The sequence below is a fragment of the Alligator mississippiensis genome, chromosome 14 (genome assembly GCF_030867095.1).
Source record: "Alligator mississippiensis isolate rAllMis1 chromosome 14, rAllMis1, whole genome shotgun sequence".
NCBI lineage: Eukaryota > Metazoa > Chordata > Crocodylia > Alligatoridae > Alligator > Alligator mississippiensis.
In genome coordinates this window covers 23,285,802-23,357,890 of record NC_081837.1, presented here as the reverse complement: position 1 = coordinate 23,357,890, position 72,089 = coordinate 23,285,802, and positions in this window count along the sequence as shown.

The following is a 72,089-nucleotide window of genomic DNA, read 5'->3' as shown; positions in this document are numbered from 1 at the left end:
GGGGTGGGGTGGGAGACCTGTCTATGGCTCCTGTGTGGAGATCAGGATCTCAGTCTAGCTCAGTGGTGCTGGCTTGCGGTGATGCCTTGTTCCTGGGTGTGTGTGGAGTGAGGGAGGGGACAGTAAGCACTGCCAGGACTGGGAGAGGGGAGACACGAGGGGGAAGCAGGAACAGGACTTTCTTGTAGGGTTTGTTAAAGTCGCCATCAGCATGCCAATGTGGGAAACAAGGATCACATGTAACAAAGAGATCAAAGGCCAGACCCATGGAGGGTAGGTGGGTGGCAGAGCGGTCATGGCTGGTCCTACTGAATGAGGTCCCCTAACTGGCTGGTGGGTCTGATCCTGGTTCCTCCTCTCCCCACTGCAGCACTGGTCAATTTAAAGGACTATAAGTACAGCGTGTGCAGCCCCCAGCCATTCCCAGTCCAATTCAAGGGAAGGCTGATTTTGGTATTTCCCTGCAGCAGGGATGTGTGAGCTTCTGCTGCTTTCAATTCTGCTCAGAAGACAAGGGCTTCACAGGGCCTAGGATCCCAAGATCTATGCAGCTGGGAGGTGTCCCTCACTTCAGGACAGTTCCCGCCTCTCTCAAAACTCAGGTCTGACCCCTGTGCCCCCTGCCAGCCCAGGTCTGGCAACAGAGAAGCCTGGAGCTCACCCTGGCTGCTTCAGGGTGGCAAAACAGGGCAGATGGGCAGGAACAGCCCTGCACTCAACTGCTCCCACTGGGAGCAGATTTGTTCCTGACGCAGGTGCAAGTGTATACATGTGGCCAGGTGCAGTTTAGCAGACTGATACTTTTTACCATGCAACAATATTTTGCCATATTGTGCTGAGATGCTATTGCAAAGTAGTGTAACAGCTGCACAGGAGAGTCCTAGGACTGGAGAGGAGGATCCAAATCCAGCTTTGAGAGAGATGGGGGCAGAGGTACAGCCCTCCTACCCCCGCACTGGAATGGGAAGTGAGACTTGCTTTGGCAGCCAACACAAGGGAGAAGAGATTGATGTCATATATCTTGACTTCAAAAAAGCCTTCGATTTGGTATCCCATGATCACCTCTTGGTGAAACTGGCTAATTGTTGCCTTGGGTCCTCCACGATCCGCTGGCTGGAAAATTTGCTCCGTGGTCGGACCCAGAGGGTAGTAATTGATGGAAGTCACTCATCATGGTGTCCGGTGACCACTGTGGTCCCCCAAGGCTCTGTCCTTGGACCCATACTGTTCAACATCTTCATTAATTATGTGGACACTGGAGTCAGAAGCAGACTGACCAAGTTCGCCGATGACACCAAACTTTGGGGCAAAGCATCCACACCAGAAGACAGGTGGATGATCCAGGCTGACCTGGACAGGCTCAGCAAGTGGGAGGATGAGAATATGATGGTGTTCAACGCCGGTAAATGCAAGGTTCTCCATTCAGAAGACAGAAAAACCCGCAGCTTCCTTATAGGCTCGGCAGTGCTATGTTGGCTAGCCCTATGGAAGAAAGAGACTTGGGGGTCATCATTGACCACAAGATGAACATGAGCCTGCAATGCGATGCTGTGGCTAGTAAAACAACCAAAACACTGGCTTGCATCCATAGATGCTTCTCAAGCAAATCCCAGGACGTCATTCTCCCCTTGTACTCGGCCTTGGTGAGGCCGCAGCTGGAGTACTGCATCCAGTTTTGGGCTCCACAATTCAAAAAGGATGTGGAGAAGCTTGAGAGAGTCCAGAGAAGAGCCACGCACATGATCAGAGGTCAGGGAATTAGACCCTATGATGACAGGCTGAGAGCCCTGGGGCTCTTTAGCCTGGAAAAGCGCAGGTTCAGGGGTGATCTGATGGCCACCTATAAGTTTATCAGGGGTGACCACCAGTATCTGGGGGAATGTTTGTTCACCACAGCGCCCCTAGGGATGATGACTAGGTCGAACGGTCATAAACTACTACAAGACCATTTCAGGCTGGACATAAGGAAGAATTTCTTTACTGTCCGAGCCCCCAAGGTCTGGAACAGCCTGCCACCAGAGGTGGTTTAAGCTCCTACATTGAACACCTTCAAGAGCAAACTGGATGCTTATCTTGCTGGGATCCTATAACCCCAGCTGACTTCCTGCCCTATGGGCAGGGGGCTGGACTAAATGATCTTCCAAGGTCCCTTCCAGCCCTAATGTCTATGAAATCTATGAAATCTATGAAATCAGGACAAGGAAGAGTGTAGCACCATCAGGAGCTAATCTCTTCACAAGGCATGGACCTGTGCAGCTTCTGGACACAAGTGTCCCCAGGAGAAGAGGGAAAGGGAATGGCCAGCCTCAGCTGGTAGGCTGTCTGTGAGCTGCCAGGTCAGAACCCTGCAGGCATGGGTGACTGGTGCCACCTTAGTGGGGGGCACATGCCCCCGCCCTCCCCCCCCCAGTAACCAGTCAGTGACTGGGAGGGTAGAGGTCCCCTTATGGCCAAATTTGCCAACTGGTGGGGGGGGGGTCCCCCATGGCTGATGGTGTTGACCGGGAAGCAGCCATGGTGGTCCTGGAAGTGGCCGTGGTGCTGATGAAGGGGACTCAAAATCTCAAAAAATGACAGGAGCCATCCTCTCACCATCTAGTGGCAGATCCAAGTAATAAATGTGTTGCTATTTATTACAATAAGAGGGGAGGTTTAATTCTAAAAGGAAAGGTTTTTTTTTTTTTTTTTTTTTAAATCAAAAGGCCATGCGAGTGTAATCATTGCAGGAGTCTGGTGTAAGGAAACAACCCCCTGTATTAGAATTATTCACTTATGGTTACATTGCTAGATTGTTTTCAAATGATTGGTTTCATTAGTCTCTATTGATAACATATATATGTATATATGCCTTCTTTTTTATTAATCTCTCTCTTTTCCTGTATATAGTTATATATATAATAAAGAAACCCATCTGTTCATTGGGCTTGGAGTAAATGCTTGGGCGGTGAGGGTGAGGGCCACACCCCTACCTAGGGACACTCCAGTCAGCAAATCTGCCTAAGGGAGATCCCAGGGCTATTGGCACCTTGAGGATCTGAAATCTGGCATATTGCCTGGCCTAGTACGCCAAAAAAAGTTAATAGTAATATTAGGCTACTGCACAGTAGCGTCACATAAAAGGTGTTCACTGCTGCTACTGTGTAGTTACTCTGGTTACTGTGCATTTATTTAATACCTAACTTATAAAAGTACGAAATACATATGCAGTAACCACTGTGCAGTAGTGTCTTGTGTAGACGCACCCACTGGGCCTTTTTTTAATGCACAGTAACCTTGAGGTTAACCTACACTTAAAAAAAGAAAAAAATCTCTGCACCCACCAGCTACTGCAGCAGCTGTCGCAGCCTCTGGGAGCTCATGGAAGAGCCCCAACACAGTGCGAGGTAGTGGGGGGCTGTGAGGATCACACCGCTGCCTGGCAGGAGACAGTGAGTGGAGGTCTTTTTTTTTTTTTTCTTGTTTTTTCTGGTTTGTTTTTTTTAAGGTCCTGGGATGCTGGGACTGGGTGTGGCAGCCATTTATGGGGCTGGGAGAGCGGGTTGGGGATTGAACCTGTTCAATTCGGAGATTTGGCAAATTTGGCAGTGGACGAATGTCTGAATCAGATTTGGCTGAATCGATTCGGGAAAGTGATATCAGTCACTGAATCAAATCACTGTCCCCAAAATGGCCAAATTTAAATCCAAAGTGAATACTAGCTTTTTTGCACAGGCCTACCGCAGCTGATTCATATCCTGGCCCAGAAATAGGAAACAATAGATAAAAGATGATCAAAGTAAAAAAAAAAAAAAAACAAACACAAACTTTTTTTTTTTTTCTTGAAAAGACATGAATCCAGGAAGGCTTGTTTCTTGTTCTGTGCTTCAGATGTAAGCTGGGCTCTAGCGAAGTCTTAAGAAGTCCTAAGAAGAGAAATGTGGGTAAATCACTTTCCTGCAGCATTAGTCCTTCCAAACTAGGGAAGTTCACTGTCTTCTGCAGAGAGAAACTGGTTTGGATCTATTTCTGTCAGGTCAGTCCTGAAGTGGAGAGAAAGCTCCTACTAAGATATTTTGACTTTTGAAGATTTGATAGTGGCAGGGAAAAGGGAAATTAGATTAGTAGAGGGAAAATAAGTAAAGACTCCCGACACTGGAGGATCAGATCACAAGCTGAGAAAAACTTCCCATTGCTGTTGTAAGTTTATTAGTCAAATTAACTGTGGGTGGTTGGTAAGAAGACGGATGTGTATAGAAATTAGATAGGCCAGTAGAGGGAAAATAAGCAAATATTATTTGCTTATTAGGAGGATCTATCATAAGCTGAGAAAAACTTCACAAAGACTGTTGCAGTAAGTTTTTAATAGTAATTAAATATGGTTGTTTGGCAAGAAGGGCGGAGTGCGGGGTATTTAAGAACTTGAAAATGACATTCAACTGGAAAGCTCTCAGCATTTTAATAGCAAAATGTTCAAAATTCTTCAGCTGGTCAAAGGAAAAAAGAAAAGAAACAAAAAAAAGAAAACAGCTCCCTTAAAAAATCTGAACTTGCTACCAAGAACCCACACATTTCAGTGCTTTGCCAACTTGAGACTTTTTAATCAAAAGCTCCTGGAGGCTGCACATCTTAAACCAAATTATTCTTCTACCCCCATATTGATAGTTCTTCCTTATAATTTGATGGTTTTGAAGCAAATACATGTATTGTGAAAAAGTATGTTTAGCAAAAGACATTTTTATAAGAAACATCATTCTAGGCTTAGATTCTAAGCCCCACGGCAGATATTCAGTATTGTCCAGCAACACCGGGATTACAATCCCACGTCAGTCATTGCATCTGGATTTTCTTGTTTTCCAGAAAAATGCCTGAAGGAGGGAGAAGACAGTAAACCCTGCAGTTGATCCCCCGGAAAATGTCTTTTACATATCCGAGTGCCTCTCAAATTAGGGTTGGGGGACCCAAGAAAGTGAGATGAGGAAATGCATAATGAGAAGCATCTTTTGCCCAAAATAGTTTCAGGTTCTTGTACCCAAATGATAAAGATCCATGACACAACGTGGATTTAACAGGAGGATGGTACTGGCTTATCATGGCATACAGATGACCGTCCGGATGGGGATGGGGACTATGTAAATCAGCTAATAACCATGTGGCAGGGAGAACTCGGTATAGATTCCTTTCAGACAAGGTGACACTTAGGATGCTGTCTATGTTTATGCTGTATATAGCAGGGAAGAGGGAAGTGGGATGGGCTAACATTTTATTTACCAGCATCTTATTGTAGTCACAACTGCTGTGTTCAGCGTGCCTGATCTTGCTGCAGCCTTGAAGTTTGCTGAGCTTCTTGCTTTCCCTGCTGTTGCTCTTAAAAAATTGATACAAAATCTGGTCTGCCAACTTGATGAAGGGAGATAGTTTCATAGTGAAAACTGAAATGAGGCGAATGAGAGCATGAAGCAATTAAAAGGCAAACCCTCTGAGATATTGCATACTCAATATTCATAATTATAAACATGGTTCTGTTCTGAAATATTCTCTCTTTGGTGGTTTGATGACACACACACACACACACACATCTCTGGAATTTTATATATGTGGAATTTCTTTATACTCAAAAAACCATATTCCCAGCAATAATACTTTCCACTGACAATTTTACAGGACTTAAATATAGAAAGTACTGACAGTTAGTTCATGAGCTGTTTCTGACATGAGATTCCCTCCTGTTACATTTGTAACTCTGATCCTGACCACTGTCTTTGTCCTTCCTACATGGGCCTTGCACAATGCACTGGAAATGTCCAACTGAATGTCTGTTACTGAGTTCCTCCTCCTGGGCTTTTCTGATACTCAGGAGCTCCAGATCTTACACTTTGTTATCTTTCTCACAGCATACTTGACAGCCCTCATGGGGAATCTCCTCATCATCACAATTGTAATTCTAAATTATGAACTTCATTCTCCCATGTTCTTTTTCTTGATTAATTTGTCTCTCCTGGACCTTAGTGCCATCGTAGTGACCATGCCCAAATCCATGTCTAATTCCCTATTGAACACCAGGTCTATCTCCTATTCTGGATGTGTTGCCCAAGTGTTTTGTCTCACTGCCTTCATGGGAACAAATTTATCCCTTCTCACATTTATGGCATATGACAGGTACATTGCCATCTGCTAGCCACTGCATTATGAGATAATAATGAACAGGAGAGCTTGCAGCCAGATGGCTGCCTGTGCTTGGGCTGTTGGTGTCATCAACTCTGCACTTCACACTAGGAACACTTTTACCATACCCTTCTGCCACTCAAATACCATCAACAAGTTCTTCTGTGAAATACCCCAGCTGCTCAAACTCTCCTGCTCTGACACACACCACACAGAGCTGGCCGCTCTTGTCTTCAGTTTGTGTTTAGGTTTAGGCTGTTTTGTTTTCATTGTTATGTTGTATGTTCAGATCTTCACTGCAGTCTTGAGAATCCCGTCTCAGCGGGGCCATCAGAAAGCCATCTCTACCTGCGTTCCTCACCTTATTGTGGTCTCCCTGTTTCTTTTCACTGCTGTCATTGCCTACTTGAAGCCCATCTCTGACTCTCCGTCCCCTCTGGACCTCCTGGCAGCTGTTCTGTATTGTGTGGTGCCTCCATTGATGAATTCGGTCATCTACAGCATGAGGAACAAGAAGATCTAAGCTGCCCTGAGGACATTGCTCCAAAGGTTTTGAGGAATCTACTCCAGAAAATTTAGGTTCATCATTGTTTCACGACTTCACTTTAGATAGATAGAGAGATAGATAGATAGAGAGATAGATAGATAGATAGATAGATAGATAGATAGATAGATAGTGACAAATTGCTTTCATTCAATCATGTAAAACATTCTTATAAAAATGAAGGTGGTTGGCTAAATTTTGTAGCATGGTAAGGACAATGATTCATAGATTCATAGATGTTAAGGTCGGAAGGGACCTCAATAGATCATCGAGTCTGACCCCCTGCATAGGCAGGAAAGAGTGCTGGGTTTAGATGACCCCAGCTAGATGCCTATCTAACCTCCTCTTGAAGACCCTTGAAGGAATCCTAACAATTCACATTTTTGGGCCGAATTATCATCTGGGACGGCTTGAAATATTTCCCTATCGTTACAAGCCTTGCAATAGTACCCATAGCCTCCGCCATGTTGGGAGGTTCCATCTGAGGCCATCCACGCTGGGGCTTAAGTTCCATACAGTGTAGGGACCTTCTCCTCATCTTCTGGGCTTGGATCAGGTGCCGTGTCTTCCAACCTCCAGCAATGCCAGTTGTAATGGTGGGTAAGCACTAGTGTATTCCGTGTCTTAGACTCCCCCTGAAAATGCGGGTCAACTTTTTCCACATCCAGCAAGGGTAAAAACGTGGCACCAGGAGCACGTAACGTCCCATGTCCCCTTGCTAATGGCTCCACCAGTTGTTCGGCTAGGAGGATTTTTCCTACAGCTTCATATCGATGTTGTGCTGCTTGAAGCATCTTATGGGCCGTGTATACTAGCTCATCGCGAGGGTTATGCATGACAGCCACCATGTGGTTTGTGGTGAACCCAAGGGTTACGGTTAGTGAATCACCTAGATGGATGGCATGGAGCTGTGTGTCTTTAACCGTGGCTAGCAGGTGAAGCAGGTTCTGCTGGTCTCCTTTTGTCCAGGGCGTGGACTTTCGGGATTTCTTACGGATCTGTCGCTGCAATTTGGTGAGGAGTGCCAAATCACTGGGTCCAACATAATGCTGGTACCAATTCAAATGACCCAAAAGCTGTTGGAAGTGCCTCTTAGTGACAGGGAGGAATGTTTTTAATGGATCGATGTTAGGACCATCATGCAAGATTCCGTGGCGGATGGAACCAATGTATCGAGTGCCAAGGAACATGATGTCATCTACAGGATGTAGGCATGACTTTTCCTCGTTGATCGTCCATCCTTCACTTTGAAGGTGAGCGACTATTTGGTTGACTATACTAGCAACTACGGACCATACTTGCAACTATCACAACCCATGATGGCAATATCATTGACATAACTCCAGATTCTCAATTCCTCCTCTGGGGGAAGAGAGTGTGAGGCTTGACAATTCTTTAGGGTATTATTCATGGCACCAGTGGCTAGTGATGGGGTGTTGCAATATCCTTGTGGACAAACCGTCCACCTGTACATAATGCCATCAATACACATATTTAATATTCCTTCTGGGTCAGTTATCGGGATGGAAAAAAACATGTTTTTTAGATCCAATGTGACTCCGACCCACTTACTTTGTTGGAACTGTGCCATCTCAAACATACATTGTGGCAGAGTAGAAGGATTAGGTTGTTGAAATACGTGACATCTTTTATTAACCTCTCTATAGTCTACGACTAGCCGGGCTTCGTTAGGCTTTCCATGTTTCGCAACTCCCCATCCTGATGACAGGTAGGTGCTGGCAGTTACAGTCTTAATACAGCCGTGTCGCTCGACTCACCACAGGAGGTCAGTAAGGGACTTTTTTAGAGAACCCTTGGTTGGGATTGGTCAATATCACCAGGTGGAGATGTTACAAAGTGTTGGTCGATGCCAATCCTGTTCTGGGATAATAATGGGTAATGCCTGTAGCACTTGTTCTTTAAGGTCAAGCGCTTTTATCCCCGGGATTCCTAAAATGTTGATGCTCCCTGAGACAGCCTCTAGGAGGTATTGGTGGCCTTGGACCCAAAATTTGACCTTCGTTGTGACGGCGATAGCATTAAGCCCTGGTACCTTGATTGTTTTGTGGTCTTTTGGCGAGGTATCGTTGAGGTAATCACATTGGTTTGAGCTCCAATATCGAGAAGGAAGAATACTTGTTGTTGGTCATCCGGATCGGTAGAGTTGTAAACAGTGAGTTCGGCGTATGGACGAGGATCAGTGGGGTCAGGTTTGAATTGGGGAAGGCCGCCAGTGGAGCTGATGGCCATTATTCGTTTTTTGGTGGGTCTTCAAATTTAAATCCTAATGTTTCTGCCAGACGACACTGGGCCCTTTCTCCCAAACTCGCAGCTGAGTCTTTGTAAGTCTGGAGCGGGCGAGAAGAAAACCAAACATATTCCTTTCCTTTGTAGTTCTTTCCTTCACAGTTCTTGGAGGTGACCTCCATGGCTCTCGCCCGGGGTTAAACTCTTGACGTCTGGGTCTCAGTGTTTCGGCTGGGTATGCTGAAGGTCGGTCCCTTATATCATCAGAAGTTTCTTCACTCTGTTTCATGAGTGCCTGCAGTCGTGGGAGATGGCCTAAGAGATTTCCCACTGGTTGACCCGCCATTGGGTTCAAAAAGAGTTGGAGTGTAATGGCATTTGCTCCTTCGTATACCTCCACGCAGGCATCTATAGCTTCCAGGGGCATTGGAATTGTCCCGGGGTTCGATAGGTGGCGATGAGCCCATCTCTCTTTGCGTTGGACTGCTTTTAGTCCCATTGGATTTGTTCTCGGGCTCCATGAAAGATATGACACTCTGACTATGGCCAGGAGGAGTTGCTCTGCAGTAGCCTTCTGCAGGCGACCCTCATGCCAGGTGTGAAATTTGTGGGTTGCCTGTCCCACTATGAGCACTAGGAGCGGGATGGGCCAGTGGGCACTGTCCATGACTACATTCAAGTCAGTAGCACGCCCTCCACTCCATGCCGCTTGTCGGGTCAGGGCACTCGCTTCTTCCTTGTCTAAAGTGTCAGATCCAAATTCCACTATTAATCATCCTAACCACATGGCCAAGGTTTCTTCTGGTTTTATTTTAGATTCTTTACAAAGTTCCTGAATTTCTGGTTGGGTGCGTGTGCGAGAGATAACAGTGGTACACTTAGTACCTTCTTCATCCGCAATATGCTTCATTACAGCTATCGGGGGAGCTGCGGCAGAGAATAGAGTTAAATTCTTCACCTGGGAGCGTTGGGTACATCCCTCCTCCCATTGCCCCCTCCCCGTGGCAAGAAGGCGGGGCCATTGGGAACGACGTCACCTCAGGGGGCAGAGTCACTAGGCGGATCCCCGCCGGGTCTTCTGAAACTCCGCCCCTCTTTTCCGGGTTCCCCAGATGGCTCGAGCTTCTTTCGGCGCCATTTTCTGCTAGCGGCATCATATGGCCAGCGCTATTGATAAGCGTTGCTCCGGAGCTTTTTGCTGTCCGCTCCAGTGACTCCTTACCTGCAGTATGCATTTGTGCCTCTAAATTTGCGAATTCCCTTAGTAGACCCGCAACTGTACGGAACAACACATTCATCATCTTTCCCTTCTTCCATTTAGTTAGACCCCATTTCGGCACGTGACAGCCCTTAGTTTCCAGATCCTCCCGGAGCTGAATGAGGAGCTCATGGCCCCGTGACCCAGGCACCAAATCTGGACAATTGAACCAGTCCGTGGGGGTGGGTTCCCCTCCTTCCCTTAAGTATCAGGTGTAATGAGCGAACTCCTGAGCGGGGGTCAGTTTTTCTGCCTTCCACGCCTTCACCCCAGCTAGGGATATGGTTGATGTTTCCTTCGGGGGTCGATAATAGACCCGGTCGCTCCCCATTATGCATCTGAACTCCCCAAGGGATAGTTTAGTTCTCCATTCTTTCACGACTACTTCTTCTCTCTTTACAGAGAAGTAGCCATCAATATTTCTTTCATCCCCTTCTACCGCCTGGTGGTAAGTGATATGCGCCCATAGATCATTTGCATTCTCTACGCAGTGGGTCCCGGTGCGCCGGGGCAGCATCCGATTAGGTTCATCTCCATCACTGTGCCCTTAGATCCCATCCTCGTCGCCATGTCTCGGACGGCCAGAGCCGACTCGAGGTGATTTAGTAATTACTCGTTCATTGGGCGGGCTGGTGAACAGAGAGGCAGACAAAGCTTAATGGTTGCAAAACTTTACTTACGCCGCTTGTAGCTGCGAAGCAGATGGTCTGGTCATTTGAACAACTATATGAGTTGCTCCAGCTGGCAGGGCTCAGGCCAGCTCATCCGTCCACAAATCAAGCCAGCGGGGAAAGGGTATGTCGAGGATTGTGCTCGGTGACAGGGAGAAGAATCGATAGGTGATCAGTCTATCGATCAGCTCAGCCGCAAGTCAAATCTCTTTTTGAAGCACTCTGCAGCGTGCTCAAAGTTCTCCGACTTAGGCGGAAGTCGCACGAAATTTTAAATGGCTAGCAAGCCAATTACTAGCTGCCACGTAGGAATAATTTAGAACTGGCCAATAGCGGGACACAAATTTGCATTCGAATGGCGGGAACTCTCTTGCACCGGGTTTTTTCTGTTGCAACAGAAAAACTTTGCTGTGCCAGAGGCTCTCATGTGGCGGGAAAATTCCATCGTGCCGAGGCACCAAAATCACTTGGTTGTGACACTCTGGACCCTCTCCAGGTTATCCACATCCCTCTTGAAGTGTGGCGCCCAAAATTGAACTCAGTATTCCAACTGTAGTCTGAACAGCACCCGATAGAGGGGAAGTATCACCTCCTTGGTTCTGTTCATCATGCATCTGCTGATGCACGATAAAGTGCCATTAGCTTTTCTGATGACTTTGTCACACTGACGACTCATGTTCATCTTGGAGTCCTTTAGGGCTCAAAGATCCCTTCCCGCTTCCGTGCCTCCAGCCAGGTCATTTCCTAGCCAGTAGGCATGCTGGAAATTTTTCCTCCCTAGGTACAGCACTTTGCATTTCTCCTTGTTGAATTGCATTCTGTTGTTTTCTGCACACTTGTCCAACCTGTCCAGGTCTGCTTGTAGCTGTTCCCTGCCCTCCGACGTGTCCACTTCTCCCCACAGTTTTGTGTCATCTGCAAACTTGGACAGAGTACACTTCACTCCCTTGTCTAAGTCACTGATAAAGACATTGAAGAGTATCAGTCCAAGGACCGAACCCTGCGGGACCCCACTGCCCACACCCTTCCAGGTTGATACCGACCCATCCTCTGCGACTCTCTGGGTATGACCCTCTAGCCAATTCACCACCCACCGGACTGTGTAGTCATCCAAGTCACAGCCTCTTAACTTGTTCACCAGTATGGTGTGGGATACTGTATCGAAGGCCTTCCTGAAGTCGAGGAAAATGATGTCAATCCCTACTCCTGAGTCCAGGTGTTTTGTAACCTGATCATAAAAAGAGACTAGATTAGTCAGGCATGATCTACCTGCTACGAAACCGTGCTGGTTTCCCTTCAGCATAATTTTTCTTGCTGGGCTCTCACCAATAATAATTTTTTCAAAGACTTTTCCTAGGATGGAGGACTGGCCTATAGTTGCCTGGGTCCTCCTTCCTCCCCTTTTTGAAAATGGGGACCACATTGGCCCTTTTTCAGTCGTCTGGGACCTGGGCCGTGCGCCATGAGTGTTCAAATATTCCCGCCAATGGCTGCACAATGACGTCAGCCAGTGCCTTCAGTACCCTCAGATGGAGCTCATCTGGGCCTGCTGACTTAAAGGCATCCAGTTCCTCCAAGTGCCTCTGCACCATCTCAGGGTCTACACCTGGTAGTCTGGCATCCTGCTGCTGCCTCTACAATCCCAGTGAGAGTCTTGTCTTGCCCCTCACTTAGGTACACTGAGGTAAAGAACTCATTGAGGAGTTCAGCCTTGTCCCCCCTGTCCGTCACCAATTGCTTATTCCCATTTAGTAGAGGTCCTATTCCACCTTGGGCCTTCCTTTTACTCCCTATATATCTAAAGAACATTTTTTTTTGGTATTATCCTTAACTTGGGATGCCATCCTTAGCTTCATGGTAGCTTTAGCCCGTCTAACCGCCTCCCTACAAGCACGAGCAGAGGAGGTATAATCCTCTTTAGTGATCTCTCCCTGTTTCCACTTTTTATATGCCACCCTTTAGCCCGTAGACTGCTCTGGATTTCTCTGGTCAGCCAAGGAAACCTCCTGGCCACTTTCCCACTTTTTCCTTGCATGGGGATCATCTTCCTCTGTGCCCGAAGGATCATTTCCTTAAGGCACAGCCACCCTTCCTGGGCTCCCAACTCTTTAAAACTCTTACTCTGCAGTGTGTCCTTGACTAAACACCTGAGTTCATTGAAATCAGCTTTCCAAAAGTCTAACACTTTCACCCTACTAGTGACCTTACGCAGATTCTTTTCGCAGATCATTTCGCATTAACACTATTGAAGTGGCAAAGTAGTATTTCATGCATCCGTGTTTGTTTGTCCCACCTAAAATAAATCCCACCGATTGAAGGTCATAAAATGAAAAAAAAAAAAAAATCATAGGAATTAGCTTTGGAAGGGACCGGGGGGGAGGGGGGGGGGCATGGCTTGCCTGTCTGCGGCTAATTCCAGTCTGGCAGCCAACCATGCTGCAGACTGGCAACCGCAGCCCACGGATTGAAAACCCCTGATCTAGGCGAAGTCCCAGAATTAGGCATACTTAGCTTGCAGAAAAGGCAATTAAGGGGTTGATCATAACAGTCTTCAAGTATCTGAAAACCTGCCATGAAGAAGAGGGTGAACAACTATTCTCCCTTGCTGCATAGGGAAGGATATTAGCTTCACATTCTAGCAAAGTAGATGTAGATTAGACTTTGGGGAAAAAAAGCACCCTTGTTTTTAGAGTAGTGAGGAAGTGGAATAGACTTCCTGGGGAAGTTTTGGAGTCTCTGACATTGGAGGGTTTCAAAAAGAGGCTGGATAGGCACCCATCAGGGATGGTTTAGGAGTGATGTTCCTGCATTTGTCCAGGGGGTTAGACCACATGACCCTTGAGCCCCTGCTAAACCTTTGATTTTATTATTTTAATATAATAAAAGGCTTTGTTTGTCTGTCTGTCTATCCGTAAAGCTTTTGTTCTACTGCACATATGCCAATAGGCTGGGCGGACAGGGCAGCCAGGGGCAGGGCCAGCTGAGTTCAAAAGGGAGCCCCTTAGCTGTGTCACCTTCTCCTGCAGCCTCTGGTGTGGTGGCTACCCCCACCCCACCTCCACAGAGGGAAAAAAAAATAACATGAGCACTTTAGAAATGGTGGGGCCAGCTGAGGAAAATTGGAAGCACCTCTGTCATAGTGGGGGGGTAGGGTCAGATCCAAAGCGGGTGGGAGGGGATGGGTGGGGTCAGACTTGTACAGGGGGAGCAGGGAGTGGGGCTGGACCTGAAGTGGTGAGGGGCAAACCGTGTGGGACTTGAATGGTTGGGGCAGTGGAGTGGGGTTGGACATAAATGGGTGGAGGGAGGCGAGGCTGCTGTGGACCCAAACTGGGGGTGCATGGGGGCAGGGCCTGGCCTCATTCAGGGAGGACAAGGTTGGACCCAAACCAGCATGAGGGGGTGGAGAAGAGTCAGACCAGAAGGGGTGGGAGGGGGAAGAGGGAGAATGAGGTTGGGGTGGACCCAAATGGGGTGAGGCAGGGATGGGGGGAAGGGTTGGAACTGAATGAGGGGGTGGGACAGAGTCGGACCCAAAGTGGGGGAGCAGGGTCAGACCCAAAGGGGGGAGTGGGTTCAGACCTGAAGCAGGGAGAGTGAGGCTGGGGTGGGGTGCGGGGCCAGACAGTTGAATGAATTTCATGTCATTCCTGATGGGCAATTTGCTAGTTTTTATTTGAAATGAATCACTAAGATGTAGGGGATCAAAACAGTGCACTGCAAGTGAATAGCCAGATAGACAGATAGGATTATTGCACATCTTATCTCACAACCTCTTTTTTTTTTTTTTTTTCTTTTGGAACATGGACAGACAGATGGGTGCTACTCTTCACAACAGCTAATGCAGGTCTTAAATGTGGGAATTTGAGTTGTCAGAAAATTATGCAAAATTGTCTAGTTTCATTAAAACAGCCCCTTTGAATGAAAAAGCGTTCTGTGGACAATTTGCTGAACAACTTTCAACCTGGTCATGTTAAACTTAGCAGAATTAGCCCATATCTTTACTACTGTAAATAAGTCTTGAGTATAATATATCCTATTGAATCCTCGATATGGCAAAGTGCTTCCTCATCCTATCTTAGAACATGCTTCTTTGCCTATATTTGTCCAAGTGGTCCTTCATCTTTTCTTCCTTTCTGCGCTAAATGGAAGGAAAATATACCTGAAATTTTCCCTTATACCTTGTTGTCCTGGAGTATTTGTACATGTTACTTTTTGCCATTCCTTGCGCTGCAATGGCATGACTGTTTGCACAAGGGAGTTTTCTGGGTGCTTGAAAAAATCTTTCTGGTGCATTAAACTAAAAATCCTTCAGTGTGGTTCAGTTTGGTTTGCTACAAATAAAAGCATTGTGTCCATGAATACATTGTGTGCAAACACACTGGGGTTGTAGAGAGGCAGCAGCAAGGCGCCAGACTTCCATACGTAGATCCTGAGGTGGTGCAGAGTCACTTGGAAGAACTGGATGCCTTTAAGTTGGCAGGCCCGGATGAGCTCCATCTGAGGGTGCTGAAGGCACTGGCCGACATCATTGCAGAGCCACTGGCGGGAATATTCGTACGCTCGTGGTGCACGGGCCAAGTCCCAGAGGACTGGAAAAGGGCTAACATGGTCCCCATTTTCAAGAAGGGGAGGAAGGAGGACCCGGGCAACTATAGGCCAGTCATCCTTGGTAAAGTCTTTGAAAAAAATTATCAAGGCTCACATTTGTGAGAGCCCAGCAGGGCAAATTATGCTGAGGGGAAACCAGCACGGGTTTGTGGCGGGCAGATCGTGCCTGACCAATCTAGTCTCTTTCTATGACCAGGTTACGAAACGCCTGGACACAGGAGGAGGGGTGGATGTTGTATACTTAGACTTCAGGAAGGCCTTCGATACGGTATCCCACCCCATACTGGTGAACAAGTTAAGAGGCTGTGATGTGGATGACTACACAGTCCGGTGGGTGGCGAATTGGCTAGAGGGTCGCACCCAAAGAGTCATGGTGGATGGGTCGGTCTCGACCTGGAAGGGTGTGGGCAGTGGGGTCCCGCAGGGCTCGGTCCTTGGACCGATACTTTTTAATGTCTTCATCAGTGACTTGGATGAGGGAGTCAAATGTACTCTGTCCAAGTTTGCAGATGACACAAAGCTATGGGGAGAAGTGGACACGCCGGAAGGCAGGGAACAGCTGCAGGCAGACCTGGATAGGTTGGACAAGTGGGCAGAAAACAACAGGATGCAGTTCAACAAGGAGAAATGCAAAGTCCTGCACCTAGGGAGGAAAAATGTCCAGCACACCTACAGCCTAGGGAATGACCTGCTGGGTGGCACAGAGGTGGAAAGGGATCTTGGAGTCCTAGTGGACTCCAAGATGAACATGAGCCGGCAGTGTGACGAAGCCATCAGAAAAGCCAATGGCACTTTATCGTGCATCAGCAGATGCATGACGAATAGGTCCAGGGAGGTGATACTTCCCCTCTATAGGGCGCTGGTCAGACCGCAGTTGGAGTACTGCGTGCAATTCTGGGCGCCACACTTCAAGAAGGATGAGGATAACCTGGAGAGGGTCCAGAGAAGGGCAACTCGTATGGTCAAGGGCCTGCAGACCAAGCCCTATGAGGAGAGACTAGAGAAACTGGACCTTTTCAGCCTCCGCAAGAGAAGGTTGAGAGGCGACCTTGTGGCTACCTTTAAGTTCATCACGGGGGCACAGAAGGGAATTGGTGAGTATTTATTCACCAAGGCGCCCCCAGGGGTTACAAGAAAGAATGGCCACAAGCTAGCAGAGAGCAGATTTAATTGGACATTAGGAAGAACTTCTTCACAGTTCGAGTGGCCAAGGTCTGGAACGGGCTCCCAAGGGAGGTGGTGCTCTCCCCTACCCTGGGGGGTCTTCAAGAGGAAGCTAGATGAGTATCTAGCTGGGGTCATCTAGACCCAGCACTCTTTCCTGCTTATGCAGGGGGTCGGACACAATGATCTATTGAGGTCCCTTCTGACCCTAACATCTATGAATCTATGAACACGAAGGCCCTCAAAGACATATAATGAGCATCTTTGTCCACCAGATGGTGCTGTGACTTCTTTGTAGTTCATCCCTTTGATTTGCTACTGCTATCAAATTATTTCTGGTTTTTGTTGTTGTTGTTGTTCCATATGCCAGACCCGTGCTCCAACAGCTGCATGGTAGGGCATGGGTTAGGGGACCCAGGCTAGGGTGGGGGCAATGCAGGACCCTTTCACTTTTCTATGGTGTCGGGCGGGGACCAGGTTTAATTTTTGCAAAAACTCAGTGCATGCAAACACTGATGTGATGCTCCAAAATGAACCAATTTAAATTTTATAAACCTATTTAATTCATTGAGGTTTAAACCCCGTGAATGATTTGGGATTCAGCCATTTATTTCAAAGGATTCAAAGTTTGTATCCTGTATTCTGTAGTGCCTCCAATGACTAATGCAGTCATCTAAAGCATGAGGAACCAGGAGATTAAAGTTCAGTTCATAGTCTCTCCTGAGGCTGCTTCATGTGTGTGCGTGTGTGCGTGCGTGTGTTTTTATGCATGCATGTGTACCTGATCAGCTAAGAACAGTTCAGATGAATGGGATGTTTAGATGAATGGGATGGAATGTCATCGCATTGCTTGTTTAGGGACTTGTCTTAAGAGAATAGCTATCAGTGGTTCTTTGCACAGATGTGAGGAAGGGACACATCTTTTCATACCCAGCCCATGTGAACAGTGGCAAAGCAAAGTCAGGTGTGAAAGGAGTTGTATCAGGCTTCAACTGTGAGTCCATAAGCTCCCTGACTATTTTTGTTACCCTCCAATGGACTGTCTCCTATTTGTGCACACCATTTGTGTAGTGGGAGGCCCAAAACTGAGATTCTACTTTCCATGTCCCAAGATCCATTTCCTCCGTATAGGATTCCAGCTTCAGATACCACAAAGATTCCTGGCTAATTCTCTCTGCCCCCAATTTCTCTCTTTTTTTAAACTCCCACTCCCATTGCATAGCCCCTACCCACAAGTCTCTTTCCCATCCCTTAGTTCCTTGCATCTTTCTACCAAACATCAGCCCCTTCCCTTCTCCACCACAAATTTGACCATGGACACTGCTCCATTACTTTCTAATTCTTCTCCATCTTCCTTCCTGTGTCTCCATGGTTTCAATATTACTTTGAGAGCTGCCTCTGCAAAGGGTCACTAAACACACAATTAACCTGGGGATTTGCTGCACAAAGTCAGCATGACATGAGTTCACAATATTTGGTTGTGAGTAAAATTCCAAGGGTGTGAATTTTTTCATCCTTTCAGGAAAATGCTGGAAACTGAGAATTTCCTGTGTGATGACAATTCCAGTTCATGCTCTTGTGTCCTCTCCAGATACATCATAGCGACACAACTCTGAAAGACACAAAACCTCTGACGACAGGTCTCCAATCAGACACTGCCTCAAAGGGGTACACTTCTTGACCTGGAAGCTAAGGCAGAACTGGCCATTATGAACATCCCTGCTCATTCCTGAAGAGCAGCATCTGTGGCTGCTCTCAGGAGTCCTTGCCCTCAGCACTGTAGCTCCCATGGTGATTTTGGAAAACAGGCCCATTGTCTTTCATTGAACTACAGCATGGACAAGTCCAAGACATGCACAGGGCTTTCCCACTTGCCTTTGAAATGGCCATGGCGGGCCTTGACAGGGATACATTACCCCTTTGTCCTCTGAAGGACAGGCAGTAACAACCCCCTCGAGATCAGGGTGCCCCCAACACACATGATGTAGTTCAGTCTCCTCGTCCTTATCCATCAAGCCATGCCAGGTCTAGTTTGGGAAGGAAGGCCGACTACTGCTTTCCCCTCCCAACCTCCTCAAGTTGTTGGCAGCTGGAAGGGTACCAGTGATCAGTGGGGCTGAAAATTAAACCCCATGGAGATACTAGGGACACTTTCTCTGTCCCAGGGCAATTGTCTCAGGCTCTCTGTAGACTCAGGTAGGCATCACTGTAGCAATTGTATTGAAGGCATATCTACAGGAGCTGGTCCACTTCATAGGCAGCAGAATGGGGTAGGTCACCTGGGCTTTGACCTGACCAACTTTTAGTACATTAATTTATAGAACCCGCAAATGCACAATTGTCATTCTGGTTAAAAATGTATAGCTATTTTTAACTGCATAGCTAGCTAAATTAACATGCTAAAAGCTGGTCAAGCCATGACCCTGGTGGCCCACCCGCTTCTGCAGCCTATGGTCTACTTTGTAAGAGGTCCATTTTCTGATTCTGGCTTCTATCAGAGACACAGGGCATTGAATTAAAGGTGACAGCAATGTTAACATACAGGTAAAATATTCCCAAATAAAGTTATCAAAGTTAAGGGGAATTTTGAGAAGTCCCAGCCATCTTAATCTGTCCCCACTATTTCCTAGTGCCTTTGTCTGCTTGTTGCCATTTTTGGATAGGATATTTATGGAGTCCAAAGGAACAGAGCACTAATGATTTGCATTTCTCAGCCCCACCTATCCTTTGCTAATCCCACAGTTCTTTCATCTGAAAGTCAAGAAGACCACAGAGTTTGAGACAGAACAAGGTGGACACGGTGATATGTTTATTAAAACACCAAGAAGTATATAGCATAAAAGGCAAGAGGGAAGATGCCAGGCCACGTATGCCAGAGGTGATGATGGGCCTAAAATACACATTTCATAAAAGTGTCTGAGTGCCTCTGAATTGTCAGGTGCCTAAATATCTTTGATAGCCTAGCCTCCCTATGATACAGATCTTGGCCCCAAAAGAGGACTGTGGCAGCGAGGTGCCCCCACAGGCTCTCAAGGGGAAAGAAGAGAGCCCGCGGAACCCAGACCCCAGGAGCAAGCCCCCAGAGGGGCGTACATACCTCCTAGAGAGCAGCAGGAGCAGGAGCCATGTTTGCAGCTGCAGCTGCATGAACCGGCATTATGTAGGCTGTGGCATCAGCTGTTCCCGGTGAGGGGAACAGCTGAGCCAATCCCAGTGGCCGTAGCGGCCTCTACGGAAAGATTTAAAAACCCGGTCAGAGCGGGGATGGCAGGAGAGTCAGAGAGAATGGCCATGCACTGGCAGCTCGTGGGGCGAGCTCCGACTTGGGGAAGAAACAACCTAGCCTGCGAGGCTCCAGCAGGCAGCCCAGGGAAGGGCTTTAAGTCTCCTGCAGAAGGCAGAGCAGGAGGTAGACAAGGAGGGCAAGCTCCCTGCTTGTGGTAAGGGAAAGGAAACAGCTGAGAATCTGGGAGGGAGCTGGAATAGGGGACCCTGCAGCTCCTCCTGACCCAGAGGCATATCTTCTATAAAAAAAAAAATAAAAAAAAAAGAGAAAACACCCTCCAGAAGGGAGGGAGAGTGACCGGAACCTTGGAACTGGTCTGAGGCTGTCATACAAGACCAGGAAACATCTGCAATGCATCATCCAAAGACTGGCATGTGGACGGGGTGTAGGGGAGGTGGAGCCCCATGGAACACCACATCAAATGACTGTGAGTACCACCGTCTATTGGGAGGCCCCCATCCATGCTAAGATCTGCACTGTAGACCCCTCCTAAAGTGTGTTTAACATCCAAGTCATGGCAGGCGAGTTGAGGGGAGGGGCAAACCCCGATAGACTGGGTGGCGAGAGGGGCGCAAGCTCCACAAGGACAAACAATTTTATAATAGTCTAACCAAAAGATTAAAATTAAAACTTTTAAATATATCAATCCAGGAATGTTTCCCTCTGGTTCTCTGCTGGATACCTGGGAACTGGTCCCACATGGTCTAAGAGACAGGTGGTTAAATCCCCTTCCTGTAGCTTCTAGTCTTCAGTTCTTTCTAGTGGCAAACTGGTTCGGGTCTCGTTCTATCAGTCATGGAGTGAAGGTAAGAGATCTGAGCGTTTAGCACCAAGATAAGACTGTGTTAGGAAAAAGGGAAATTATATACATTAATAGAAGGAAAGTAAATAAAGACTCCTGTGACTAAAGGATCACATCACAAGCCTGTGAAAACCTGAGTAAGTAAACTGCAGCCAGTTTGTCATTGCAATTAAATGTATTTGGCTGGTAAAAAAATATGAGTGTATGTGTGTGTGTGTGTGTCCGTGTCATTTAAGAACTTGAAAATGAGATAAACCTGGAAATGTAGAAGACAATGTTTTAAATGTATTAAAGGTGCTCAAGCTGGGCAGGGGAAAAACAAAACAAAACAAAACAACAACAAATCAAAATGAAACAAAACAACCAGAAAAAACCTCCCCCCAGGAAAATTTCAATTTCTCACCCAGAACCTATCTATTATTTCAATTTTTAACAACCAGATATTTTCAAGCCAAACTGAGAGAAACAAAATCAAACTTTCTTCTTTCCCTCTTTGAACCTTTTTATGTTTTAATTTTAGTGTTCACAGTCTACATAAGTTGACAGTTTTGAAGAAATAGAAATACTGTGACAAAGGCTAAGTTTAGAAAAAAAAACAAACACCTTTTTATAAGGAAACTTTAATGGAAACAGACCTCCAGCTCTAAATTCAAAGCCCAATTCGAGAGCCTCAGTAATGCTCAGAAATAGCCCAGTTCCAACCCCCTCAATATAGTGGAGCTCAATATAAAATGATTGTGGACAAGGTCAGACAGGGTTCTTTGGGTAAATGTGATATCTTTTATTAGACCAACTAAATAGTTGGAACAATTTCTTTTTTTTTTTTTTTTTTTTTTGCAAACTGTTGGGCACAAACACCCTTCTTCAGGTGTAGGGAGAGTGTGATGGTGTTTTCTGTTCTCCTGGATGGAAAAGAAACCAGTATGTAAAATGCAGGTCTGTGAAAATGCAAATGCTTGACAGTGAGGATCAGAGACGAGGGGAGACAATGGGTGGCAAGGACAAGGTGACATTTAGATGCTGCTCGTAGCTTGGCTGTATGCACCTGGGAAGGGGAAAGGAGGCTGAGTTAGCATTTTGTTGAGCACAGTACTACCAGCTAAACACAAATGCTTTAAAATACTGTGTTGAGAAAACACATATAAAGCAGCAGCTACTCCGGCCCAAGAAAGGTTTGAGTAGGGCTGTGGCCCAAGGAGGAAAACAGGAAAGCATGCAAATTCTAGCAGGTCAATTGTAAAGCATAGTAAGGCTGGCCAAAAGGGAATTTGAAAAGTGTTTTGTGAAAGAATGAAGAAGAATTTTTTAAAAGTATATCAGAAGCTGGGTAGTAAACTGCACAGTAGAAAATACTGGGGTGATGCCCATGCTAGATCCACACTAAATAAATGCAGAGAGATCAAAATGAAGTGACAAGGGAGGAGATTTAAAAGCAAATCCATAAATTAAAACAGTAAGCAAGTGACTGGGACCAGATCATATTCCCTTAGAGAGTTGTGTAGGAATTGCAATGTGAAACTGCAGGGCTCCTGTTCATAGCATGTCATCTAGCAAGGGCCTTCATACCAGAAGATTTTCAGTTTGACAATAAAACATCCAAATTCAAAAAAGGACTCCAGAAGTTATCTTGGGAACTACAGGTCAAGGTTTTTCACTTCTATCCCTGGAATTTAATAGAAGATATAGTAAGAATAAAATTAGCAGTCACATGGATATAGTAGCTGTTTAGGGGAAGTGTTAGCATCATTTTTGTAAAGGGAAATTCTATCCCAACCATCTGCTGGAGATCTCTGGCAACATCAGTTAGCATGTGGGCAAACGGGCTGCAGTTTATTGAATCCAGTCCAGTGCAGTCCCACCCAACCCAATATCAGGAGCTTTTGAAAAGGTCCCTCACTGAAAGTTCTTAAAATTGACCTTTTGGTGAGGGACTATGGGAGTGAAAAGAAGGTCTTTTAACGGATAAAGACATGGTTAAAAGACTCGAAACAAAGGGTCAGGGTAAATGGACATTTTTCAGGTTGGAGGAAGGACAAGAGTGGAGTGCCCTGGGGCTCTGTGCTCAGGACAGTTTTGTCCAACATGTTCACCAATGATCTGAGCGAGGGGGTGCACAGTGACTTCTCAGTGTTCCCACAAGATACTAGCTATCCCAGGTGGTGAAATCCAAAGCTGAGGGTGAAGAGCAGTGGAGAGATCTCACAAAATTAACCCCCTAGTCAGTGTAATGAGAGACTGCTGTTCCTGGGCCACTGATGGTTGCAGTAGTTCTTGCTTTTGCTTCTGCTAGGGACATATCAAATGCAGAATTACTTCCTGCTAAAAAGAGCATATGGATGATTGTTTTGGAAATGCTGTTTCTGACGGTTCATAGGTGACTGTGTCAACCCCTCAGGCCACTGTTCTTCTTCCCCAGCTGTTCCTGGGCCTGGATATATCCTGTCAGTGTGCCAGTTTGCTGAGGGGAGATGGGTTTATACATGGTGAGGCCTTAGAGGAGAAGGTGAAAGAAGGCAATGAAAGAAAACGCTCAATGAGACATTACAGGATCAATTAAAATAATTATGAAATATTTTCTTTTTCCCTATAATATTCTTTTTAGATGCCTTTGTGTTTATAGAGGTATGGCGACAAGCAAAGACTTTTACAGAAAACATAGTATGTGTAACAAGAAAAAAAAAACAAAAAACAAAACAGAAAACCTGCTTTCCACTTAACTGTTCCCAGCAGCCCCACACGGGCACCTTTGGTTGAGATGTTACTGCTGGTGTGAGCTTCCCTTGTACATTTGTTGCTCTGACCCTGATTGCTGCCTTTGTTCTCCCTTCACCAGCCTTGCACAAGGCACCGAGGAGAAAAATGTCCAACAGAACCACAGGGACAGGATTCCTCCTCCTGGGGTTTTTTGACACTCGGGAGCTGCAGATCTTATACTTCCTCCTCTTCCTAGGTGCATACCTGGCAGCCCTGATGGCAAATCTCCTAATAATCACTATGGTAGCCCTCAGCCACCGCATGCATTCCCCAATGCACTTCTTTTTGATAAATTTATTCTTCCTAGACCTTGACTCCATCTTAGTGACCATGCCCAAATCCATGTCTAACTCTTTATTGAACTCCTGGAGGATTTCCTATGCTGGATGTGTTGCCCAAGTGTTTTGTCCCTTCTGCTTCCTGGAGGCAAATATGTGTCTTGTCACAGTTATGGCATACGACCGGTACATTGTCCTCTGCAAACCACTGCATTATGAGATAATAATGAACAGGAGAGCTTGTGTCCAGATGGCTGCCTGTGTTTGGGCTCCTGGTGTCATCTACTCTACACTGCACACTGGGAACACCTTTAGTCTACCCTTCTGCCACTCAAATATCATCAATCAGTTCTTCTGTGAAATACCCCAGCTGCTCGAGCTCTCCTGCTCTGACACATACCGCAGAGAGCTGGCAGCTCTTGCCTTCAGTGTGTGTTTAGCTCTAGGCGGTTTTGTTTTCATCGTTGTGTTGTATGTGCAGATCTTCACCGCAGTGTGGAGAATCCCTTCTCATCGGGGCCATCAGAAAGACTTCTCCACCTGCATTCACCACCTTATTGTGTTCTCCCTGTTTTTTTCCACTGCTGGCATTGCCTACTTGAAGCCCGTCTCTAACTCCCCGTCCCTCTGGATCTCCTGGAAGCTGTTCTGTATTGTGTGGTGCCTCCATTGATGAATCCAGTCATCTACAGCATGAGGAACAAGGAGATCCAAGCTGCCTTGAAGAAACTGATCTGCTCCAAGAACAATATGCCCATCTTTCTTTCATGATTTTGCTTTACTTATGTTTCTTTTATTATTAACTCATGACATTGTTGTTTTCAGAGCATAGTGGGCAGCCTATTTACAAATGAAGGTGGTAGGTTAATTCTGTAGCTTTGTATGTACAATGACACTTGACTTGGGTCATTTTGCGTTTACACGATTGAAGCAGGAAAGTAATGTTTCATGCATCAATTTTACTGTTGGTGCCACCTAAAATAAATCACATTAATTGCAAGATAATGAATGGAAGACTTTTGTTTACCGGTTGGTGTAATCAATTATTTGGATACAGGCAAATATCCAGATTCTGTGAAGATGGGATAAACTGCAGTCACTTTAGAGGACAGGCACAGAATTCAGATGGACCCAGATAGACTGGGAAGCTGGGCTAGAAACAACAGGATGAAGTCCAAGAAAAGAAATGCAAGTTGCTGCATGTAGGGAAGAAAAATTAAAAGCACAAATGTAAGCTGGGTTAAAATGGCTGTGTGGCAGCAATGTTGAAAAGGATACTTCATGGTAAGGGTAGCCAAAATCTGGAATGGGCTTCCAAGGGAGATGATGCTCTCCCATACCGGGGGATCTTTAAGACAAGTTTTGATAGGCATCTGGCTGGGGTCATCTGACACTCTTTCTTGCCTAGGCTGGGGGTGGGACTCAATGAGCTGTTGAGCTCCCTTCTGACCTTAGCATCTATGAACAGATGGATACTGGGGATCTGGTGGATCACAGACCCAACATGAATCATGAATGTGATGTAGCTACAAACATTTGAGGAGGTGATAGGGATCAGTGCTTGGACCCGTGCTATTCAATATATTCATTAATAATGTGGATGAGGGAGTGGAAAGCTCAGTGCTTAAGTCAGCAGACAATACCAAGCTGTACAGATACACGGGCACACCAGAAGATAGGGCAAAGATCAGGATGAGCTTGACAGACCAGATTTATGGGTGGAACAAAATCAAATGAGGTTTAACAGGGAGGGAGAAGTGCAAGGTCCTCCAAGTGGGTAGGGAGAACCCTCACTGCAACTATACAGTGGGTGGTGGTCCTCTGGCTGGTACAGCATCTGAATGAGACTTGGGGGTCACTATCAAGTGGAACATGAGTATGAGCCAACCATGTGTTGAGGCTGCCAGAAGGGAAACCAAAACTCTGGCGTGCATCAGCTGATGTGTGGCCAATAGATCCAGGAAGGTGCTCCTCCCTTTCTATTCAATATTGGTGAGGCCTCAGTTGGAATACTACTATGCCCAGTTCTCAGCAGCACACTTCAAGAAGACTGTGGAAAGGCTCGGGAGGGTACAAAGAAGGGCCACCAGTATGGTTAAGGGCATGGAGGGTAGGCCCTATGAGGACAGACTCCAAGAACTTGGACTGTTCAGGCTGAGTAGAAGAGGCTGTGAGGTGACTTGATAGCTGCCTAGAAGCATATCAGGCGGGGGCACCAAGAACTAGGAGAGCTACTATTTAGGAGGGCACCTCAAGGGAGGATGAGGACCCATGGGCATAAACTAATAGAGGGTAATTTTAGGACATAAGGAAAAACTTCTTCCATGTAAGGGTCACCAGAATCTGGAACACATTCACAGAAGAGGTGATTCAGTCAACCTCCTTGGAGGTGTTCAAGATGAGGCTGGACAGGTGCACATCTGAGCACAAAAACTTCCAGCCCATGGCAGGGGAATGAACTTGATGATCTTACAGGTCCCTTTCAGTTCTATGTTTCTATGCTTCTATAGTGCCAATTGATGTGCTGCTGGTTAGGCTTCATCTAGACTATTATGTGAAGTTCTGGTCTGCCTGCGCATGGGCTGCTGGTGTCATCTACTCTGCACTGCACACGGGGAACAGCTTTAGTCTACCCTTCTGCCACTCAAATTCCATCAACCAGTTCTTCTCTGAAGTGCCCCAGCTACTCAAGCTCTCCACTTCTGACACATACCACAGAGAGCTGGCAGTTGTTGCCTTGAGTATAATTTTAGCTTTAGGGTGTTTTGTTTTCATCATTGTGTCATATGTTCACATCTTCACCGCAGTGTGGAGAATCCCTTCTGAGCAGGGCTGGCAGAAAGCCTTCTCCACCTGCATTCCTCACCTCACTGTGGTCTCCCTGTTTATCTCCACTGGCACCTTCGCCTACGTGAAACCCACCTCCAACTTCCCATCATCTCTAGATCTTCTGACATCTGTTCTGTATTCTGTGGTTCCTCCAATGGTAAATCCATTCATCTATAGCATGAAGAACGGGAGATCAAATGTGCTCTGAGAAAACTGCTCCAAAGGCGGATACTCTCCAAGAACAGGATGTCCCTTTTCACTTCATGTGTTTGGTTTACTCATTTGTTTCTTTAAATCTATAATTAAATAATGTAATTAACTTATATAATAAGATAATGTCATTTGCATTCTGCTTATGAAACATGACAGTTGTCAGCCAACCTTAGCAGTGCTATACAGACTGTGCTACTCAACTGGAGTCATTTTGTGTTAACATTGTTGAAGTGCAAGTGAAAAAGTCTGGTGTTCCTTGTGCGACCTCAAATAAATCCCTTTAATTCCAAGATGATGATGACTTGTGGGATGTGGTTTTCTAAATTATATGATAAATGATTTGGATGCCAGAATACAGAGCTGCCTGAGAACATTTGCAGCTGTCACAAACGGGGAAGACACCCTGGAGGATAACAGTGGAATGCAAATGCTTTTAGTAGATTAGATAACTGGGTGAGAGGTAACAGGGTGAAAGTCAGTACATAATTTAAATTTAAGATGCTACATCCAGGAAAATGTAATGAAAAGCACAAATACGGAATGGGAGATAAGTGCCAGGGAGCCAGCATTTATGTGAAGGATCGAGGAGTTTTAGGGAATCAGACTCAATATAAATTAGCAATTTGGTGCAATTATAAAGAAAGCAAATGCAATTTTTTAGCTGTATTAAGAAGTATAGGACACGAGGTGACAGTCACACTTCTTAATACTGGTCTGGGCTTCACATTTTAAGAAAGAAAGGGAGAAGTTGGAGGGGGTATCGAGGTGGGCAACAAATGTAATAATAAATTCTTTGAAAAGTAACCCATATAAGAAAAAAAAACTGACGGAACTGGGCAAAATTAGTTAGGGTCAGATAATCCTTAGGGTCATTTTCAATGCGGATTGTATGATAGTGTTCAGGATTATTGCTTCTGCAGTAGACTCACAGGTCTAATGTACATACAGCCTGAGTAAGGACTGAAGATTAAGTATGCCCCTAACAGTTGTTTAACCTACATTTAATCTGACCAGGTTAGGTAAAAATTCTAATATTATAAAAGCCTTAGTATGCTTGTCCGTAAGGCTTTATTCACGCTCTGACTGGCAGTGCATAGTCCCAAAGCTTTAATTTCCATGGAACAACAATTATGAAAAGAAAACAGGTCTAAAGTTATGCAAACACCAACAGCAATTATCTCAAGGTTTGTATTGTACAAGTCAGAGCAAGTGAGCTTGATTAGCTGAGGGATTTCACAGAAGATATTAGCTTCCGGGAAAGACGTGCTAAAGATGTTACCACTGTGCAGGGCAGAATATAGAAAACCACAGATCCATGCACTGGCTGCCATTTAGATGCAAGCTCTCCTGTTCAAGATTGTCTCAGTGCAGTGTTTTGCAGATGACAGTGCGTCGATCATGTGCTGTGATGGTGAGGAAAGGGAAGTCAGTTGCAAGGAAGAATGAGAAGAAAAGGACTTGGATGACACATCCAGCACAGAACAAGGACCTGGTGTTCAGCAGAGAATTGGCTAAGGAAATTGAGATGGCGACAGAGATAATTCCAAGGTCTGGGATAGAAAGATTCATTAGGAAGAAGCGCATGGGGCTATGGAGATGGTGGTCAAGAATTATAACTGTGATATCAAGGAGCTTCCCAATCAGAGATGCCATCAGAAAGTGATGGCTTTCACATTGGGAAGACAAAGCCACTTTTTTCTTGAAGGTTGCAAGAAGGGCTATTGGGATATCTGTGTAATGCTATGTAATGGACACATCAATATAATAGAGCAGGCGATCACCAACATTTTCCATTTTTAGGTGAGATTGACCCAGCTCAGGGGAAAACTAGGTTGATACCAAAACCAGGTGACTACTACTACTCCCAGGGCGTCTCAGGCCCTGGGACATGGCGGCAGCCCAAAAGGGGTCTCTGGCAAACCCAGCGAGCCTTTTCTCACATGCCGTGTCAACACTCGCACCAGATGCACCCCAAACTCTCCAGCAAAGCCCATGTCAGTGCCATCGACAAGGTGACAGACCTACAAATGACCACAGGAGGAATACTGGAGGTCTCCTTTTCAGGGCTTCACACCCGTGCCCAGGCCACCTGAACTCAGGACTTACCCATTTGGAGTTTGAGGGGCCCATCCCCTGCCCCCCACACCTGCCGTCCAGCAACAGCCTGAAAAGGGGGTCCCGCACCCGTCGGTCTGACAAGCTGCACCCCAGGTCCCCTCTGCTGCCAGGAGCTGCTAGACAGCATAGGCCCTGCGGCATTGCAGATGGCCCATCATTGCTCCCAGCCCACCTGGAGTTAGAAGCCTCGCTTGCTTAGGGCAGCCATGAGGGGGGAAGGACAGTTACCATAAGTGTCAAACACCCCAAAGGGTGGACTCCTAATCCCAGCTCTGCTGGGCCTGGAGCTGGCAAGAGAGCACCGAGCAAAGCCAGCCAAACAACAGAAAAGCACCGTGCGCCAGACCTGCAGCACACCAGGCCCGCACAGAAGGCAAACAAAGTATGGCAGGGCTCTGCAACACAGTGACGCTGCCCTGCAATGGCTCTAAAGCAATACACGGGGGACTTGGGCCCGTCCCGTGCCCGGCCCCAAACGGACACCCAAAAAACCACCGTGCCACCTCGGCTTCAACCTAGGCACATAGCCTCCATGGCACAACTAGGCAGAGACCTGATTTCTGTATGACAACAAAGGGGGCGGGGGGAGCTGACTCGTTTGTCTTGGGCCCACGCTCCACCTTGCATCCACCAACAGTGTTCCATTGGGGCACAAAATGCAAAAGGGACCCCACAAAGGGGCCCAGGGCTCTTTCTCTGAAAACAAAAGGGGCAAGGAGAGGGAGGGAACACAGGTCTCAAGCCCTGAGGCACACTTGCTCTCCCTGCACCTGAGCCTTTCCCTTGACACAGCTTCAGTTGCCTTTGTCAGCAAAGAGCAGGGAGCTACTCTAGGGTCGCCATCTTTCCAGCTCCAAAAAGGAGGACACCCAGCACAGGGCCAGGGGGAATACCATGGTGGGAGGGCCAAAGCACCCTGACTCAGCCTTTTCTGTTACCACTCACTGACAAGCCGAAGCTCCCCACTCCTGAGCGCTGCTGTCCCTCACTCTGGACCCGCTGACCCTGTCCCGACCTGCACCCCTCACTCCCAAACAGCAGGACCCCACCCTCCACAAATGTCGCCAGCAGTATAGGCATTGGACAGGGGGGCAGGGGTGGTGGTGAACAGCAACCACCTGCAGGCGCTACCGGCAGCGGTGTCCAAGCTCGGGCAAGGGGGCCGGGCCAAGCTTGGGGGATGCACATGCACCCCCTACACATTGCCAGTTTGCAATAGAGTCTCTCTGTAGCTGCTCTGAAAGCCTTTGTGTCTGGCATTCTGGAGAGAGGCTACTGGGGACACCCTCCAGGGGGTGCTTCCAGGTTCAGCCTGTGCAAGAAGCAATAGGGTGGGTGGGATGCAGGAGCTCCTCTCCCCGGGGTTCTAGAGCAGACAGACTCTTTCTATGGATGGGCCATGTTGCACCACTCCCCCGTCACCCGAATGGAAGTCCCGTGGGTCCACTGGTGTGCGGGAAGCCAGGGGACTGTTTGTCACCAGGGTGCCACAGTACATAGGAGTCAGATGACAGGTACCCAACTGCCCAGATACCATTGACAGCGGCCATCTTCTCGGTCGCAGAGCAAGGCAGCATCTCTCACACACCCTTACTCCTCGCTCAGATAACCTCTCATCAAGCGCTTTGCTCTGACCCGAGTGGCAGGCTTGCCATCAGCCTGCCAGGAGCTCCCCGTCAAAGATGCCAGCCCCCAGCACCTTGATGAGCTTTCCGTGGTCAGAGGACGGTCAGGCGGGTGAGAACGGAAGGTGCTGCAAGACAGGCCTAAGGCGGCGCTGACGGGGCCACATGCGGAAAGGAAACAGCAAGCGCTACAGCAGGGGAAGGTGGGCACATGGTCGCAAAGCTTTCGTAAGCGTAAACCAAGGGCCTCGGAATGGAGATGAGAAACTAGGCAGTCTCAGACAAAGACGGCCCTCGTAGGGAATGGACGGGGCTGAGACGCACAAGACCTGGAGGCAGTACTCGACGGGCCGCAACCAAGGCTCCATCCAGCAGCCGAGATCCAAATAGACCCATGGCTCCGCGAGGTCTGGCAAGGGATCTGTTCTCTTGGCACGTTTGCTTCGCTTTTTGAATTTGAGGACAAAGCTTCCTTCCCCCCCGCCCCTTCCTTGGTGAGTCCCACACGCTTCCAGAAGAAACTGTGAGCATCTGTATGGCATGGAACGTGGCGGAACTTCCATCTCTACCCATCTCACCTTGAGGCCACGCACTCATAGATTCATAGATTCATAGATGTTAGGTTCGGAAGGAACCTCAATAGATCATCGAGTCCGACCCCCTGCATAAGCAGGAAAGAGTGCTGGGTCTAGATGACCCCAGCTAGATACTCATCTAACCTCCTCTTGAAGATCCCCAGGGTAGGGGAGAGCACCACCTCCCTTGGGAGCCCATTCCAGACCTTGGCCACTCGAACTGTGAAGAAGTTCTTCCTAATGTCCAATCTAAATCTGCTCTCTGCTAGCTTGCGGCCATTATTTCTTGTAACCCCCGGGGGCGCCTTGGTGAATAAATACTCACCAATTCCCTTCTGTGCCCCCGTGATGAATTTATAGGCAGCCACAAGGTCGCCTCTCAACCTTCTCTTGCGGAGGCTGAAAAGGTCCAGTTTCTCTAGTCTCTCCTCATAGGGCTTGGTCTGCAGGCCCTTGACAATACGAGTTGCCCTTCTCTGGACCCTCTCCAGGTTATCTGCATCCTTTTTGAAGTGTGGCGCCCAGAATTGCACGCAGTATTCCAACTGCGGTCTGACCAGTGCCCTATAGAGGGGAAGTATCACCTCCTTGGACCTATTCGTCATGCATCTGCTGATGCACGATAAAGTGCCATTGGCTTTTCTGATGGCTTTGTCACACTGCCGGCTCATGTTCATCTTGGAGTCCACTAGGACTCCAAGATCCCTTTCCACCTCTGTGCCACCCAGCAGGTCATTCCCTAGGCTGTAGGTGTGCTGGACATTTTTCCTCCCTAGGTGCAGCACTTTGCATTTCTCCTTGTTGAACTGCATCCTGTTGTTTTCTGCCCACTTGTCCAACCTATCCAGGTCTGCCTGCAGCTGTTCCCTGTCCTCCAGTGTGTCCACTTCTCCCCATAGCTTTGTGTCATCTGCAAACTTGGACAGAGTACATTTGACTCCCTCATCCAAGTCGCTGATGAAGACATTAAAGAGTATCGGTCCAAGGACCAAGCCCTGCGGGACCCCACTGCCCACACCCTTCCAGGTTGAGACCGACCCATCTACCACGACTATTTGGGTGCGACCCTCTAGCCAATTCGCCACCCACCGGACTGTGCAGTCATCCAAGTCACAGCCTCTTAACTTGTTCACCAGTATGGGGTGGGATACCGTATCGAAGGCCTTCCTGAAGTCTAAATATACGACATCCACCCCTCCTCCTGTGTCCAGGCGTTTCATAACCTGGTCATAGAAAGAGACTAGGTTGGTCAGGCACGATCTGCCTGCCACAAACTCGTGCTGGTTTCCCCTCAGCATAATCTGCCCTGCCGGGCTTTCACAAATGTGAGGCTTGATAATTTTTTCAAAGACTTTACCAAGGATGGAAATGAGACTGACTGGCCTATAGTTGCCCGGGTCCTCCTTCCTCCCCTTCTTGAAAATGGGGACCACGTTAGCCCTTTTCCAGCCCTCTGGGACTTGGCCCGTGTGCCACAAGCATTAGAATATTCCCACCAGTGGCTCTGCAATGATGTCGGCCAGTGCCTTCAGCACCCTCAGATGGAGCCCATCCGGGCCTGCCGATTTAAAGGCATCCAGTTCTTCCAAATGACTCTGCACCACCTCAAGATCTACGTATGGCAGTCTGGCGCCTTGCTGCTGCCTCTCTACAACCCCAGTGAGAGACTTGTCGTGCCCCTTGCTTAGGAACACTGAGGCAAAGAACTCGTTGAGGAGTTCAGCCTTGTCCCCCCTGTCCATCACCAATTGTTTCTGCCCATTTAATAGGGGTCCTATTCCTCCCTGGGCCTTCCTTTTACTCCCAATATATCTAAAAAACAATTTCTTGTTGTCTTTTACTTGGGTTGGCATCCTCAGCTCCATGGTAGCTTTGGCCCGCCTAACTGCCTCCCTACAAGCACAAGCAGAGGAGGTATATTCATCTTTAGTGATCTCACCTTGTTTCCACTTTTTATGTGCTCCCCTTTTGGCCCTTAGGCTGCCCTGGATTCTCTGGTCAGCCATGGAAGCCTCCTGGCCCCTTTCCCTTTTTTGCCTCACTCGAGGATCATCTTGCTTTGTGCCCAAAGGATCGTTTCCTTAAGGCACAGCCACCCTTCTTGGGCTCCCATCCCTTCAAAACTCCTACTCTGCAGTGCTTCTTTGACTAATCGCCTGAGTGCATTGAGATCAGCTTTCCTAAAGTCTAGCACTTTCACTCTACTTGTTACCTTACCCACTCGCCGTCCTATGTTGAATTTTATTATAAGGTGATCACTGTCTCCCAAATGGCTACCGATCTGGAGGTTCCCTATCATGTCATCTCCTGTTGCCAATACCAGATCCAGTACGGCATTCCCCCTAGTGGGACCATGCACCTCCTGTGTCAGGTGGAGGTCCTGTATACAGGTTAGAAACCTGCATGAGCGATGGGACCTTGCTGTCTGCGTCTCCCAGCAGATGTCCGGGTAGTTTAGGTCCCCCATGACTACCGCCTCTTTAGCTTTTATGGTCTCCGAGAGTTGCCTCAGGAGCCCCGCATCTATTTCTTCCCCTTGGTGTGGGGGTCTGTAGCAGACCCCTACCACCAAATCCCTTTCTCCTTTCCCCGCATGTAGCCTAACCCACAATCCTTCTACTTCCTCAACCTCGGATTCTGTCTTGATGAGGGTTGATGGATATTGCTCACTGACATAAAGTGAAACCCCCCCCTCCTTTCTTCCCCGACCTGTCCTTTCTGTACAATCTATAGCCCTCAATATGTACCGCCCAGTCATGGGATGAATCCCACCAGGTCTCTGTTAGCCCCACTAAGTCATAGGTGTTTAGTGCAAGCAGGAGCACTAATTCATCCTGCTTGTTCCCCATGCTCCTAGCATTAGTATATAGGCACTTGAGCCCTGCGACTGGTGCCTTTGCTGCCCCCCCGCTCTGAGTCCCAAGGGGCCCATTGTTTCTTACCTTCTTGTTTCTTACCTGTTCTGTAGTGCTGGTCTCCCCATGGCTTTCAGGTTCCCAATGCTCTCTTTCTTCAGGCTGGGCTGTCCTTGTGGGTGCCACATGGTTTGGTGGTCCACAGCTTCCCCTGCCCTCGTACTCCCCTCCCCCCGACGAGCCTAGTTTAAAGCCCACCGGAGGACATCCGCCAACCTAGAAGATAACACATGCTTACCTTTGGGGGACAGGTGAAGCCCATCCCAGCTGAGCATGTCCCTCGTCGTGATGTGCGGGTCATTGTCCAGGAAGCCGAAGCCTGCCTCGAGACACCACTGCCGAAGCCGCCAGTTGGTCTCTCTGATGCAGTTCTCCTGCCCTCTTCCTCGTCCGGTCACTGGTAGGATGGAAGAGAAAACCACCTGTGCACCGAACTCCTTCAGCACGCCGCCCAGAGCACTGTAGTCCGCCATCAGGTGATCAGCGGTTCTCCTGGCCACATCATTAGTACCCACATTGACTAGGACCATGGGGTAATAATTGGTGGGCTTGATCCTGGCCTGGATTACCTCTGTCACATCCCGAATCTTTGCTCGTTCAAAGGGAGTGGGCTCAGGGCCGGGCATGACCCCTGGCTGCACAGCATGTGCCTCCGCCCAGGGTGGCAAGAACCCTGATCTGCTTGGCAAGCCATTTGTCTGCCTTCTTCCCATCGCAAGAGCGTGAGGATGTTGCAAATGAGGCATTGGGTACATCTGCCCTCCCAGCTCTGAGCGCCCACACCCGTGCCCGCATCCTTTGCAAACACCTCCGTCATGTCGCAGAACAATCGGATGCCCTCCGTCGGCATCGCCCAAACGGACAAGAATAGACACTACGCTTTTTTCCAAATGTCCTGCTTTGGGCCACCACCCCTCAGGCAACACCGAACAGTGCCAGAGGCCTTTGTCCACCTTTTCTTACTTTGGAGGTCCCCAAACACCACGAGCAGCTCACAGCCAGTTGAGTCTCATCAGCATTGTGATGCAAAGCGCCTGTCTATGGCATTCATCACGGAAGGCTGTGGCACCGAGACCTTTCCAGGCCACGTGGTGTGTACCTCATACCCAGCCTGTGTGCATGGAGCCACATCGATACGTAACCTTCTTTGGGCTCATGAGGACCCTGGCTTGCTTTGCGTTGCTCTGTTCTTTTTAAGGTGGGGCCAGGTCGGCGTCTGAAGCCTTGGCCCTGGGCTTCCGAATCCAAGCTCTGCCCTCAGCCCTCAATGGGAGGAAAACCTTCAGTCGCAACCTCGTGCCAGTCATTGAGGGACCCACACTTTCTGCTGGAAAGGGCCGTGGCTTTGACCCTGGGCAACATCCCACCCCTCCTGCCAACCACCGTATGGCCTTGGGCACAGAGCTTCACCTCGCCACAACCCCATCAGCCCCATCACAGTACATGCAGAAACGGTCGCTAGGTCCTCCTTGGAAGCATGCATCTTGGGCATGTCCCTCGCTTTCTGTTGCTCTTCGCCATCTATTGAGAGGCGTGGAACAACCACTTGGGAGGCGGGCCCAAGGGGGAGCTCCCATCACTGAGGTCACAGCAGGAAATTCTCAGCTTCGCATGGTTGGCACAAGGTGCCAGCTTGCCACTCACTCTCATGTGATGGGCCATGAGACACACGCCAACCCCCGGAAGTACCCCGGGGGGCACTGGGATGTGCGAAAAGGCAGGCCGTGCTTGTCTGTGCTCCCACCCTCCTAACCCCATGTTCCTCTGAAAACCCACTCCCATTTAGTGATGGGATTCCTGATACTGGTGGAGGACTCTCATTCCACATTCCCTCGGAATGGCAGCCTGTGCTGCACCAGATGGAGGCCAGGGTTCCAAGCGCAGCGTTACTCCCTACCCCAGCTGGGGCCGAGGCGTTCTGCCAAGTCACTTCCTCAAATGCCACAGAGAGCGTCTAGAACACTCTCAGTGCCACAAGGTAGAGAGGTGACAAAGTATGTCAGAGAAGACCAGACACGCATGGGTCTCACGGCAATGGGTTACAGTGCCACAGGAAGGAAAATCACAGAGCGGTCCACAGCGAGGCTCATCCTCAGCCTGGGATAGGAACCGAGCCTTTGCTCGTACGGCTTGCCATGTGAGTCTCTGAGCATATGGGTGACTCTTCTCTGGCCTGTCTTGAGCTTTACCACATCTCTCTTAAATTACAGGGCCTGGAACCAGTTGCAGTGCTCCGGCAGAGTTGATGCCGAGCTGAGCCACCGAGGCACTTCTTTGCGGTGTTTTTGCTGGAGATGTGGCAATCGTCATGTGTCAGGGCACTGTGGCTTAACGCAGATGCGTGAGACGCGTTGCGCTGTCGAGACTTATGGCTGCAGTTTCCCAGACCCCCCTGTGCCTAGCCTCCCTTTTCCGAAAGGCTCGGCGGTCATCGGTGAGGCCCGGAATATTCCCCATTTTGGTCTCCACCATGTTTTCTGGGATGAAGGATAAGGCGAATGCATCTTTTTGTCACAGACAATGACTTGTGTCTTGGAAATCCAACCCGGAGAGCTTGGTAGACTTTGGTCTAGGTAACATAAACAGAGGCACCTGAAGAAGAAGAAGAGCAGAGAGCATACTTGCGCTGCCCCAGAAAGAAAGGCGGAGGTGACCTCTGGACTGTGACGGCTGGCTCCTTTGCTTGCCATTGTGGCACTCGACTCCAAGAGCGCCATTCCTCACTACATCGGTATTGACACAGTGATTGGTTCATCTTGCTCTGCAGGGGTCTCATGCCCGGGAAGGAAAATCAAATGTGTGGGAAAGTGGACTCTACAGAGGTGGCCACCGCTGCATTATCATATGTTTCTTACTCGATGGTATCGCGTCAGGGGTACCAGATCTATGGGCTGGGTTTCCAGCATTACATTTGGGGCGCCCAACCGCAAGACTGCCACTTTCCTTAACGGGCAAGGACCTGCAATAGCTGACCTCTGTGTTAGTCATTTGTAACCTGCTGGAGCCAGTCTGCCTATTAACTTATGCAAGAAAGAGCTCACTCTAAACTTTCGACAAGAGAAAGAATTTTCACGTGAGCTCTGCTCCTAGAAAATAGAAAGGGCTTTTCTCCTACCAGATACATTCACTTGCGTGACAGCCAAAACAAGGCCCCAGGCCTTGTCCCGAGACACTACAGTAGGAAATGGCAGGGAATGCCAGGTACTGATCAGCACCTATGGACACTGGCTGGAGAGACAGGCACCAGGGAAGAATCCCAATGTATCACTTTCCATGGGGAATACACTGGGCATACATTCCTCATCATCACGAGGGATAGGATGGAGCCTGTAGCCTCTGATGACATTCACAGGGTGACCAAAAAAACTTTTTACCTTTTTTTCTCACAGCAATGACTCGTCAGGTGTGGGTAGTCATGTGGAATATTGGGCATGTGCTTGGACTTCAGGGGAACCCTCTGCCGTTGTGGGCTGGTACGGGGAAGCCTCGGCATCCATTCCCAACATCAGCGAGACACAGAACTCCCTCACTGAAGCCCTTGCAGGGCTGGGCACAGACCCTTAGAAGCCACAGGCTTGGTATGCATGCCACTGGGGCACCAGGCCTAGTGTGCCAGTCGATGCCTGCCTTTTCTGGTTTGTTCCTCCTCCGTCGTGCCCCTTCCCAATGTTGCCTAAGGTCAGGGCCCCTTGCCCATCGGCGGGGGTCAAGAACAGATGCAGGGATGGACAAGCTCTGAAAGCAGACCCTCTGCTGTGGATGTCAAAGGAAAGGCAGCCGGGCCCAGGCAGACAGGCCTTGGCTTTGCCCACCTACCTTGTGCCTACCAGAGGCAGAAAAGGAGGCAGCGGAACCCACTGCCCTGCAAATGGCAGCGGGGGCGCCAAGTGCTCGGAAATCAAACAGTTGGCCCCAAAGTGGACCCGCCCAGCTGCGTGGCCCTCTCGGGGATTTTGCTTGTCAAAAAGGAACGAGCTCCCACCTCCTGAAGCAAGGACCCATGCAAAGCTACAAGGCCGCTCGCTCGGCGCCCTGGCACGAGCACGCCCATGGGCGGACAGCACGATGGGCAGCAAACGTCAGGCCCCATAAGCATCGGCAGCACACAGGAACAAGCGCTCCCAATGCCAGAGAAACACGAGGCCACGAGGCTGTCCCTGGGCCCAGCCACCAGCAGGCGATCCTCCTGATGGTGCCTCTCATTGAAGGTGATGTGCAGCATGGGTTTGCTTCTTCCAGGAAGGGCCCACAGTTTGGAATCCCACGGCCAGGGCCCACTGTCCTTGCTGGCCTGCCCCACACGTGGCTCGCGTGTGCCTTCGGACAGTGGAAGCCCATTGGGACCACCGGTGAATTTCTGTGCATCACGTTGTGACTCCTCTGCGAGGACAGCTGGCCCTCGGGGTCTGGGTCAGAGGTGGCGGAGCGGAAGACAGGATTGTGGTCTTGTGCCTTTCAAGGGCCCTGTGGGCAGCCCCAAGGCTCAGGCTCAGGCTCAGCTTCGGGCTCAGGCTTGGGCAGGTCCCGGGGGAGGGTGCAGCGGGGGATGCCCTGCTCCACCCTGTGGTTGAAGGCAGAACCTGGCTCTGGCTGCGCAGCACCCTCTCGGAGACCCACGCAATGTCGTTGCCACGGTACACAGGAACTGGCGTACTCAGTAGGCAAGGTTCTTTGAGCACACAGGAGATCTTCTTTTCAACTGGCTGAGCAACTGGAAAAAAGGTCTTAGCAGGCTTTCAGGCACAGCCCCGCTTCTTCAGGCCCACAGAGTCTCTGCTGGTCTGAGACTGCTCGCAAAGAGAAAAGCTAAAAGTGCAGCAGGCTGCTGGTGAAAATGGAGAGCGACAGGCACACAGGCGAAAGGGGCTGTGGGATCCCGGGCATGTGGAGAATCCACCCCACAACACCTGTGGGCCTCCAGCCCTCATAACCACAGGCTATGATGATTTGCTGAGCAGCCTCAGTTTTGCCAGGAACCACCTGGGACTGGAAACCAGAGGACCTCCCATGACCAGGACAGCTCCCAGCCAGCCCTGGGCCACACAGGCAAGCACAAGCAGGCTGGCGGTGGCTGGGGACTGTCCATATTCAGGGCATCTCGCGCCAGCTCAGGGTGGCATGGGCAGACTTCCCTGTGCAGCCCCGCGGTGGCTGGGAGCTGTCCCAGTCAGAGGCAGGTCCCAGTCTCCTGCCTCAATTGGGTGAATGAGGCATGGGGCATGGAAAGCACTGCAGGGGGGTTGTCAGTCCCAGCCCCCTACCCTGATCCTTTAGTAGGGCAGCCAGCAGCAAGCCAGTTGCCCCACAGGGGATCAGAGCAAGGCTCTGGGCTCTGCATCTCTCCTGCAGCTCTTTCCATGTCCTGTGCCCCTGCTCAGGGAGCCAGGGCAAGAGCTCCTTGCTGCCGGGGTGGGGGCAAGTCGGCCCCACCCCAGCAGCAAGCAGCACCCCGGGGCCAGAGACAAGCATCTCGGTGCTCCCTGCCACTCCCCCTGTGGTAGCCTGAAGCTGGCCCTCGTGTCTGCAGGGGCCCATTGCTGGGCTGCAGGTACCTTGGGAGCAAATATGCTCCCTGCTTCTTGCATGTTTCAATGCCTGCCCAGAAATGTTTACTCCGGCTTGGCTTACACAAGCATAACTCGGGGCCAGAGTAAAGACACGTGCCCGCTGTGCATTAACTACCGCATGGTCACTCTGCTACCTACATTTACAGGTAGTAGGAATACATACATTAGCCTGTTTTACCTCACAGACACTGCTGCATGCAGTTACAGTGCGGCCATTTAGCGTGCAGTAGATTGGCCTCCCGTGCATGAAAGCACCTCGTGTAGATGCCCCCGCTAGGTACGTGTACATCTGCGCTGCGGGAGCGGACTTACCCAAGTGAGCCGGGGCAACGGAAGTGGCCTAGAGACATCGGCGGAGTACTCTGATCTGACTTCTTCATCCCCCAGTTCTTTAAAGCTACCGTGGGCATCTCTACCTGATGTCACATCATGCAGGACAGGCGCATCCTGCCCTGTTGGTCTTTCCAGACGATGGATTCCTCATGGACAGTCTGTTTAGAGAGCGCGGCATGATATTTATCCCAGATGCCAGGCAAGTTTCCGGAGACAGCATCTTGCATTCCAATGTTTCGTGGAGATAAATAACAACAGTGCTGAAAAAGAAGGGACCCGTGTTATCCCATAAATCCTACCAAGTAAAAGCTACTTTTCTCAGGTGCCAAAAGTCATCCCGCGACTCTACAGACAGATTTTGAGGCAGGCCCGTCAGTTAAGTGCTGTGCAACTTCCTTCCCATGGAACATCACTTAGTGAATTGTACATTTTCTTTGGCGTTCTACGTCCATTACCTCTCCAAACAGCTACGAACCTTCATGGGGTACGGTAAAAGTCTACTCGCTAGCCCAGCTGAAATGTTCAATGTGGAAGGTACAGCGATGTAGCAAATAGGTAGACATGTTTCAAGGACAGGAAAGAGATTGTACCACGCTGGGCCCGACCCACCCAATTTGCTTTCTACAGTGAGAGGATGGGCTCTGCGCATGCGAGCACACCATCAGACCTTGACTTGAGCTGGGCTTTTGCTGCCATCTCCTGAAACATTCCCACAGGCAAGCTGAGAAAGTCCAGGTCAGATAAAGGGTCTGGAAGGCGGACCAAACCTGACCGGATCATTGCATTCAGAGGGTAGCAGTCAATGGCACGATGTCCAGTGGGCGACCGGTACCAGGTGGAGTGCCTCAGGGGTCAGCACTGGCCCTTTTGGCTCAGTATCTCCATTGGTGACCTGGAAGATGGCATAGAGTACACCCTCAGCACCAGAGCCAGCCCACAAGTTTTGGGGATCTCCTGACACGAAGAAGGCATCAGCAGTGGGGTGGGGGTGGCAAGCACAGAGGCGGATGAAGATGTATCAGGGCCCTGTGCAAACACAAGACTGGAGGCCCCCTCCCACCATGGGAGCTGGGCTTCAGGCGGGCAGGGGGGTAAGTGCCTCTTCCCCTCCTAGAGCTGGCAAGGGAGGCTGGGGGGCCCCTGTCTGGCTGTGGGGCACATGCCCACTACTTCTCCTGCTCTCCACCCCCGCTACAGCCAAACGTACACATACACGGGGCAGACAAGGTTCTCCAGGTAAAGATGATATCTTTTTTGAGACCAACGACATGGTTGGAAACAGTTTTCTAGCCAGCTCTCCAATTTAAGCACCTGTGATCAGGCTGAGGAAGCATCTGCGGTCAGTGCGCCCTCTTCCCGGATAGAACAAAGACTCAAGACACTGGAAGCGGGCCTGCTTGCAAGCCAGTCAGCGACAGTGTAAATTGTGGAGTCGGTGGCTGAGATTCAGCGGGTCTCGTGGAACCGGTCCTTAAACCGTTTGTTGCCGAAGGAGCGAGTTTGGTCCGAGATGCTACAGATGCTCTACAAACCCTTCAAAGCACAGGCCACCTTGCCAGCAACGACCTCCTAGCCAGTGTGGAGGTTACCAGGACGGCGTGCCCCGCCTATCTCCAAGGGCAAGCTGGAAGCTTACAGACCCAGCAATATGATGGAAACGCTATGCTTCATCCTCGCACGCAACAATTCCACATTTAACAAGCACCGCTTCCTCCAGGCCATGGACACATAGGAGGCCACCCTGTTTATGAGCCACCTGGAAGAAGAATTCCTCAAAGGCTGCACCATCCAACCCTCGCTATGCTTAAGCCAGATCGATGGCATCTTCATTGTTGGGACCGAAAACCGGCCACATCTCCAATTGAGTTCCATCAGAAATGCAGCAGTCGTCGCCCCTCCATCCGAGTGTCTCTTGCGGACTCCAGCACTGATGTCTCCTTTTGAGACGCAATGATTGGCATCCCAAACGGTAAAATACAGGCCATGGGAGATGAGAAAACGTCAGACCGATGTCTGTACCTGCACGGAGCCAGCAGTGGCCCTAAACACACCATGAATCACATGATATGCAGCCAACCCCTCAAGAAGCACCCAATTGGCGCTGCAGACAACACCCATGATCGCCACCTCACAACTCTTAAAACAGCTTTCACGTGACGTGAAGGCTCCTCCAGCGAGATAGGTGCATGTTTGAAAGAGCCGCCTGGATACCACGTGACCGATGGCTGCAGTGCAGAAGGAAAACCCCCGAGACTTGTGCACCGCCAGTTATGACGTATCACCGCTCCCTCAAACCTATAGGGAAACTCCTCAGACCATTGCAGCCCACACTAGAAGGAGACCCTATTCTTCCCGAGATCGTCCTGGAGCCACCTGTCCCGGCCTTCCAAAAAGCACTGAGCCTTGTGACCCTTTTGCTGAAGGCAAACTTCCTGCGGTCCAAAACACACCGAACGGGTCCAGGCCGTGCCATGAAAAGAAGTGCAAAGCCTGCCAACGTATCTCTACTGCTGCCAATACTGCTACATGCCATGACAGTCATCGCCATTCCCGGATCTGACACCAGCACCCACTGAAATGTACGCTGTCTCATCCGGCGTGCCAAATGCCCCAACAAAAAAATATACAGCATAGACCAAACATCAACTGTGCACTGCAGCGAACGCAGGCCGGAAATCCATCTGAGGCCAGAATGCCTGGTGACCGGTGGGGGCAAGTTTCCCATGAGAAAACCGCTCCCTTTTCAGTCTTGTGGGATGAATCCTCCACAGACAAGCCTACGAATGTCCTGGCCAAAACATAGAAGCAATGAAAAGCTGTAGAACTCTTGGTTCCAAAACGATCCCTTTATGAGACCAACTGGGAAATCACCAGAAACCTGTCCTTTTCGGTGAGCTTTCAGGCTCCGAGGCCCTTCATTGGGCTCCGAGAAAAGTACAGATGGTAAAAAGTCCCCATGGGTAGGAAATACACTTCATGTGTACACAGAGGCAGGTAGAGGTGGAAAGCTATCCCTCTGGGTCCAACTTTGTCTTGCAATCTCTCAGTTGGTCTCGTCAAAGGGATCATTTTGGAACCGAGAGTTCTACCTCTTTGCATTGCCTTTCGTCTCTGGCCAATGTGGCTACCAATTACGTCCCGATAACACAGACAATGCCGAATTGCAGCCGATGTTGGATTTTAAACTTTGTGTCAGAGCAACAAGCAAGATTTTCTTTACCTCCCCACCTGCTGTCTGACACCAACAGGGAAGGAATTTTACTTCCTTGCCATGCCAATGAGCAGCTTGGCACAACTCTCAAAGGCACAACTACTAAGTATATCCCTGGACTAAACACAGACCTGGGATTTATGACGTGCTATAAGCTGCCTGACATCCGACTCACCAGGTACCTCTCCAGTTTCCCCTGCTACATTCATCCCCCTCCCCGCCCACAATCCCGGTCTGCCTCTCATCCACTGGCTCCTCAATGTACATCTCCACTTCCTGCCCTTCTTCCTGCAGCCCAGCTGTTGGCCTCTTTCCCATTCATTCCCTCCAGGAAAAGCGCACACCAACTGCAGAGGCTTCCCCAGCCTGACCAAGGGTTTTTCAGAAAAAATGTTTCTAACTATTTATTTGGTCTAATAAAAGATATCACACACACACACACACACACACACACACACACACAATCCCTCCCCACTTCCCCCCCACCCCACAGCCACCTCATTTTCACTCCCCTCCACCTCTGTTACACTCACGTGCAGGGAGCTGCTGCCTGGCCATCCTGAGCAGCCCCACAGATTCAGAGAGCAGGGCTGGGCCAGGTTGGGCTGGGCCCAGCAGGGAGCAGGAAGGCAGGGCTCTCCCAGCCCAGCTTGGCCCCCTCCCCTGCAGGCATGGGGGGCTCTTCAGGCAAGACCCAAGCCCGGGGCCCCCTCCCCCAGGAGGAGGGGTCCTGCTTCTGGCTGCCAGGGAAGCAAATGTGAAAGCCTCAGCATTCAAACTTGTGCCACAAATGGGCGCAGAGTTTATAACACAGTCTTTCACTTCCCTGCTGTGGAGGATGCTGGCCACACAGGGACCTTCAGCTGTGGGGCCCCCTGAGGCCACCAGTGTTGCAGGCACAGGCAGGGTGGGCCCTGCTCAGCAAGTTTCCAGATGACACCCAAGCTGAGGGGAGAAGTAGAGCCACTGCAGGCTAGGGCTAGGATTCAGAGACCTCAACACATTAGAGGACTGAATCAAACTGAATCTCATGAGTTCAACAAGGACAAGTGAAAAACCCTGCACTTAGGTCAGAACAATCCCAAGCCCCAGGACAGGCTGGGGGCTAACTGGCCAGGCAGCCGCTCTACAGAAAAGGACCTGGGTGTGACGGGGGGGAGCCAGGAGTGTGCCCTTGTCGCCGAGAAGGCTAACGGCATCCTGGGTTGCGTGGGTAGGTGTGTTGCCAGCAGGGCAAGAGAAGCAGTTACACTACTCGATGCAGCAGTGGTGAGGCCACATCTGGAGTCCCGTGTTCAGTTTTAGGCCCCCACTACAGAAAGGATGTGGACAACTTGGAGAGAGTGCAGCGGAGGGCAATGGAAAAGGTTAGGAAAATGGGGCACATGACTTCTGAGGAGAGGCTGACGGCACCGGGCTGATTTAGCCGGAGGAAGAGAAGACTGAGAGGGAATTGAATAGCAGCCTGCGGGGGGAGGGGCTCCAAAGAGGATGGAGCAGGGCTGTTCTCAGCGATGACAAGGAGCCAGGGGCTCATGCAGCAGCGAGGCAACTGTGGGTGAGTTCTCGCTGGGAGATGCATGCCACCGAGGCAGCCGCATCCCCGAGAGGATTGTCTTGGATCAATGACTGTTCTTTGTGTACCCCGTTCGCCTTGCTTTCCTGGTCCCACATCGCCTCCCCTGCTAATACTCTGAGCCTGTCAGAGTCAGCATTTCTGAAGTCCAGGACGTCACTCCTGTTGGTCAGTTTGTCGACCTTGCGGAGGACGGTGAACCTGACCATTTCATGGTTGCTGTTGCCCAGGCTACCCTCGATAATCAAGCCATACACCAGATCATCTCCTTGGGCCAAGGGAAGGTCTAGGAGATCATTACCTCTGCTTGGCCCTTGCACATCCCGGATCAGGAAGAGCTCCTCGATCGCAGTCAGGGAACTGCGTGACTGATCCTACCTAGCTGAGTGTTCCTCCCTAGCTGTGTCCAGGTAATTGAAGTCGCCCGTGAAAACCAAGTCCCTGGCATGCCCGGCCTCTCTTTCGGTTCTCGAGAGAAGTCCACATCCAGCTCCTCCACTTGGTTCGGGGGCCTGTAGCAAATGCCTATGGTTAGTTTCCTCTCAACTCGCACCTGCCCCATAGCTTGAGCCAGGGCGCTCCAAGCTGCTTCTCTTCAGAGCCAGTGTCAACCTCTGGAGAGGATTCACACTCTCTCACATGGAGAGCTACCCCTCCGCCTTTTCTCCCTGCCGTGCAGGGGGCAGCCCTCTATGGCTACGCTCCGCTCCTGCAAGAAGTCCCTCCACATCTCCGTGATCCCCACCAGGCCATACTGCCACTAGCTTGTTCTCTGTGTGCCTGGCATTGGTGTGTGGGCAGCTGAGGCCCCCAGCTGACACCCTCAATTACCTGAGATGCCATGGGAGAACTGTTTGGTTCCTATTTTCAAAACCAGTTATCTTTGTGTCCTCCATGCAGGAGCTTTCCTGTGTGCCGGTCCCCAGGCACACTCCACATGGAGTTACCCCATCCCTTGTCAGAGTCACTGTAAAGCCCTGTCTCAGCCAGGGTGGTCAATGGGTCACCCTGGCTGAGAACAGGGCCTTCCTTACCTCTCTTAGGAGTCCTCTCTCTCTGAAGTACATGCTGGGGTCAAAGAAAGTCGACCCCTTGTGGTCACACCATTGTTGGAGGCATCTGTTGACCTCTTCCACAAAGCCGTCCTTCCTGTCTCCATGGCCTGCAGCAGGGAGCACAGAACAGAAAACGACTTGAGCCCCGAGTCCCTCGAGCCCCGCCCCCAAGGCCCTTCAGTCACTCATATCCCGGTCAGGGTTACCCCTGGCCGCATCATCCGTGCCCATGTGGATGAGGAACATGGAGTAATAAAGGGATGAACAAGCCTGAGGATCCTCTCAGATGCAGGCCCCAGGGAGCCAGCAGACGTCCGGGCTATGGGGTCCAGAGGGCAGATAGGTTCCTCTGTACCTCTCGGAAGAGAGTCCCCTGCTGCCACCGACCAGCATCTCGTCCTAGGGGCAGGGATACTTACCTCCTGAATACTTACTTCCTGCTCCGGTGTCTCTGTCAGAGTCTCCTCTTGCACCACCAGAGGCATGTACCTGTTTTGCGGTGCCAGGGGAGAAGCAACCCTAGCTCTGCGTGACGTGGACATGGAAATGACTGTTTTCCAGGGAGCTTGGGGAGGGGCTTTGTGGCCAGCTCCTCCCCCGTTCCCCTGGAGTAGGGCTTGGCGGTAGTTGTGGCAGTAATCTTCGTGGGCCCTAATGGCACACACCTAGCACACCTCCTCCTTGATCTCAATGCACTCAGCCCTCCAGAGACTCCAGCAAGGTGCACATCCCACAAGGGGGGTGCTTCGGTGCTTGGGTATCGGCAACCTCCATGGTCAAGGGCCTGTCTGGGTGGAGGCCTCGGCGTCAAGAAGCTGATGCTGGCAGGCACAGTGGGTTGCTGCCACAGCCACGAGCTACTTCTCATACTTACCTGGTCTCAGGAGCTTCTGTTTAGGCCTCTGGGCTCAGGTTGCTTGCTTGACCCAGCCCTCCAGATGCCTTGTGTGCACCCCTCCATGCAAACTCCCATGCAAACTGCTGTGCCTTTGTCAGACCACACCAGTTTGCATGCTCTGTTCACACAGCTCCAGTCCCGGGGCTCAGCTAAGTAGAGACCCTGGGGAGAGGGCAGGGTTCCCCTCCTGGGCTCCACGCAACCAGCGCATCCCACCCAGCACAGCCCCATACGCACAGTCGCACAAACCCCTGCAAGCACCCCTGAACTCACCTGCCTGCTGTCAGCCCAGCTTTTACCTCCAGGCCCTCCACTGTGGGCTCTGGGTCCAGGTTTTTGGCTCCCAGGGGTGCAAAGGGCACAAACCTGTGCTTCTCCTCCGTGGAGCAGGCTCAAGAGCAAGTTCTCTGCTGTGTGACAGCCAGCTGTTTCAGAGCACACATGAAGAACAAGAAGAAGCTTCTGCTTTCTCGTCTAATCTAGCTCTCCGGGACTGCTGACACGTTATGGCAGCCGGGACAACAATAACCTGATCGACACTTCTGATCTCTGGAAGGGCGGAACCTCTGAAGGCAAGTCCCAATGGCATGTTCACTCTCACTGCCTCTCTCTCTCACTGCGGTCCATGGGGCCCCGTTCTCTCCCTCATGCTAGGAATGATACTGGACGAGAAGGAAACATCTCCACTGTCAGAAATGAGTACAATATCCTAATTAACTAGGGCTGCCGATGGCTCCCAGTAGGGAGGCAGCCGCACCACACGTTCCAGTGCTCAAAAAGCATCCCAGCATTTAGAGAAGGTAGCTGTTTTTTTTGTTTTTTTTTTCCTGCACAGCATCCTGACGCACACATCAAGGCGCACCAAAGCTGTGCGTGCACTTGTATATCTCATAGCGGGAGATGCAGTTCTGGTGGAGGGACACCACCGAGCACACTTACAGCACAGGCTGCTCCTTCACTTGGCCATTTCTGGCTTTCACACCCCCATCCTGGGGAAGCGCAGTATCATTGTGGAGAGAGAATTAAAAACAAAACTGACTGCAAAGTACCACTCGTGAGTTCCACTTCTCGATTTAGTGCAACGGCGCCATGGCAGGCTAGAGCCAAGCACAGGCAAACCCACCCGAGTATCAAATACTCGAGCATCTGCCCGGTTGCTCAGGCAGGTTTTGCAACCGGCGCTAGTCGCTGCCACAACTTCACTGTTGTCGGTCCTTTGGTTAGGCAAGGTGCCTGCCCGAGTTCTGACTAACCCGAAACACCTGACATGAGGATGGTGCAATAGTGTCAACACACTTCACCCCCACCCCTGTCAATCTGGCAGTCTACATTTCCTGCGTTGCGACCCCAAGATGCAGAACGCAGACTCCCCTGAAGTCTCATGCTTTATGGAGAAATTGGAAAGAGAGAACTCAGTGCTTTTGAGGATTTTTGTTTCTTCTGTGGAGCTTTTACCATTCAGAAAAGGGGAAACAAGGGCAAAAGGGAGGGGAAATTGGACAGGTGATAAAGGCTGACACTGAAGGCAAAGAGGGAGTGGAAGTGTGGGGCTGGACAGTGCGTACAAAATGAATCGGCGGGGCAGAGCCAAGCAGCAAAGGTCTTTCAGAGCAAAGAGGGGTCGTTACATTTCACAGTCACCTTGCATCAGGCCATGAGGCTTCATCGTTCCCCTAGGTCCCAATTGTTTTCTGATGGTGACAGCAAAGCAGGCCTGCTCGGCTGCCAGAGAGACAAAACCAGGTCTCAGTTTATGGCTGCAACCCCTGCGGGTCATGGGCATCGTGACAGGGATAAAACCAGTGCATCAGGGCACCGGCCTAAGACGCTTTGGTTTTGGTCCCCAGGACAACCCTGATTTTGGGGTTCGTGTGATTTCCATTGTGTCTGGCCGGCAGAGCCATGAACGAAGCAGCTAGAGATAAGAAACATTAATCATCTCCTTTGCTTTCAGGCCACGCAAAAAATGGTGCAGAGGACTTCAGAAAGATCCCCTGTGTGACAGCTTGCTTCTTGACAAATCAACATCAGCATGAGCGCTGACAGATTTCCAAGGAGAATGACTCAGGTCCCTGCAAAAGTGGGAGTCTGGTCTGCTTTGGTTAGCTACACAAACAACACTCTCAGCAGCCCTGCTACAATGGAGCCCGGAAGAGTCTGAGAGATGACGGGACTCGTGTGAGTGGGAAAACACCCATCACACAAAGGGACTCTTCCCTAATTGCAAAGTGAGATGAGGAAGGCGACCCCTCAGCTTTTCACCAAAAGGTTCAAAAGCCGTGCTCCTGCCATGCAACACTGCCTTCTTCTGCAAGCAGGGGACACGAAAGGAGACTAAACAGCCCTTCTGGACTAACACCATCCAAGGAATGGGCCAAAACCAACAACGCTGGAGGACCGATGCATCCCACGTGGCCGTTTTGCCAGTACAGAGACACAGAGAGGGCCATCGGGACCTCTGTCTTGTGTCCCATCCCTCTAGAGCCATTGGCAGGCCCAACCTCTGGGCTGGCGGTTGAAGCTCCAAGCCACAGGTATTGATCCAGGAGGTGGGAGAAAGAACATCTACGTGGCCATTGCCTGAGCTGAGACACTTCTCTTCATCATGCCTGCCATTTCTTCTCCTACAATGGGGCCAAGGAATAACAGCCACCCTGATAGATAATTGCCCGGAAAAATCTATCGGCATAAGAAAATGCTCAGCATGTACGAGCTCTGGTGAACAGTCATGAGACACGCTTCTTGTGAATTCTGTGCAGGATTCAATACTGTTTCTGGCGACTGACACTGCAGCTAAACAGGATCCCAGGCTTGCAGTTGGGAGCTGAGAGAGCAGGAGGAGGCTGACCGGGCATACATGGGGCTCTCACCATACGTGTGCCCCTTTCAACTTTCAACTTACCGGCAGCAGAGGCTGAGGACCATCGGTGGGGTCAGCAACAACTGATCTCCTTAAGGTAAGTGGGGTAGGAGCTGGCACAACTGCAGAGGATCTGGAGGGGAAGCCTCCTAGAACCCTCTTTGGCTGAGCCGGGCAGGGAGCCGTGCTCCCGAGCCACACGTGCAAAGAGGTCATGCAAACAGATGCGCTCTGTAAGAGTGTGCTGGCATTTGTGCCAGCGTTCGCACAGGCGGAAGCAGGCGGATCCAAGAGCAGGTCTTCCTCAGAAGCAAGGAGGCTTCCCTAAGTGGGAGAGAGGTAAGTACTACCTACAAGGTATGGTGAGGACCCGCAGTGCTACCAGGGTCTCTGCCCTGGTGGGGCCATCCTCCCAGGGCACCTCTGAGGCTGCCACCCATATGGAGCCCATGGGGCCCCTGGTGTACACTTGCCCCCGTTCTGTGGGAGAAGCTGGGTGGAGACCCCGGTGGTAGGGATGAGGTCTGGTGACTCCCCTGCCTGCCCCTCCTATGACTGTCTTCAGGCTCTGGAGGGGAGGTGGCACAGCCCCAGGCCGAGGTGAGCAGGCTGTGGGGGATTTGGGTGGCAGAGGATGAACTTGATCTGTATTTTCATCCTCTGCAAGGCCAGGAATCCACAGGAGAGACCCCCCTGCACAAAATGCCCAACTAAATGATGGCCGCAGGTTCCTGTCAAGTCCGGGACCAAGGTGGCTTATACCAGCACTGTGCCTGCTCAGCTCCCCTTTGCAAACAGGTATGCAGCCCTGGCCACCCAGAAAGAAAGGGTAGAAGAACATATCCCCAGAATCACTCAGGCTGCTCCACCTACGTCACAGGCAGTGAAGAGGAATCCCCCAAGGAAGAAGAGATGCAGAGTTCTGGTCCTCGGGGCTCCATCCTTAGGGGAACTGATGGCCCAATCTGTTGCTCCGACCCCTTGTCACGAGAGGTCTGCTGCATGCCCGGCGTGAGGATTTGGGATGTCACAGAGACCATCCCAAAGATCATTAAGCCCTCGGACTATTACCCTCTAGTTGTGGTCCATGTGGGGATTAATGATGTATCTAAGGGTAATACTGACTCCATCGTGGAAGACAACAAGGCCATGGGTCATCTACTCAAGGAGATGGGAGCCCAGGTGGTATTTTCCTCCATCCTCCCAGTAATTGGACGGAGTAGATGCCACGATCCCTGAATCAGTGTAGTTAACTGGCATCTTTGGAGCTGGTTCTACGAGGCGGACTTCGGATTTCTGGACAATGACCCATATTTCGGGGCTGAGGGCATGATGGGGTGGGATGGACTACATTTTTCACCCAAGGGGAAATGCATTTTTTCCTTTCTGTTTGCTGATCTCATTTGTCAGTCTTTAAACTAGCTTTGTTGGGGGAAGGGGCCACCCGAAGAGGAAGGGATTATTTGCCAACTAGCAAGGTGACAAGAGAAACAGAAACCCAGGTAAGCAACAATGGGCACAGCAGTCCTGGGAGCAGGGGGGAGGTACGTGCCCTCTCAGGAGACCTCACATGTCTGTACACTAATGCACATAGTATGGGAGGCAAGCAGGAGGAACTGTGCCTTCTGATAGCAGGGAAGTATCCAGACTTAGTGGGTCTCACAGAAACCTGGTGGGATCCTACCCATGACTGGGTGGTGGGCATTCAGGGATACACACTATATAGAAGGGACAGGGCTGGGAGGAAAGGTGGGGGGCTGGGTCGCCCTCTATGTCAAAGAGCAACTCACATAGTCAAGAAATAGCTTTGGGGCAGAGGAAGGTCAGGCAGAGGCACTGTGGGTCAAACTTCAAGGTGGGCAAGGTGAAAGGGATCTTACGGGGGGTGTCTACTATAGACCACCCTGCCAAGGGGTTGAGCTGGACCAGGATTTCTCAGTACATCTTAACGAGGCCACTAGGTCTAGGGATGTCATAGTCATGGGGGACCTAAACTACCCAGACATCTGCTGGGAGGAGCAGTCAGCCAGGTCTGACCATTCACGTAGGTTCCTAGCTGAAATACAGGACCTCCACCTCATCCAGGGGGTGCACAGCCCCAATAGGGTTAACACCTTGCTGGACCTGGTCTTGGCTGCTGCGGGGGACCTGGTGAGGGGACTGCAGGTCCTTGACCACCTGGGTGACAGTGATCATCGCCTGCTGGAATTCACCATCCAACACAAGGTGTTGAGGTCTTATACCAAGCCTAAGGCCCCTGACTTCAGAAGGGCAAACTTCAATGAATTTAGAAGATTAGTGGGGGAGGCACAGAGGGCCCACAAGGTAGGGGATTTGGGAGTCCATGAGGGATGGTCAGTTCCTGAGAGAAAGAAGCGGGGTAAGAGTGCTCTGAAACCCACATGGCTCTGCAAAGTCATTCGAGTGTAGCAGAAAGCCCTTGCCTGCATTTGTTCTCCCCTCTTTGGATATATTTCTATTTTTCTTATTTTTCTTCCTTCCTCTCTCTTTCACTTTCGGATACAGAATTGTGTTTTAAAATTTGTATGTGTGCATTTTGTATCTCCCCTTCTGTTTGGTATTTTTATCTATTTGTGTGCCATGGCATTTGTAGCTTATATTTTATACTCCTCACCTTTCAACTTTCAACTGAATGTGTTTAGTTTCATAAGTAAATTATACATTGTAACAATGTTAACAAAGGCAGGAATCAAACTGCCCTTCATGTATCAGGCTGGCCCCTGAAAAAGCGAGTGAATCAGTGATTGAACGTGTAACATGATTGAATGTGTAACACAATAGCAGCAGACAGCAATTATCACCTGGAAGCTGCAGATCAACCAACAGAAGAACTCAATAGAAGACAATGTAACAACTGGGAAATCTCTAAACCTCACTGATCAAGGGCTAGAAGCCCTGGCCTGAGTTAATCAACACCAGAGACCAACTTTTGGGCTGAATATCTCCAGATCGACCACTCCCAGAGCCCTATTCTAAATTCAGCAACTGACTCCCAAACCTGCATGTACGTGCGGACTACCCCTGGGGCTGACAGATGCTGTCCAGTAGCCACCGAGGGGGGGGGAAGTCCCACGAGGGTCAATGACCCATGGATTGGGCAAACCTGAAAACTGGGGAGTCACCAAAGTCTGCCAAGGACAGATAAAAGGCAGTGAAAAGTGACCCTCAGTGGCACCCTCTTGATTTCCAGCTCGACCAGACCTGTCCAGCCAGAAGGACCAGCCAGCAACCCCCTTCTGGAAGATAAGACCACGCTGAAAGAAGCCTCGACTGGCCATCAACGGCAGCCTCCAGCGCTTGTAGGATAGGTATACCTGACTCTGTAGCCTCTGTGTGTGTGTATGTGTGTGCATGTGTGCATGTGTGTGTGTGTGGGGACCAGCTCCAAGGTTTATGATTACAGTGTTTCAATCTGCCTAATAAACTAGAATTTTAAGGATCCTGAGTTGGACATTTAGCCAACATGAGAATGCCTGAGGGCCAAAAGGGAGGCGTACACCCGATGGAAGGGAGGGGCTATCACCAAGGAGGAATACTCCTCCTCGGTGTTTAGTGTAGGAGTAATATTAAGAAGGCCAAGGCAGGGGTGGAGCTCAGGTTAGCGACCAGGATTAAGGACAACAAAAAGTCCTTCTTCAAATACATTGGAAGTATGAAGAGGTCACCGGGAAATGTAGGGCCCCTGTGAAACTCAAATGGTAATCTTGTGGCTTCACCAGATGAGAAAGCCGAAATCTTTAACAAGGTCTTTGCCTCTGTTTTCTTGGTCAGGGACCAGGACAGCTCACCCACCACAGGTAGGGGCAATCTTGCGGAGAGCACTACCAGCCCTCGGGTCTGCACAGATACAGTTAGGGATCTTCTGGAAGGGATGCATGTTTTTAAATCTGTGGGCCCTGATGCCCTCCACCCAAGGGTGTTGAGAGAACTGGTGGGGGTCATTGCTGTGCCCTTGGCCCGGCTGTATGAGCTATCATGGTCCATGGGCCAGGTGCCTGAGGATTGGAAACTGGATAATGTTGTCCACATTTACAGGAAAGGGACAAAGGAGGACCCGGGAAACTATAGCCCCATAAGCCTCACATTGGTCCCTGGGAAAATCCTTGAAATAATTATCAAGGTTCACATCTGTGAGGGGCCGGAAGGGGAGATCATGCCCAGGCGAAATCAACATGGGTTCATCAAAGGAAGGTCCTGCCAGACCAACCTGATGGTTTTTTATGATCAGGTGCCTAAATCCCTGAATGATGGTGTTGCGGTGGATATAGTCTTTCTGGACTTTAAAAAGGCCTTTGACACTGTCTCTCACCCCATTCTCATTAATAAATTGAGTGACTGTGGCATTGATGCCTACACAGTTGGATGGGTCAAAAATTGGCTGATGGGGTGTACCCAGAGAGGGGTGGTGGGGGGGATGTATTCGACCTGGCAGGATGTGAACAGTGGGGTCCCCCAGAGCTCGGTCTTGGGGCACACACTGTTCAACATCTTCATCAACAACTCAGTCGAGGGGGTGGAAAACATGTTGTCCATGTTTGCCGATGACACCAAGATGTGGGGAGAGGTAGGCACACTCAAAGGGAGACAGGGGCTTCAATTAGACTTAGACAGACTACAGAAGTGGGCGGATGGTAATAGGATGGGCTTCAACGTAGATAAATACAGGGTGCTGCACCTGGGGAGAAGGAATCCACAGCATACATACAAGCTGGGGAGCTCCCCTTTGTGAGCACAGAGGCGGAAAGGGATCTTCGAGTCATTAATGACTCCAAGATGAAAATGAGCTGACAATGCCAGACCGCGGCCAGCAAAGCCAACTGCACCTTGTCGTGCATCCAAAGATGCATCTCAAGCCGGTCCACAGAGGTGATCCTCCCCCTCTACACAACATTGGTCAGGCCACAATTGGAGTACTGCGTCCAGTTCTGGGTACCCCACTTTAAAAAGGATGTGGCCTGCCTTGAGAGGGTTCAGAAGAGGGCCACCCACTTGGTTGGAGGGCAACGGGGCAGGCCTTATGAGGAGAGGCTGAAGGACGTGAACCTGCTCAGCCTCAGCAAGCGGAGGCTAAGCGGGGATTTGTTGGCTGCCTACAAACTCATTAGGGGAGATTACCAGCAAACAGGAAGGACCCCATTCCCCCAGCAGCACCTGGGGTGATGAGGAATAATGGCCAGAAGCTGCTGGAGAATAGGTTCAGGTTAGAGATTAGGAGGCACTATTTCACTGCTAGGATGGCTAGGATCTGGAACCAACTTCCTAGGGAAGTGGTCCTCGCTCCTACCTTGCGTAAATTCAAAAAGAAGTTGGGCAAACACCTGTCTGGGGTCATGTGATCTGAGTGTGTGCTCCAAAGAGTGGTGGGGGTTAGACTAGATGATCTGTTCAGGTCCTTTCTGACCCCTAACTACTACAAAACGTACAAGGTGCTTTCTGAAGTTTTCATGGAAAATGTCCGTGGGTTGTGGATCAATCTTACCTACAGCTTTAAAAGTATGGAATATGCTGATTGTCTACTTGAAAAACTGGGGGAGTCCAGTCTCTGTCACAGTTGATCCATTACTAAAAGCCACTCCTAGGGGGTCTCGGGGATGAGCCACGTGATATTTTAGAAGCCATCAGTGTGTCCAGCGTGACATGTCCACTATGATTTAATTGGGGGTGAGGGAGGAAGGAAAAAACAAACCTTCATGGACGGAAGGAACAAAATGACTGATATAAAAAGAAAGGTCGACTCGCTTGGGGAAAAAAAGGCATTGGGCTCAGCTCTCCTGAGCGATGCCTCAGCAGACAAACCTCTCCAGGGCACCTGAGCTTAGCAAAGATCTTTTGTGCTTTTTAATACACAGGAATGACTGCTATCCCTGCAGTTAAGATCCCGGTGTATAAATGAGTGGACGTTCACACGGCAAAGGCTGTCCCCTCCATAAAGACCTGACAAACTAAAGACAAAGTGGATGGAAAGAGGGAACTTTGTCATCCCCAGCTTGCAGGTGAGGAACACCGGGTGCATCTACACATGCCATTCACATGCCTGAGCACCCCTAGGACCTCAGCCCATTGAGTCAGGCTGGAGCAGCCCCAGCTGGCAGGGAACCAGGGGGTTGAGCCTGCCTGTCCAAGGCTGCTCCTGCCCGGCTGTGTGTGCTGCAGAAGACCTGGCTGGGGCATGAAGGGGAGCCAGCGTGGGCCTAACCAGCGCATTTAATAACACCGCCACAGGCTATTACCTGTGTTCACAAATACTATCTTCTGTTGGCATTGATTACTCTACTGTGACCTAATAGGGTCATGTGTGCAGATGCTGAGACGTTACTGCAGAACTAATTAGCTTGGCACCAAACATCTCACGTAGACATGCCCACAGAGATGTGGGGCTAAGGAAACAGCCAGCACAGGCAAAATATTTTAGCTTGGGCTTTTTTTGTTTTGTTTTGTTTTTTTGTGGGGCGGTGCAGGGGGATTAAGGAAAAGTTTTTGTGTTCCAAGCAAATCAATCAAATCAATTCCAAAGCCATGAGTCGTTCAAGAACCACATGTGGCCCTACTACCAGCAAACATCCTCCACCCCTGCCTGGGGCTTCGGATGCTTCCAAATCCTTTGGCAGACATCCTACATGCAGGCCCAAGCCTGGAGGCTCGGGGTTCGGATGACCCTCAGTTTCACCCGCCCTCAGCCGCACAGTCTCAGGGGCAGGCTAGGGAGGAATCTCCCATTTCAATAAAGCGGGCATATAGCCAAGAGCTTCCCACTGGAAGAAAAAGTGGGAGACTGTGCCTGACCTCAGTCAAGGTACTACCCTGAGCCAAGAAAGCGGCCCTCCCCAGCAACTAGGAAAACTGCCTTAGTGGTCGTGGTGTTTTCCATTTAGCTCAGGTTTGGACTCCCTGTACCTTGTCCAAGTCACGGTGGGCATATATGGCATAGCAAAGAGCCAACCTCGGAGCTCCTAAATCACAATCCAGCGCTGTAAGCACAAAGCCCGTACTTTTCAGAGCAGGGCTACATTCGGGATGTGGTGTCATATTTGCTGCGTGACCTCGGCTGAGTTACGCCTTCACCCTTCTGACAGCACATCTCTTGTCCTGCCGCTTTTGGTGAGAGAGGCTTCAACTTTGTCATTTCAACCATTTCAAACAGCCTCGCAGCATCTCCCTGCCACATCCGGTACTCAGATGATTTTACCTGCCAGCCGCAGCACTCACTTTTCACTTGTTGCTCCTGCCACCGGTGTTGTTGAACTGTTGCCGTATCATCGGTCCACATGAATGCTTTTGGAGAAGACGGTAGGAAGAACGGTAGAGAAAATGGGGCAGGACTGCACTGAAAGAGAGAGAGAAAAAAGGTGTCCTTTATAAATGAGCAAGGTTCTTTGGGTGAATCTGATAACTTTCATCAGATCATAGTTAATCATCTTGATCAACTGTCCCTTTAACTTTCAGACACAACTGTTTCCCACAAAGGCAGAGGATGCCAGGGTCTCATAGCCCCTGAAGGGGAACAGAACAGAGTCAATTGCCATTATGTGTAAGCGAGCAGGTCACGTACACAGCTGAAACTATAAGGAAGTCAAAGGGCATGACCCCAAACTGCTAGGTTAAGCACAAACTGGAACAATTCTAGTTTAGTAAAAACAGGATACTAGTATAGAAAGAGTGTGGCTATTAAATAGATTGATGTATCTGTTACTATGCATATGATGTCATGCTTCCTGTATCATACTTGCTATATAATCAAGCTGCGCACGAAGTAGAACAACAGACAGTTTCCTCTCCGGCCAGTTGTCTGTTCAGAATGCATTCTTTAATAAATCAAGTCTTTAAACTTATGTTGTTGTTCATCTGAGCCTCCACCTAACGAACCTGGGGACAAGTTTTCCCCAACAGTTTCTGGTGTCAGTAGTGGGATGCGGCAGAACACCGAGCTGATGGCTTGAGCAGTCTGGGGGCACAGCTGACACCCGTGGCACCAAACACAGAGGTAAGAGATCCTAATTGAAAAATCTCACTTAATGGGTCTCAGTGCTCCCTAGCCTGGACGAGTTATGTCTCTCGGCAGTAAGTGCTCCCTACATTATTAATGTAGAGTTTAAGACTTGCTTTATCTGACTGACTGAAATTTGTAACAGGATACTTTATCTGAAACTGAATATATGGGATCCCTGACAGGTAGACTGCTCTGACTTGGTCTGGGGACACCTGGACTCTTCTCTGCCTATCCCTTTGCCTACTGGCTTTAGCAGTCCCTGTCCTGAGGCTAAAATTTGATTTGACAAACTAGTTAACTTTCTACAAGTGTAGTGGGGAACTGGGTTTATATTAGATTACTATAGGCTAAGGGATATTGAAACCTAAAAAGTACTATGAACATTATCCATACCCTCACTGACCAAGGCTGGGACTAAAGAAAATTTTCTGGAACCCCGTGCCTCAGCACTATCCTTTAAAATGATAATGAGCCACTGACCATATCTGAGACTAAGGCTGAGTCTAGCCTCCCCAAGGTTGCCCGCAAAGCAGACTTGAAAGCAAGGGGGCTCAGCTCGAACCTTGTGATCCAGCCAGACAGGTTCCCCTCCCTTTCCTTTCTCCTTATTCATGAATGGGCTGTCTGGCTAATCATCAGGTAAATGTAAAACACCACTTTGTGTACTTCTCTTGGTTACAATTACTATATTTAAGTTCCCGTTCTCTTCCTTAACTGTAGACAAAAGAAATGGGTCAGGGATCGTCTTGCCCGGACCCAAAAACACCCTTGGGTTATATGTGTAAGACTTATGGAACTCAATTGGGTTCCAAGAAGCAAAAGCACTTAGTTAAATTGGCACATGCTTGTAATGGGTATACTTGTGAAAACCCTAGGTTACAGTTCCCTGATGAAGGAAACTTTGACCCTGACAAACTAAATTACCTGAGAGGATTCTTAGAAATACCCAAGCCAAAGCAAATGGAATATTGGTACCTATGGGATAATGAAGCTTCTAAAAGAAAACAAAAATCAATTGAGGATAGTCGCAGAGATTCAAACAAAAAATTGAAAAAAAAAAACCAAAAACTATTGGCTACTATAAAAGAGGCAAAATCCAGCCCTAGCGTTCCCCCACCTGATCCTCCTACCTATAACAAATTGTACCCCAGTATTCCGGCACCCAACGCTACCACCACTCCGGAAGACACAGAAGATTTGCTAGACTCCTGGGTACCCAGTCAAGCTCCTCCACCTCCACCTCCAGTCCTCCAGAGGGGTCCGTTACCTCTGAAAGCAGCGCCAGACAAAATTCTGCTAAAACACCAACCACTCCCCTCTCTCCCCTGCCTTCTACTGACTCAAGTTCAGATGAGGATGACCTGTCCACTGTCCGTGATGTTAAGAAAAAATTAAAGTCTGAATTAAGACCATTATATGACATTAAAAATATTGAAAGGGGTCCAAATGGGCAGACTGTAATAAGCCTATATGCCCAAGAGGGAGGAATATTGATTGTAACCACCTTCAGAAACCCTCAGGATTTTAAATCAACTGTTCTGTCCCTTGAGACAACACCCGCCTCAAATGCATGGTGGCCAAAGGACTATTCTTCATGTTCCTTGGACTGCTAGTGACATCACCATCTTTTGCAATACCTTTCCAAAACTGAGAGAAAGTCCCTCAGACTTTAGAGAAAAGTTGCAACAAGTTTTTAATATCTATAATTCCACTGTGTCAGATGTCAATTGGCTCTTAAACAGTCTCTTAAACCCAGAGAAAAAGCGGCTTCTTATTGCTGAAACCTGAAACATACAGAACAGCACTCCATGGCCACAAAATGATTACAACTATGAGAACAATCAGGGATTGCAAGATTTGCAAAATGCAAGGACCTCTCTGTTAAATGCCATTACCAGAGTAGCTCAGAATCATGTAGATTGGACAAAGGTAGAAAATTACAAACAAAATCCTGATGAGCATCCAGCCGATTTTCAAAATCGACTTTGTGCAGCAATTCAAAGACATACTGGCATTGATCCTTGTGCAGAAAATATGCGAGGGTTAATAGTTACCACTTATGTAAAGAATTTACAGCCAAAGCTACAAGATAAACTACAGCAATTAGTCCTGGGCTGGAAGGGTAAACTCATGGCCGAGATTGTTCAGGCTTGTGTAGATTTATGGGAACAACAGCAGGCAGAAAAGGAAAAAAAGAAAAGAACTTATAACTAGCCTTATCGCTTTGCAAATCCAAGACTTAGAACAAAAATAGCGTACTGGTCCTTGCCCATACGTCCAACCTCACAAAAACTTTTATCCTGGGGCCCCAGCATCCAATCAAAACCCTCATTCACAAGTTAACTCAAGATCAAATGTACCTCCTTTTCAGCTGCATTTCCAACGTGGACCATGTCCTGACGATGTTTGTAATTACTGTAAACAAAAGGGACACTGGAAAACTAATTGCACAAACCGGCCCCAGCGAAGTGGCCCATCTGTTTCCTGTCCCTCAAGCCCTACCCAATGACAGTTCAGCACGGCCTCTGTGTCTCTGGAATGTGCTGCGCTGCATTCTCTCATCAAAACCTCTAAAGGTGCCAGTGTAACTGTGACTGTTAATGACAAATCTCATAGTTTCGTCGTAGATACAGGGGCCTCTATGTCTACTATAAAATATGAAGAAGCTGGAAGACTAACACCCACCAGTGAAACAGTCAATGCAATTGGAGTAGGGGGACAAATCATTCCACATAAATATGGTACTCCAGCTACAGTCAAAATTGGGCCATTGTCTGCTGACCATGTTTTCTTGTTACGTCCTATTGCTCCAGTAAATCTATTAGGAAGAGATTTGTTGTGTAAATTGGGCACCACAATGTACTGTTCCCCTGAGGGTGTGTATTTAGATCTGCCCTCTGCTCAGACCTAAAATGTAATGCTCTTGTTCTCTACAGACCCTAAGAATAACCAAATAGATGGTGATTATTCCAACTCTCCATCTCTTTCGGATGTTCCAGAGTCCTTGTGGGCTTCCAACCTCAATGAATCGGGGAAGCTCTTGAACATTGAGCCAATTCAATTGACTTATAATAAACACAAACCTTTTCCTGCTGTAGATCAGTATCCCCTTTCCCGTGAAGCTGAGGAAGGTATGGCCCCGGTCATAGATGCACTGTTGCAACAGGGTGTTTTAATTCCAATTCGCTCTCCCTGTAACACCCGTATCCTACCTTTAAAGAAACCTGGGAAATTAGACAAGCGCGGAAAACCTGTTTATCGCTTTGTACAAGATTTAAGAAAAAATAATTAATTTGTTATTCCTTCTCATCCTGTTATGCCAAACCCTTCTACTATCCTCAGCATGATTCCTGCCTCTGCTGCTTTGTTTTCTGTTGTTGATTTATGTTCTGCTTTTTTCTCTATCCCAATACACCCTAACTCCCAATTTCTGTTTGTGTTCACTTACAAAGCAAGGCAATATACATGGACACAATTGCCTCAAGGGTCCACTGAAAGCCCTTCCATATTTTCTCAAGAGCTAAAGAAAGATTTAGATACTATCAGGTTACCTTGTAACTCAGTACTCATTCAGTATATTGATGATCTTATGATTGCTTCAGAAACTGAAATCATCTGTGTTACAGATACAATTCATCTTCTAAAACGCGTAGCCCAACAAGGTCACAAAGCTTCCAAAGCTAAGTTGCAGTTTTGCCAGCCAAAAGTTATATATTTGGGGAACAAAATCTCCAAGGAGCATAGACATTTAACTACAGATCGCATTTCTGACGTTCTTTCTCTCCCCAAACCTACTACCAAGAAACAACTCAGAGGGTTTCTAGGCTCTGCTTCATATTGTGGACAATGGATAACCTACTTTTCCTTACTGGCAAAACCCTTAAATGAGCTTACTAAAGACAATTCTGCTGATAACCCTCTCCCATGGACCAAACACCATGAACAGATTTTCGTTGATTTAAAGGCAGCCCTAGCTTCTGCACCAGCATTGGGACACCCTGACTACAATAAGCTCTTTACTTTGTACTGTCATGAAAGAGAAGGTGTTGCTTCCAGAGTTCTGACTCAACCTTTTGGTTCTTTTCACAAACCAATTGCTTATTTTTCTTCCTTGCTTGATCCTGTTGCACAAGGGTTTCCACCTTTCCTGCGTGCTGTAGCTGCCGCTGCATTGCTTTTAGACAAGTCAGCAGCTATAGCGTTAGGATCTCCCCTTACCCTTGCTGTTCCCCATGCTGTATCTGCCTTGTTAAACTATGGAAAAACTCAACACTTGTCCTCTCAAAGGTTATCTTCTTATGAATGTGCTATTTTAGCTGCCGATAATGTTACTATTGTTCGTTGTAATGTTTTAAATCTTGCTTCTCTTTTACCTTTACCGCACTATGGAGATACTCACTTGTTAGATCAAGACTGCATTACTCAGACAGATCAGGTACTTACCCCACATCCAGATCTCATAGATACACCTCTAGTTAACCCTGATTGTATTTTTTTTTTCATAGACGGCTCATGCAAAAGAGACGTGACTGGGCAACTTCGTGTGGGATTTGCTGTATGTTCACCACATGTAGTCATTGAAGATCACAGTCTCCCTCGTATCCATAGTGTGCAACCCGCTGAACTAATAGTCTTAACCCGAGCTTATATTCTAGCTAAAAATAAGTCTGCTAATATTTACACTGATTCTCACTATGCCTTTAAAGTGTGCCATTCCACAGGTAAGATGTGGAAGCATCATGAATTCCTTACCCCTGCAGGGTCCTCAATTTCTCATGCTCCGTTAATTAACACCTTGTTATATGCTATTTTACTCCCTAAACAGATTTCTATTATACACTGCAAAGCTCATACAACAGGCTGTGATCCCATAAGCCAAGGAAATGCTCGTGCGGATCAGCACGAACAGCGTGCCACCCTCAAAGGCACCCCACTTGTTATCTCCTTATGTGCAACTCTTAATCATTTACTATCTAATATCGCTCTCCTCCAAGATGCAGCTCCAGAATCCGAAAAGCATGCGTGGCTTGCGGCAGACTGTACTTTACATTCTGATACCCTATGGAAGTCTCCAGATGATAGCATTATTGCCCCAAAAACCCTTGTCCCTCAGCTTGCCCGTGCGTCCCATGAAATGGGACATGCGTGCAAAAGCGGGGGTAGCTGAGAACATTTTGAGGTAATGTTATGCACCCACCATTCATGCAGAAGCGAAAAAGGTATCGGAAACCTGTGCTATATGCCTACAACATGGAATTAGTAAACCAACACATGTTCAGGCCAGTGCTACTCCATGGTCCTATGGACCATTTCAGAACTTGCAGATAGATTTCATTGATCTCCCACCTAGCAAAGGGTTTAAGCATGTTCTGGTTGTAATATGCCATTTCAGGGGATGGATAGAAGCCTACCCTACCAGAAGGGCAGATGCAGGCTCTGTAGCAAAGAAATTAATGACTGAATTAATTCCAAGATTCAGCATACCCCTCACGGTAGACTCAGATCAATGGCCACATTTTATCTCACAAATTCAGAAAGTATTAAGTAAGGCATTGGGGTTTACATGGAAATTCCATGTAATTCCATACACCTTATCACCCAGCAAGCTCAGGAGAGGTTGAACATCTTAACTGAGATATTAAATCCAAATTACTCAAACTTTGTAAGCAAACTGGACTTTCTTGGTTTGACATTCTTCCAATTACACTGATGCACCTCAGGAACATGCCACATATAAAACATGGGTTGACGCCATATGAAATTTTGTTTGGTAGACCGATGAATGTAGGCCTACACCCTATCAATAAACAAAAAGCAGCAAGCCTGTTTCAGGCCATGAGAATGTGTTAAATTATTGCAGAGGACTCATGAAAACTGCTAAAGCTTTATTCCCACTGGTCAGTGCAGCCTTACCCATGCCTACTGATGTCCCTTGCCATTCTCTAAGCCCTGGAGACTGGATCCTTGTAAAAGAATTTCACCAGAAAAACTGTCCACAGCCTAGATGAAATGGACCTGACCAACCAATGGTCTTACTAACCACCAATATGGCTGTAAAGGTTAATGGAAAGTCTGCCTGGATCCATGCATCTCATTGCAGAAGAACCTTAACGCCAAAGGAAGTAGAATAAATCGACCCAGAACCGACCCAGCTGGATTTAAATCCCACTCCAACAGGAACTGGATTTGATGAGGAAGAAGGTCTCTCCGATGTAAGCACTGAAGCAGCTCACCGGGTTGAGCCCCCTCGTACATACAACCTGCGTCCGAAGAAAAAATAAACCAAATACAATGATTTCAGTAAAAGAAATCTTCTGTACGGTGAAGCAAGTGAAAACATAATCCAGAAGACTTGCCTGCAGAGGCAAGCCAAACAATACCTGCCAACAAAATTCAACATAATGAAGCTATTGATGTTAATGTTAGTGGTACTAGCTATGGCAAATGCAAATGTGTATTTACAGTTCCTGAAAAGGGTTACTTTGGCCTTAAATGTTTCTGATTGTTGGGTTTGTGGACTTATCCCCAGAACTAATGACGAAGGATTTCTAATGATACCACAACCTTTAACCCTCCTAAATTTAACTGTGCGGTGGGCAGACCCAAACCATGCCACCTGGAATGATGCCAAGTACCTTAAGATGACACCTCAACAAGGACAAATGTGTTGGGTACGCAACTACTCCCAACAGCGAAATTATTCAGTGGGGTATAGTAACTGTAACCACTATGATATGGGTAATGGAGTTTGGATGAATAATCACACCAAAGACAGAACATGGTGCAAAAGTTTCAAAAGTTGGTATAACCCATATGATCAATCAACCACTGGTGACTCAATAACCTGTAAATCAATACAGCTACCAAATATTACTGTGTGGGATTGCTCTCTAATAGGAGAACATAGTCATAAAAATGGCACACCCATACCAACAACAAATGTTTGGGGTAAATCTAGTCCTGTGGGGGGCTGGGGTCATCACATGTCTAATTTTCTTTGCAATGACCAGTATAATGAAAATAATAATAATAAAATAAAACAAAACAAAAAAAAAACCTTACCCAGATGGATGGCCTTAAAGGGAACCTATTGGGTATGTGGTACAAAAGCTTACCACCAGGTACCACCTGGCTAGTTTGGGTCTTGCTATTTAGCTTGGTTAACTCCAGCAGTAAGAATAACCAAGTCCTTACCCCAAGGTCACCTCAGAAATAAGAGGGAAAGCCCTAACTGGTCAAGTCAAGAACAAGCTGCTTGAGCTACTTTAGAGACATTTAAGAATCCCTTAACAGTAGGAAAGCTGATCGGATGTTCAGTAGTGGGGATAATTCCCCTTATAACCGGCCCCGCCATTTCCTTTGTGGAAGATATACCCTGCAACTATAAGCGGTGGTTGAAGTATTAGCCCTAGAAACTGAAACTGCCATAACCAGTTTAGGAAATGCCATAAAGACTGTAGCACAAAACCAGGACAATCTACAAGATATGGTTATACAAAACCGATTGGCTATTGATTACATATTAGCATCTGAATGGGGTGCCTGTGCTGTAATAGGGCAGGAATGGTGTACCTATGTAAATAGAACTTTTAAGTTAGTAGAAGAGCAAGTGAATGATGTCTTAGCTCATGCTGCCAACGCTGCTGAAGTAACCCTTGTTCCTAAAGATTCTTCAGCAGATTGGTTTGCTTGGTTAGATCCTAGAGGATGGTTTAAAGGGTTGCTGGGGAAGATAATGCCTGCATTATTTATGCATGCTTTTAATTATAGGTGTACTTTTATAAGTAATAGCAAACCTAATTTTATGTTGCGTAAAATTGTGTGTAAAGAAGGCTGAACAAACTATCTCTGAACAAACATACTATCGACTGTTTCTTAGAACAAGGAGTGCTTGTGCCTATGCAAAGGATTTGCAATTCACCAGTATGGCTGGTCCTTAAAGCAGATAGGGTCACTTATAGACAGGCAACAGACTTCCATGCCTTAAATGCAGCCACCCCTGCCGCCGCTCCTGTGGTAGCTAAATACAATGAGATCTCAACAGCAGAAGCAGCCAGCTCTAATAGGTTCTCTGTAATGGATTTGGCTAATGATTCCATGGCTATGCCCCTGCATCCTACATGTTGGTATAAGTTTGCTTTTACCTAGAGGGGACAACAATATGCCTTCAGCTGAAATCCTCAAGGTTTCCATTCTTCCCCTAGTGTTTGTCATGCCCATGTAACTAAAACGTGGAGCTGTTTGAGCCCTAAACACCACTCCCACGTAATTTCATACATGGATGACATTTTGATACACACCCCCACTTCAGAAATGAACAGAGAAATCACTAGGGAGGTGCTGACTATAGTACAGGAAACTAGATTTAAGGTACAGATAAAAGGCAGTTAGTGCAGCAATTAGTGAAATTCCTAGGTGTATGTCTTGGAGAGGATGGCAGGACTTCAGATCAGCAAAGGGTAGAAACAGGAGGAAAGCTGCCTGCTCCCACAGACACGCACTCCTTGTGAGATCTTCTGGGAACCTTTAACTTCTCCCGAGAGTTCATTGAAATGTTCTCGGACAAAGCTAAGCCTCTGTAAAAAAAAAAAAAATATGAAAGAAAAACAGGATTTGGCAATGGGGAGCAGACCAATAAACTGCCCTGGCTGCCTTAAAACATGATTTAGCTTGTGCTTCGGCTCTGGCGTATCCGGAGCCTGTCCTTCCTTTTGTGATTCAGTTGGCCTCTTCAGAAACAGTGGGGCCACTCTTAGTCAAAAGCAATGTGATAAGCTCCGAGGCATTGCATATGTCTCCAGGCTCCTAAATCAAACAGAACAAGGCTTCACCCCCTGTGAAAAGAACACAGACCAGGTAAAGAACATAGATGCAGTAACTACCCAGAGATAAACTTTAGGGAAAGGCATGGATACCTTAGACTTAAGTACTCTTCAGGATGGGGATGCAGAAATCCAGTCCTTAGCCAAAGCAGGAAAAAATCTTACTGGCCAATACAAGATTGAGCAGTTTGAAAATGTCTGGTGGGCAGTGAATACAGATGGTCAAAGGCACTGCTTAATCCCCAGCCAGGTACGGGGGGACCTGATACAGTTTGTGCATGAGCAAGGGCGTAAAGGGAAACAGGATACTTTGAATAGGATTAAAGATACAGGCTGGTGGCCAGGCATGAAAGCAGAAGTAGATCAATGGTGTGATAATTGCTTACAGTGTGCAATGGTTAATGCTGATCACCAAGTTCAAAAGAATGCATAGGGGCATCAAAGAATAGAGGGTCCCTGGTCCCGGATTCAGATAGATTATATAGGTCCTTTGTCCACCACTAGTAGAGGGAATAAATACTGTCTGGCAATAGTAGATCCCTTCTCCAAATGGGTGGAAGCCATCCCTACTAAAACCAACACTGCCTCTGTCACTGCTAAACAGCTCTTCAACATAGTTTTTCTCAAGAATGGCAATTCCCAGAGTAACTGATTCAGATTTAGGATCTCACTTGGTGGGAGACGTTATGCAAGAGCTATGCAAGGCTCTAGGCATTAAGCAACGTTTCCCCATAGCCAGAGACCCCGAGTCCTCTGGACAAGTAGAAGGAACCAATCACATTCTTAAGGAAGCTTTGAGAAAACAGGTAAAAAGCTCAGGAAATGATTGGGATGAAAAGTTACCAATCATCTTGATGGCCCTAAGAGGCTCTAAGGCAATACACGGATACACTGCCTTTGAGGTCATGAAAAGAAAGGCACATGCACACGCCTGAATGCTGGTGTTTAGGAGTAGAACTGCCTAGTGCCTGGGAAGGGAGGGTGGTGACAGATGAATGGGTACAAACCCTTGTGGAAACAATAGCTGCTCTACACAAGCAAGTGGCAACATAACTAGGTGAATTCTGGGATCAGAGAAGCGGGGGAGCACTGCATTATCACGGGAATCTGTGCTCCAAAGGCTAATCGACCCACATTTACACACACCCAGCTCAGCATTTATCAGACCAATTCTAATCTTGATTTACAAAGGACCTTCCCACCCCACACACACACCTCATCTACACAGAACTAAGTGGAAGTAAAGTTTAATAGGCATCTCAGGCCGTACATTCCCCAGTCCCACTATGGGAGGCCTAGTTAAACTCAATTGACTAAAACTCGGTTGCCAGGTTAGGGAATGCTGAGGCAAGAGACCAAGTCAGAGCAGGTATGGGCAATGTTTGAACAATGGTTAAGGGTTCATCACAGTATCCAGCCCATTGGAGCCCTTACCATAAGTGTAATACTCTTCCTGGGAGGACTGGTGGAAGTCCTCCCCAAAAAGTTTATGAATTTTCCAAGTAATCCCCTTAAGTCTGTTAAAAAACTTCAGTAAGATCTGGAAAAGTCATGCTAAGCTGAGGCTTGTTCACAACACATAAAAAACCAAAACTCTGATGCTGCAAGCTATCTATTGTTTCTGAAGAAACAATGAAGTATCCCAATCAGTATATCTGCTCTCCATAGGAATTTCAAGCTGGCTCCCAAGTGTCTGGTTACCCCTTAAAAACTTATGTTTTTCCAGGTGGTCAATCAGTTTCTTGAGATGTTCCAAACCAGATAACCCCTTCTCAATAGAAAATACAATTATGTACACTATTAAGAATGCTTTGAAGAAGCTGAACGGAGGGTATAAAAATCTGTAAAAAAAAAGCAGCAAAATGTGTGTGCGCTTCAAGAGGAGAAGTCTCTCTGACACCATGTGCTGTTGTTCCCAAGAAGCTGGCAGAAACAGACTGTCTCCCTTCAAAGATCATGCTAAGAACTTTACCTGTCAGCATTGAAACTCGAGTGCCTTGAACTGGTGAGATCCAAGCTTTCACTCTCTCTCTCTTTTCTCTCTAGGCATAATTTTCTGAACCTGAACTGTACTAGTTAAGCTTGAGCAAATTTTCCCCAAATACTTATCGAAACTGGGGTAGTATTGTAATTGTTTGTGTTTGTTTTTCTTTGCTTGGCTATTACTACTAGCACCATTATACATTTCATATACTTAGCAATAAATAACTTGTATAGTCAACCTGGTAGTAACTGAGTATATTTTTCCTTCTCTACTTCTCCTTCCCCACTTGCTCTGCAGCAAAGCTTCTTTTACCTAGACTGAAGATCCCTGTGAAGCCCAGAAATACTGTGGGGTCTGCTCATCAAGAGGCTAAAGATTGGGATGTGCTGAGTTTGAAACACATAAGGGGATCAGTTTGTACAGTCTGATTGACCCAGTTTGGCTCAGACATGCCCCAATAAACTGAATGCTGGCCCACGAGGGTGTCAGCTGGATACCCAGCCAGATGAAGAGGCAGTCTGTTCACCTGTGTGCTTGTGTCTGATTGCAGTTTATTGTTGCTCTGATGAACTGATTCTTGGCATATGAGGGTGTCAGCCTGTCCACACTGATCAACCCAGCTGGCTCAGGTGTGTCCCATTAATCTGTGTGTGTTTGTGGGTGTATGACTGATTTGGTGACTGGAGAAACCCAGTCCCATTGAAACTGAGTCCTGCAAGATAGCTCTACTGTGGGTGAGGACTGGCAGAAGGGAGAGATACAGCTCTGTATAGAAACACAAGTAACACAAGCAGCACATTGATAGAATTACAAAGACCCTAGAAATGTGTCCCTAATAAATGAGCACACCTCAAGGTGATGGGCAAATCTGGTAACACTACGAAGTGGAGACAACATACAAATGGGCCCGGGGACTGTGCCGCCGCTATCTGGAAAAGGACACACACTCACAAACAGATCACTTCCTAACATCTCCAAATCCTCACCATTCATTGGAACAGTGTGGAACATCCTCACAAACCCCCACACACATTTCATTGCGTCTTACAATCCTATCTTATTAGACATAAAAAGGATGTTTTCATACACAGACTAATTAGCCTCAATTAAACAGCTTTTCAAGCAGGTTATTAGTTCCTCATGAATTCCTGGGCAGCCCAGAGTTCATTACGAGTTGAACACTTACCAGACCCTAAGCATAAATAGTAACACGGAGTACCAGTACTGCACTTGAAATCTTCCAAGTGCTGTAGCAAACATGAATTAATTAAAAAAAAATCTTAACTCATGAATTTTTCCCCTTAAACAGAGATCCGTGTTGGCTTCATCTCACACCAGGGGGTGAAAAAAGGAACCAGATCTGAATGCAAAGTCTGAAGACTTACAGTTATGAGTTGTGTTTCTCAAGGGGTAAACAGGTTCAAGGCTGAGGTGAGAAACTGCCGCATAGTAAGGAGGTGGCTTAGGGAAGTGGCATGGATGAGTCGATGCAACGCTGCTCCTTCCAAGTTAGAAAAAAATTGGGGTGCTGCTGAAGCGACTGCAGCTCTGGGACAGGATGCTAGACCAGGCTCTGGCCACTTGCATTCATGAAGAAGCTTCCAGTGCTGCTTTTTGGTGGTGTAAGCGTTTTAAAGGCCAGGGTCCATCTGGAGCCATCGTGTTCTGCTGACCTAAATTCCTCTGGAGTCCAAAGGGACGTTAGGGAAAATGCCTGAAGAGTCTGGAAAAAGAGTAGAAGAGGAGTCAGCCCTATCTTAACCACCTACGGTTGGTGGCTACAAGCTCATCCTAAACCCACTGAAATTATGGCGGCTTCCCGCTGTGCACTCCAGGGAGCAAAGCAGTTGTACGATTGACAAGAATCACGTCTATCTATTGGGAAGAACGTGCCACCAGCTTTCCTTTGAAGCCTCATCTTTTGTGGGCTCGCTTTGTGCTCCTTCCTTTTTGCACGCAGACAGTCTGATGACTCTGAAACTCATGCTAATCTTGGCCCTACTCACAAAAGTGAAAATGCAGAATAATAATGCTAACTGCATATTGCAAGAAGGTGTGAGTTCATGGCTAGGCCATCTAAGAAAGAATAATGAAGTATCTCTTCCAGCTTATCTTGCTGTATTCCGAATGATTTCAAGCACACTCCTAGGTGTCTAGTGTATAGCCATATAAACTGTCTATCCTTGATTAATTAGCATGGTAAATATTTCTTTTGTGACTAACTCGTGTTATGTGCAGGAAGAGACATTCTCCATATGTAATAGATGTCTCCTCCTACTTTAGTATGTGTTTTTTTTTTTTTTTTCCTGGCTGTTAATCAGTTTCTTGATAAGTTTCAAACTGGATCACCTCTTTTTACCCAAGAAGGTCACTCATTCAAATTAAAAATTTCTTATAACCAGTGATGAGCAGGTTTTTCCTGCCAGTTACTGCTTGGGATTCTGTCTTGATTTACACAACTAAAAGGATGCTTTGAAGATGCTGGACTAAGGGTTTAAAAAGGCATTAAAACAGCAAACAGCATGCACGCTTCAAGAGTGAGAAATCTCTCTGACACCAGTTGCTGATGCGCCTGACTTACTCGAGAAGTTGAAGACAAGGAGACTGCCTCTTTGTCACCTGTTTGGTGAGAAATCATCACCTTATAGCTAATTACTGGACTTTGATTTGGTTTGGGCTCACTTGACTTGATTTTAAATACTTGTATTAAATAAAGCCTTTCTGTCACTCATCAAACGAGGTGTCGTGTCAATCCCTGGGGTAGTCTGGGATACTAGATTTTTATTGCTAACAAGTCCTACTGGAATAGGTGAGCACCCATGTCCCAGACTCAACAACAGCCCTGTGGTCCTCTCTTATATGAAGGTATGTTGCCTTCATATACTCTCCAGGGGGCACCACAGCTCCACGGAGCCAACTCTTTTGGGATGAGCAGAACCAGAGAGGGTGCAAAGTGTAAGCCGAGGTAAAAGAGGGCTAGTACTTTTGCTTATGCAGCTCCGCCAAGGCAAAGGCTAGGGATGAAGCTCTGTGTGGGATTGCATTTCCAGATGTTGTTCCTTAAATCATTCCTGCTTAGTTGGAAGGGAACAGCTATGCAGAGAGCATAAGAGGCAGTGAAAGCAGGCTTGACAAGTCAGAATCTACTCGTCAGCTTGTCTAACTTGGTAGCTCAGCAGTAACAAAGAAAGAAAATGCCTTACCCAGGCTCTGCTAAGCCATCTCCAAGAGGTAGACTTGCAGCATCGTTTCTTTCCTGAGCGTATGTTATGCAAAGGGAGACCATCTCTGGCACCTGCAACAAATTAAAGACAACTCTCCACATAGTCATTCACACCCTTAGGCTTTGTTGGGTCTTCACCATTGAGATTCAAGCTGTAGAGGCTGACGAACTACACCGAGGGGCATGAACGGGACTTGGTATCTAGTATCCGGAGCTGTCCTAGAAAAAGAAGAAAAGAAAAGGAATAAAAACTCCCATGCAATTGCAGCTGCCCCCTCTGCCCCCACCTCCCACTTAGGAGAGCCTGACACCCTGGTCTGGCTTTATCCCAAACTAAAGAACCTGCACCTAAATTAGGGGGACCCCGGGGAGGGGAGGGGGTGAATCGCCGGGGATTCCAGGGGGTACCTTTTTTCACAAATTAAAATTGAAGGGAGGGAGGTGGCAAGGTAGTTCCTGATAAATACAGGGACAAACGTAACAATCTTCCAGTGGGAACACCCACCCCACAATACATGCCC